The sequence below is a fragment of the Scaptodrosophila lebanonensis genome, unplaced genomic scaffold (assembly GCF_003285725.1).
Source record: "Scaptodrosophila lebanonensis strain 11010-0011.00,11010-0021.00 unplaced genomic scaffold, SlebRS2 tig00000136-arrow-arrow-pilon, whole genome shotgun sequence".
Taxonomy (NCBI): Eukaryota; Metazoa; Arthropoda; class Insecta; order Diptera; family Drosophilidae; genus Scaptodrosophila; species Scaptodrosophila lebanonensis.
The window spans coordinates 286,687-353,027 of record NW_022060586.1 but is presented as its reverse complement, the minus strand read 5'-3'; the positions used below and the strand labels follow the sequence as shown (position 1 = coordinate 353,027).

General features: G+C 39.5%; 6 protein-coding genes across 11 annotated transcripts in view; 4 read left to right on the top strand and 2 right to left on the bottom strand.

Moving 5' to 3' along the window:
• The window catches only part of LOC115629181 (cytochrome P450 4d1), a 7,605-nt gene extending 652 nt beyond the window's left edge, over positions 1 to 6,953 (top strand). Inside the window, exons 2-5 of one of the 3 annotated variants that reach the window (XM_030525562.1) lie at positions 980 to 1,522; positions 1,645 to 1,714; positions 5,609 to 6,162; positions 6,243 to 6,953. In XM_030525562.1, coding sequence (XP_030381422.1) covers positions 980 to 1,522; positions 1,645 to 1,714; positions 5,609 to 6,162; positions 6,243 to 6,592 — 1,517 coding nt within the window. In that variant the 3' untranslated portion in view covers positions 6,593 to 6,953. Of the gene's footprint in view, positions 1 to 969; positions 1,523 to 1,644; positions 1,715 to 5,608; positions 6,163 to 6,242 lie in introns of those variants that run through there. The other 2 variants (XM_030525564.1, XM_030525563.1) reach the window with 2 other exon arrangements.
• On the bottom strand, positions 6,950 to 8,806 carry LOC115629183 (hormone receptor 4). The gene is made up of 2 exons (XM_030525565.1): positions 8,764 to 8,806; positions 6,950 to 8,698 (listed from the first exon to the last, which is right to left on the bottom strand). Exon 2 carries the CDS (start codon positions 8,673 to 8,675, stop codon positions 7,170 to 7,172), a length of 1,506 nt encoding a protein of 501 aa, XP_030381425.1. The 5' UTR covers positions 8,676 to 8,698; positions 8,764 to 8,806; the 3' UTR covers positions 6,950 to 7,169.
• Positions 8,807 to 9,148: 342 nt separating this feature from the next.
• LOC115629195 lies at positions 9,149 to 10,223 on the top strand. Its single transcript, XM_030525594.1, has 4 exons — positions 9,149 to 9,313; positions 9,368 to 9,670; positions 9,730 to 9,905; positions 9,963 to 10,223. Exons 1-4 carry the CDS (start codon positions 9,149 to 9,151, stop codon positions 10,030 to 10,032), a joined length of 714 nt encoding a protein of 237 aa, XP_030381454.1. The 3' UTR covers positions 10,033 to 10,223.
• Positions 10,224 to 10,313: 90 nt separating this feature from the next.
• LOC115629180 (putative ATP-dependent RNA helicase DHX57) lies at positions 10,314 to 16,136 on the top strand. Its single transcript, XM_030525561.1, has 6 exons — positions 10,314 to 10,522; positions 10,610 to 11,397; positions 11,479 to 12,762; positions 13,842 to 14,803; positions 14,866 to 15,067; positions 15,127 to 16,136. The coding sequence occupies exons 1-6, from the start codon at positions 10,455 to 10,457 to the stop codon at positions 15,690 to 15,692; spliced, it is 3,870 nt and encodes a 1,289-aa protein (XP_030381421.1). The 5' UTR covers positions 10,314 to 10,454; the 3' UTR covers positions 15,693 to 16,136.
• Positions 16,137 to 30,069: 13,933 nt separating this feature from the next.
• LOC115629149 (open rectifier potassium channel protein 1) lies at positions 30,070 to 55,301 on the top strand. 2 transcript variants are annotated; one of them, XM_030525511.1, is made up of 7 exons: positions 30,070 to 30,683; positions 38,522 to 38,695; positions 48,388 to 48,689; positions 48,791 to 49,042; positions 50,025 to 50,128; positions 50,278 to 50,425; positions 52,438 to 55,301. In XM_030525511.1, the coding sequence occupies exons 2-7, from the start codon at positions 38,554 to 38,556 to the stop codon at positions 54,580 to 54,582; spliced, it is 3,093 nt and encodes a 1,030-aa protein (XP_030381371.1). In that variant the 5' UTR covers positions 30,070 to 30,683; positions 38,522 to 38,553; the 3' UTR covers positions 54,583 to 55,301. The 2 variants fall into 2 exon arrangements, with proteins under 2 accessions (XP_030381371.1, XP_030381372.1); XM_030525512.1 differs by lacking the exons at positions 30,070 to 30,683; positions 38,522 to 38,695; positions 48,388 to 48,689; positions 48,791 to 49,042 and adding an exon at positions 49,336 to 49,357.
• Positions 55,302 to 58,029: 2,728 nt separating this feature from the next.
• The window catches only part of LOC115629178 (protein lava lamp), a 14,650-nt gene continuing 6,338 nt past the window's right edge, over positions 58,030 to 66,341 (bottom strand). For 2 of the 3 annotated variants that reach the window (XM_030525552.1, XM_030525554.1), the window contains exons 5-8: positions 62,329 to 66,341; positions 62,123 to 62,276; positions 58,534 to 58,751; positions 58,030 to 58,422 (exon numbers count right to left, since the gene is read on the bottom strand). The exon at positions 62,329 to 66,341 is cut by the window's right edge and continues 74 nt beyond it. In XM_030525552.1, the coding sequence (XP_030381412.1) occupies positions 58,322 to 58,422; positions 58,534 to 58,751; positions 62,123 to 62,276; positions 62,329 to 66,341 (4,486 nt within the window). In that variant the 3' untranslated portion in view covers positions 58,030 to 58,321. The remainder of the gene's footprint in view (positions 58,423 to 58,533; positions 58,752 to 62,122; positions 62,277 to 62,328) is intronic. The other variant, XM_030525555.1, reaches the window with a different exon arrangement.

Sequence of the window (66,341 nt, the reverse complement as noted above, 5' to 3'; positions counted from 1 at the left end):
ATCCGGCATGAAATACATATATACAATAATACATACATATGTATGTATATAACAAATTATAAATATATTAAAATATGGGGAACACTCACACTTGCAACTCTCCAACTATTGAGTTTTGCTTTATAATAATTTCTATGTTATCTTACTTGGTATACAAGTAGGAACCAAATCGGACTGCTACATTAGAGGAGCAATAGAGTATACAAATGGTGTATTTAAGTCATTTTGTTTGAAAGATATCAAAATGAAATAGTTATATCAAAAAGATATTAATGGAATGATCGGCTTTAAGCAGTCTTTGTATGAAAAATGTGTTTGCTCATAAAAATACACATACTTCTAGAATAATTTTCGAAAGTTGGGGCCGGTAAATATAAGCTATGGTGCCCCGCAGGTAGCGTAAATAATAAGGGCAACTGTGTCATAAAAGCTACCAAGATCAAAATATGGGATGTAGCATTTTAGAGTATGCATCCATTCGAAAGACTGTCCAAGCAATTTCAGAAACGAAAATGTACAAGTTATAAAATACATATGTACTTGTATATACATATGTAGATTACCATATGCGTCGATGCATAGCAAAATATCCACTAAACACATCACTAAATAGTATGTACCTTTAGGTGAGCAGAATGATTAGGACTTATCAGGCAAGTAGGCCAACCAGGCTGTTAGCTGTGGGTCAATGGGATCGCCCTGAACTCAAGCCGATGGAAATTAAATACACAATTTCCGTGGCATCTAGCACATAGGTGGCAATCAAGCAAAGTTTTTAGAGTTGAACAAAGTTCAACACGATTAGATAGCCCTCATACTACACATTTATGCATGTACAGGTATAGTGTGTGTGTATGTATTCATCAGTAGCTAATACGATAAGATTTCTGACCATAAACAAGACTTGCACTCAAAATATATGAAATTACAGGGACTAGTATGAGTATAAACCTATCTGACAGACTGAAAATGTTTCTAGTGCTTGGCATACTCGCGGCTAGTGCCGCTTTTGTGAGCCTGCTCATCTATCACCTGAAGTATAAGCACATAATTGAGGTTACCAAGAATATCCCGAGTCCGCCTTCACTGCCACTGTTGGGCCATGGTCACCACTTCGTTGGCAAGGCGCCGCACAAGTTGGTCGCCACTATCCAGGAGTTCATGGATGTCTATGCTAAGGGAAAGACACTCAAGATATGGCTTGGGCCAGAGCTCAATTTCCTTATGGCAGATCCCAAGGATATCGAAGTGGTACTGGGCACCACGCGCTTTAATGACAAGGCCGGCGAATACAAGATGCTAGAGCCGTGGTTGCGCGAAGGATTGCTTGTCAGCCGTGGTCGAAAGTGGCACAAGCGGCGAAAGGTCATCACGCCGGCGTTCCATTTTAAGATCTTGGACGAGTTTGTCGATATTTTTGAGCAAGAGTCTCGCGTATTGCTGACGAACTTGCAGAGAGAACATCAACAGTCTGTAAATCTATACGATTGGATAAATCTATGCACCATGGATACGATTTGTGGTAGGGTAGAATGTGCTTGTTTGATTGTGCGCCAAGCTATTGAACTTTATTTTATTTTACTTTCCTTAAATTTTATTGTCATTCTCTTACGTTTACACACACATTTCTATTGGGTTTTGCAGAAACTGCGATGGGGGTTTCCATCAATGCGCAGACCAATGTGGATTCGGAATATGTGCGGGCAGTGAAAACGTAAGTGACCCCAATGCTTAAGTCATACTCGTACAAATATACAGGGTGCGCCATCTTTTATGTCGATATGTAAACATAAAAGATGGCGCACCCTGTATGTACATAAGTTGCAAGTATACTTGTACATATGTACATTTGTTGTTTTGCTCGACACAATTAAGCACTGCATTTCTATGTTGCCGCAGGAATGCACGTACACGTACATACATACATTTATCGTGCGTTTGATGTCCGAATTTGTTCGGTTCGACGAAATGTTCGACGTCAGTGAAAGTGTTCGTTCTAAATTGGAGTGTTCGACGATTTGTTCGCGAAGAACAGAAATGTTTCTATTTTGCGGCTGTTCGTGCCAACATGTTCGACAATGTATGGCATTGTTGGCACGAACATCATTTGTAAGGAATATTTGTGGAGCAAACGCGTGCCAAATGAGCAAAGAATTTTTGATCCAATTCATTGAATGCCTTTAGAGCGAGCCATCATTGTGAAACAATAGAACTGAAGATCGAAAAATAAACATTGCCAATGCATTGGCAATAAAGCATGAGAAAATTTACTCATTTTCTTGCTTTACGAATATTTGAATTGCCAACAGTGTTTTCGTCCGCATCTATTTTAATGTGTGCACTTGCTGGAATTTTTTAGCAGTTGATATTCGCGAGCAATGTTTGCCACGTTAGTACAGTAGAAACTCCCTTCGCCGGACACTCTCGGTCGGCCAATTTTTGTCCGCCCAAGGCGAATGTACCCTTAAGGGGATACTTAAATACTTTATACGATCGATTGTTTTAGAAAAAGTTTCCGCCGAAGAGAGTGTCCGGATGAAAGAGATGTCCATTAAGGGAGTTTTCACTGTAGTTCTGTCGAACATATTCAGAGCTCATTGTAAGTCGCAAGAGAACATCGAACATAGGATATGTCACCTACATATCTCTATACATATATATAAAACAGTTTGTCCTGACTGACTGCTTGGTGATCAACGTACAGCCCAAACGGTAAACGCTAGGAAGCTGAAATTTAGACTTAAGTATCCTTTCATAGGTAAGGTGCCCAATAAGGATTTTGCAAATTTCGAGCTCCAAGGGGGGAAATCGAGCTCCAAAGTTTGTATGAAAAATCTACAATTTTCATCTGTTTAACTTTAAACTTAGTTTGTTTACTCTCAGAATTCCAAGAAAAACTGTATACTTGGATTTTTGAAATTTTTTTTGGGGACTGAAATATGGGAGTTTTCCTGTAAAAAGAAATGGGGCACAAAAGGAAACCGCGTCAACAGCCCACAGCCCAAACGGCAAGAGCTATGAAGCTGAAATTTGGGCTTAAGGATCCTATCATAGTGAAGGTGCCCACTAAGAAGGGATTTTGGAAAATTCAAGCTTCAAAGGGGGGAAAACGAGCTCCAAAGTTTGTTTGAAAATTCTGAATTTCTGCACCGATCAACTTTATATTTGATTTTTATAATCTATAAAAGAATACAAACAAAACTGCATACTCGGATTTTCGAAATTTGTGGTGAAGCTTGGTTATTGGGGTTTTAATATTTATTCACCTTTTCAAATGAAAAGTTTGTGTTTCTACGTGTGTCTACGTAACTAAATCTATATTTTTGCGTTGAAGGATTTTCAAAATATGCATTCTACAAATGCAGGCAGAACAAACAATACAAAATATCAAACAGTTGGGGCAACTAAGTATACATACACACACACACATACAAGCAGCTGTTCTTTTAGTTGCACTGACAGAGCAAGAAATGTTAATTAATTAAAAATTATTTAACATTTTTAAAAGAAATTTTTTCTTTGTTTAGTACATTTGGCATTACGGTTTTCATTAGTAAAAGTAAAGAGAAAGTAAAGAGAAACATGCATTCATATGTACACACATATGTATATGTATGTATACATTGGCCTATCGAGCACTGTTGTTTGATTGTAATAAATAATGTTCTATGGTTTTAAATCAAAGTTTTAAAACTAAAAACAACAACAACTGCAAGTCATTGGCTCGCGCTTCTTCTTTCGTTTTGATCATTTACGCCTGTTAATTTCAAAGGCAAAATGTCAAAAGTTTACAGTTACCGTCGCTAGGCAACGAATGCGTAAGCGATGGTAAAGCAGAAACCGAAAGCGGACCTACGCATATTCTTCTTCGCGTTGCGGGCAGATGTACATACATATGTTGTAATTGATCTCAATAAATTATAAGATGTTATTATTTAAATTTTCTGTTAATTGCATTCAAACTTCGATGGAATTATTGATTGTATCGAAGGATTCAACTATCGATAGTTTTGATGCTCTAGCACATCAGCCGATCGCATATTTACAGCGACTTACCGTTTTAGTGTTAGCTAACAACGCTACAAATGTATTCTGAACAAATCTAAGAGTCATTTACTTGTACCGTTAAGCCTATCTCGTGAGTGTATTCATGCGATTTACAAAAGCAGAAACACACCTTTTACATTCACAACAATCATATTTGGAATTGAAGACACAAATTAGTATTGAATTAAAAAATTTAATACATACTTATATATCCATATCATATCTATTATATGTCCAGCGTCGGACTTTTCGGGGATAACTCGACCGTGCGTACAACATGCTGAGAAAGCACCCAGTTAAGTTAGGACTGGCAGTCCGCCTGGTGCGTAACGAAGATATGTACATATGTATGTATGTACGTATAACCATACATAGTACTTATTGTACTATATTTGCTATTTGGAAAATGAACTCTTTAAAAAACTTTAGAGAGCGTCGAAAGAAGAATATCATATAGTAAACTTATAATTTTAAGCACATTTTACTTAGCCCAGCAAAGACGGGCAAGACCTGCTAGTGTATATATGTATATATGTATGTACAAGTACAGTGGCTCACAGCTTATTCGACCCAGCCCATAGTAAAAAAAAAAAAATAAAACAAACTCGTATAGAATACACACATAAGGCATCTTTCGACTCGTCTCGTCATGCTGATCAAGAATATATATACTTTGTGGGGTCTGCCACGCCTCCTTCTCCTTCCTAATATACTTCTGTACATTTCATGTACAGAGTATAAAAAAGCTCAACAATTCAATCTAACAGCTTACTCTACCCAGCTTATAAAATATTGACATAAAACAAAATTAAGGAACAACTTCGATATTTGACTATGTACTTAGTATGACCTCCATATTGGTCAATGACTGCCTTAAGCTTCTTAAGCATCGGCTCCACTAATTTTCTTGTCGTTTCCGTTTTTGTTGGGAATATTTCTTTTTCGAACATTCATGTCCAAAATCGCCTACAAATTTTCAATAACATTAATGTGCCGGCGGTTTATTTACGCGGGGACTGTTCCATATACTCCAAGTTCGTAGAATCCCGGTCAAGTGCTTTGGAATATTGACGTGGTAGAAACGAAAAGTGTCCCTTAGCTCAAGATCTTCAGCACTTTGGAGCAAATATTTTTTCAGAATTTCAAAGTACATATTTTTATCCATTGTACTCTGAACGAACTCCATCTTACCGATGCCCGCTGCAGACATGATATTCTTGTCTCTGTCCAGCTCTGTATTAGACTTACGCCAGAGGTATGACTGCCCATCGGAGCCGAAAATATTACTAGAACGCTTTTTTGTCTGAAGAGTCGAATTGAATATATGTACTTGTATTGAATAATACATAATACGCCCACACACTGCAGCATCACGTTTGCTCTTCTTCTTCGTTTGTGTGCTTCTGCTATGGGCGTATACTTGTATAACTCAGTGTCGGAAGTTTGTCTGGGTAAAGGGTATTTCAGTGTTGGGCTGCCTGACTGTAGCGTTATCTCTAGTTTTGAAATAAAATTCTCAGATGATATTTATCCTATAGCTGTCTGCTGTGTATTTTCGCAGAATATCCATGGTGCTGCACAAGCGGATGTTTAACATCTTCTACCGATTCGATTGGACCTACATGCTAACGTCCTTGGCACGTGCTGAGAAGCGTGCGCTGAACGTGTTGCACAATTTCACAGAAAAAATCATCGTACAGAGACGAGCAGAACTGTTGCGTAGCATTTCGGAATCGCCGGTTCAGCACGATGACGTGGACATGGGCACAAAGCGTAAAATGGCCTTTTTGGATATACTACTCCAATCGAAAATTGACGACAAGCCACTGACCAATCTGGATATCCGTGAAGAGGTCGATACTTTCATGTTCGAGGGCCACGATACTACCTCATCGGCTATCATGTTCTTCTTCTATAACATTGCGACCTATCCGGAGTGCCAGCGCAAATGCGTGGAGGAGATTGTGAGTGTGTTGGGTCGCGATACAAAGACGCCAGTTACATACGAGCTCCTGAATAAGCTACATTATGTGGATCTGTGTATCAAGGAGACGTTGCGCATGTACCCGTCGGTTCCACTGCTTGGTCGAAAAGTACTTGAGGAATGTGAGATAAGTAAGTAGCATTGTGTTGCAATTTTGATTTCAATCACTTAATACGTTCTCTAAACTAATTCGCCTTTCTACTTGTATTAGACGGCAAAATCATACCTGCTGGTACCAATATTGGCATCGCCCCTCTCTATTTAGGACGCTGCGAGAATTTGTTTAGTGATCCCAACACCTTCAAGCCGGAGCGATTCGATGTAGTCACCAGTGCAGAGAAACTAAATCCCTATGCTTACATACCCTTTTCTGCTGGACCACGAAACTGCATTGGGCAAAAGTTCGCCATGCTGGAGATCAAGGCAATTGTCGCAAATGTGCTGCGGAGTTTCGAAATTGATTTTGTGGGCGACGCCTCCGAACCCCCAGTGCTGATAGCTGAGCTAATATTGCGCACCAAGGATCCATTAATGTTCAAGCTGAAGGAGCGTGTATACTGAGCCACAAATTTCGTTATTCTACCGCTTATACTTTCTGAGATCCTTGCGTTCATACAGACGGACGGACGGACATGGCTATATCGACTCGTATTGTCATCCTGATCAATAATATATGTATATACTTTGTGGGATCTGCCACGCCTCCTTCTGTGTGTTACATACATTCTAATATAGCCTTTTACCCTTTGGGTACAGGCTATAAAAATAAATTTTCTCTCTCCGACCAGATTAACCACAAGCCGCGACGCCCCCAAATATTGTTTTATTTTTTGTATATTTGGAAATAGTTTATACATCCTTATACATGTACATATGATGAACATATTTGATTAATAAAAATATTAGTTCTTTCTATCCTCTATTTTCACACGATAATTTATTCATACGGCTCCGTTTCGAACAGAATAAACATGAAATTCAAGTTCACATGGATTTAAATTTAGACTGCTATGCCGCAAATCAAACGCCATGGATTGTTGTGGTTGGATTCAATGGAGTAACACATTGAGCGTGATCGGGAGCGACATGATTGGTTTTAACATCGAGGTGGGTTGGGCCCGTTCTATCTCTCAGAGTTTTACTCATCATTAGGTTGCGGATTGTTCAGAACATGATCATGAATGGCGTTGCTGAGCACCTCTAGACTAGTAGCGTCCATTTCGCGTATGAGGCACAAGGCAGACGACAGCAAATTGGCGTTGCGGCGCAGTCCGCGGCGTGGATCTCGAACATCGAACTGGGTCTGTGTGGCGGTAACTAGTCCACCGGCACTGCCTGCGGGAAAATACATTGAAGAATTTGTGACATTTAGTGGCGGCTGTGGTGCCTGTGGCGGTACGGCGGCAACCAGTTCAAAAAGACGACCCTCAGTCAATGGACGAGCAGAGCCTCCCGAGGCGATACGCAAGAAAGTGGAGGATGGCGGCGAGCTATTGAGAGCTGTAGTTGTGTCTCCGTCACCCGGCGGAAGGCCTCCAAAAGGATGGTACTGCAAGTTCTCCGTGGTTTCCTGGCGCACTTGTGCGACGGCAGCGGCAGCAGCTGCAGCGGCTGCTGCAGTAGCAGCAGTCGCAACAGCGTTTCGTTGTCGGGAATGAACTACGTGCTGCCTTGCCGCATTAGCGACGGCAGCTGCGGCAGCAGAGGCTGCGGCGGCCGTTGCAGCACTGGAGCAGCTAGCGTGAGCATGATCTCCGTGAAACTCTTGCGGCGGCTGCTGCATACAACGGCGTACTTCGTTGACACGCGATGTCACATCGACAACCAGATCCGGCTGCACACGCACTGCTTGGGCCGAACTCGGACTCTGTGCTTGTATTGAAGGGGACTGATCCTGAATGACGCAGGAGTGGCCTAGTATGTTGGTGACGTCATTGCTCGATTGTATGTGGCGACGGGAGGGTACACCATGTAAGGCGAGTGCGATCTCAGCAGGGCGACGAGAAGTAGGATGTTGTTGGCGTTGGGATGTCGGTTGGGCGCAATTGCTGGAGCCAATGTTAGCTATTGATGTGGCAACGCGCTCTCTTTCGCGTTCGATCTCCTCCTCACGTTCTCTCTCGCGTTCCCGTTCTTCGCGACGCGCTTGTGCAGCAGCACGCTTGGGGTTGACTGGCTCCGGTGCCTTTGCTGGTTCAGATTGACGTGGCACTGTGTAACGCTCATGCCTTAAAGCAGCCTGTAACTCTTTGTCGGTGACCTCAATATTATCCAGCTTTTTGATTTGAGGCAGCATGCGCAACACACAAGCGCGGTACTCAGAGCCAGCCGCATCGGAGCATGGATTGCCCTCTAGCCACAATGACGTCAAATTTCGAGCGTTCTTTAGATAGTTAAGCTCGCTAAAGTCTGGTATCTCATTTTTGCGCAAGTACAGCTCCTTCAACTCGTGGCAATTCTTAAGGCTGCTAAGTGTGTTAATCTTATTGACACTGAGCGCCAGCACCTCTAGGCGCGGCATGTCGAGGCATATGGATATATCGTCGAGATCGCTGCCCCATGCGTTCAACTTCACTGCTTGGCGAAAGTCTGAGCACTTCGATCGCGACTCAACAAGCTGCTCAGTTAAACGATTGTTGACCATTTTTTTTTATTAAAATGTACTAGCTATGGGATTGTATTTCTAATCAAAGCTGTTGCTAAACCTGCGTTGCTTATGGTCTTTTACTTACATTTTTACACAAAACCAACAGTATTTAAAAGCCGAAAAGTTTTTGCGCGGAAAATGAAAAACTTAAAGAAATGTGAACTGTATACGAGTCGAAGGTGAACTGAAAACTGAATGTCTTAAAATAACTATTTTATAAATGAATTATCAATGCCTACTTAATTTTAAATTTTTAACATAACGGTCAAGCGTTGCCACCACAGAGTATTTTTAATTCAATAACATATGTTAAATCTAGCAGCTTTTGTCAAGTAAACGAGCACGCACTAAGAAAAAAGTGCGACCAATCATTAAAAAGTAACGCCGACTAAATAAATAGCAAAAAGGACGCTTACATTTTTTCACAATAGTAGCGTATTTGGCTGTTCTAAAAGCAAGAAATAGTAATGATGAAAAGCATATGTAAAAGTGGCGCTGAGTTACGCCCAAAGACGCAACAAAATTTGTTAGCGAATGATTCAACTAATATTGATGCACGCAATGTTACTGACGAAGCGTGTGTCGAAGACAACCTCGGCCCATACGAATTTTTCCAGGCCAAGCTGCAGGCCATTGTAAACACATACGCACTTTAAGACTTTAATATGACTAAACAAATCTTTTTTTAGCGATCTGCAAATAATATGCTACACTTGACCAACGAAAAACCGCAAAATGAAAAAAAGCATTTAAACGATGACAAATTTAAGCACCTCTCTGTTTTAAGTTACTGCTATCCCGACACTAAGTCCAGCATTGCCTCTGTTGTCCAATACAGTGCAGAAAAATTGAATAAAATGCTGCAAGATACGCGAAAGCTTTTTGAATTGGATGGCGAATTAAAAACTGCATATGCCGCTCACTGCCAGCAAGCAACGAAGGCCAAGCAAGCTGAGGCCCAGCACAATCGATTTGATAAATACACAACGATGGTGAGCTAACTGCACTATTTAAAAAATTGTATTTGTTAACTATTCGTAAACATTTTTAGGACTATGCCAAATTGGAAGCGACCAAAAAGGAATTACAAGAGAAATATATGCAGACACGTGGCAATTGCGTAAATTTGAACACAAAGCTCGGATCAACACAAAGACTCTTTGAGTCTAAGTACCAACTACTATTGACTGAAGATCGCCAATTTGAGCGTTATCAACTAGAGGCAATGTAGGTGGAAATATTGCATGCCATAAACACAAGCGCTTAATTATTTTCCTCTTACAGCGAGGCCAGGGTCCAAATAAAGTTTGGTTTGGATAAGCGACGTATTGCAGCGACGTATATGAAACCATAGCCTGCTTATCCTGGCGGCTTTGTTAGTGTAGAGTCGTTGAATTAAATATTACATTTAAGCAATTCAAAATCTGATTAATTAATATGTGTAATTTTAATTGCCTCATAAATTTTGTTACTCAGTTACATTCACTTCCAATTAAATACGTTCTTATGTATACATACATACATATGTACATATATCAAATGAAATCGCTTACTTTGCTTATGGCGCGTATATGCCTCTGGTAGCACTCTTAACGCTGTGGCAACGCTGTGTCTACGTCATTTATGTTATCCACGAAAGAGTTACATTTCCTGGCTTGGTGAAATAATGCTTAACAGATTTATAGTAGTTTTAATTGTTTTTTTTGGCGTCGGGTATATAGGCGCCTGCATGACGACTAACTGTTCTAAGCAGTAACGATAGGCAGCAGCAACAACATGGACGAAGACACAAGAAAAAACTTAGCCGACTCTTTTTTGCGTGCGCCCAATGATGCGCATACAACGTAAGTGTAAACGTAACCTCAACGCCATGAGCTTTTGATTGCAAATATGTATGTACATATTTACAAATAACTTTCAAAAACATGCAGGAATATACCAGCGGCGCCCAAATCAGCGCCTGAGAAAGCCCGCAAAACAGAGCTGCACGTTCTTCGACTCACCGACGAGTCCCAGCAGATGACAATGGACACATTGCGCGCTATACATGGTCCGGAATTTAGGCTGGACGACATCAGCAAATATAAGGACCGTGGGCGCGGTGGTGGCGGTGTAAAACATGCCTACTGGGAAGATCGAGGTACCCTGATGGTGCAAAGTGTTCAGGGAGTAAGCAAAAAAGCAATCGGAGCTCATACCGATGATGACAGGATTCATCGCTATGCTCTGGCGAAATTGGAGAACTACGGTTTTCATCCGGAGCATTGTCTCGAAGCATACGAATACTGTGACTATGATATAGAAGCCGCACTGGTCTTGCTGTATCGTCGCTACATGCGTGTACCTGTTGAAGAGGCTCCAGCGTTGGATCCACCAAGCGATGCAGAGCTGCTCGACATGCGTGCGGATGAGAAGGAGGCCCTACAGTCCATTTACGAATGTGCGTACGAGGAGCGCGAACGCAATAGAGTGTGGAATCTAAAATTTAAAATCGAGCATCTCCTGGTCCATAGTCCGTCTGAGGTGCGTAAGGCACGCGAAGCGGCTGCTGCGGCGTCAGCAGCAGCAACTAAAACTGCCATGAATAAGCAAAAAAAAGCACCGCAACGATGTCGCAACTTTGACCGAGACGGAACATGCAAATATGGTCCCAAGTGTCGTTTTGCGCATTTAGCGCCTATTTTCGAATCGACATCCCAGACCCAGGAGAACAAGCGTGGTGAGTAGTGCAGTACATTTTTCCAGACTTTGATGTACATATGAACATGTATGTATAAGTGGAGAAAACTTCGATTTGCAGACAATCTCGACGAAAACGAAAATGAACTATGGTTTCATATTGAAGTGCGCTTTCCGCCAGGCAGTCGCTATCCTTATGAGGCGCCTCTTATCTATCTGAAGACAACCTGTCATGACATACCGCATGAGCTGCGCCTTCGTTATGCGCGCCATCTGTACCGCGAGGCACGGGAAATTTGCCGCGATGGCATTCCTTGTGTATATAGCATATGCGAAATGCTGCAGTCGGACGAGCAACTGGCTGGCCATTTAGATACGTCATGTTTTCCTTCGAACAAGCAATCCTTGTTCTATGAAGAGCCGGAGGCGGGTGGTTCTGCCTCCAACGGTGGTAACGATAATATTCCTAGGCCCACTCACTATGAGCGTGGGCAGACGTCACGTAATGACAGCGGCTATCGACGCAATGATGAGGAGTTAACACGCGAAAATCGGCGCCACCTGCAGCAGTTTAATGAGCGGCGCAAGGATGAACGCTACCACAAGGTGATTGAGGGCCGACGACAGTTACCTGCATTCGCAGAAATGGAGCATATTTTGGCACTAGTTGAAAATGCACAGGTGGTGGTCATATCGGGTGAAACAGGCTGTGGAAAATCCACGCAGGTGCCGCAATTTCTACTTGACAATTGGTTTTATCGGGCGCAGCAGCAAGAACGAACGGCAATGCCACATGTAGAAATAATTTGCACACAGCCGCGGCGTCTCTCGGCTATTGGTGTAGCGGAGCGTGTGGCAGCAGAGCGGTTGGATCGCATCGGGAATCTAGTGGGCTACCAGATACGTCTGGAGAACAAGATATCACAGAGCACACGTCTTACTTTTTGCACCACGGGAATATTGTTGCGACGCCTGGCCTCAGATCCCATGTTAAGTAGCGTCACTCACGTCATTGTGGACGAGGTTCATGAGCGCTCCGAGGAGTCTGACTTTCTGCTGCTTATACTAAAGCACGTGCTACGTGAGCGCAAAGATCTAAAAGTGATACTCATGTCGGCAACACTTAATGCTGCCCTCTTCTCAAACTACTTTGGAGGGGCGCCCGTGCTGGACATACCAGGGCGCACTTTTCCTGTAGAACAACTTTTTCTTGAAGACATTTTGGAGGCTAGCGACTTTGTAATGGAGACTGATACAAAATATTGTCGCAAGCTTAAGAAACAGGAGCAGGATGTACTCCAACGCGAGTTGGAGCACGCGGACGTCCAAGCCATGGGGGAGCCACCGGGAAAAAAGATCAAAGATGAGAAGCTGACACTAGCAGAAACTTACTTACGTTATGCAGGTCAGTAATTTATTGGTTTGCGATAAGTGTGGTCAGATCAACGCCAGGGAATTTAAAGAACCGGTGTTGGCTGAGAACCATCTGACGTGTGATATTACTATGGATGTCTTTGCCTTTGTTTTAAGTTTTATAATTTTTATTCGTTGTATGTACATACATACATACATATGTACATATTTATATGATCAGCTTGATGTCCGTCTGTCGTCATACATGCACACAGGCACGAATTGACACAAAATATATTGGGTTTGTGCAACGCACAAAATATGAATTAATTAAAATAGCCCTGCCATCTTAGGCAAAAGAAAAGGGTCAACCTCGGAGTTTGAGATAAGCTGAAAATTGGTATACACCTTTTTTTAAGGTTCTGTATGTTGTCTCAAAAGTCTCATATAATATCGTGTCCCCGTCTTAAGATATTCAAGGTCACGAAAATCGGTTGTTCTCACATATCTCGCTCCCTGGCTTTGATGAGATTTTACAAAGAGTAGAGTAGAGTATACAAGTTTGTAAAACGTTTGTATTCACATTTTTTCATACGATTAACCGTTTTTAAAATATAGCGCAAAGAGTACGCAGCGCAGAGTCATATATAGCCTAATGCAAGGTCAAGCATGAGTTACGGTTTATGACTATATATGTATGTACATACATATATGATCAATGATCATTTAAACGTGCACGTGAAAGCTCTAAAATCCATGGCATCTATATTCATCCAGATCCAAGGAAACACTTAAAAAATGAAATACGCAAATTTGCATAAGTGCATTTTCTTATAGTCATGTATTATTACATGACTTACTGTTAAATATATGACAGTTACCTTACGAATGGTTTATGCAAAAATCCTTGTTATTAGGAAAACATTTTCCTTATTTAACCAATATTGGATTTGTTTTTGGAATTGTGGTTAATGGTGCCGCTTTTGAATATGATTTATTATATTATACATATAAATGTATGTATGTGCACATGTATGTTTACTTTAAAATGTATTGCACATTAGGGTTGTCGTAAGCTACTACAAAATAACACAAAGTCAATAACTTGTGTACCTATAATTCCCATTACAGACTACAGCAGGACTACTTGCAAGTCTATCTACCTCATGGAACCCATGACAATTAATCCCGAGCTTATTGAATCTGTGCTCAAGTATATCGTGGAGGGGTTGCATACATGGCCCCGCGAGGGAACCATATTGGTCTTCCTACCAGGTCTCCAGGAAATTCAAACGGTCTACGATGCTCTGCTGGATAGCTCGCTTTTTTCGCCGCGCACCGGCAAGTTTGTCTTAGTGCCGCTACACTCGGCACTGTCCAGTGAGGATCAGAGCTTGGTCTTTAAGCGTGCCCCACCCGGAAAGCGTAAGATCGTGCTTAGCACCAACATTGCCGAAACATCGATAACTATTGATGACTGCGTTTTCGTTATCGACTGTGGTCTGATGAAGGAGAAATGCTTCGATTCCAACCGCAACATGGAGTCGCTCGACTTGGTCTGGGTTTCGCGTGCCAATGCCAAGCAGCGGAAAGGTCGCGCAGGTCGTGTCATGTCCGGCATTTGTATTCATCTGTATACGAGCTATCGCTACTACTATCAAATTCTTGCTCAGCCAGTACCCGAAATACAGCGCGTGCCGCTCGAGCAGATTGTGTTGCGGATCAAAACGCTGCAAATGTTTGCTTCACGTAACACGCTAGGAGTGCTGCTCGAAACCTTGGAAGCGCCCTCCGAGGACAGTGTCCTTGGTGCACTAACGCGTCTTCGTGACGTTGGTGCTTTGGACTCGAACGATCAATTAACACCACTGGGCCATCATTTGGCCGCGCTACCTGTTGACGTACGAATAGGAAAGTTGATGCTATACGGCTCTATATTCCAGTGCCTTGACAGTGTGCTGACGATTGCCGCTTGCCTCAGCCACAAATCGCCGTTCGTGAGTCCGCTTAACAAGCGTACTGAAGCGGACAAATGCAAACGCGCCTTTGCCGTTGGAAACAGTGATCACCTAACCGTATTGCAAGCGTATAAAGTACGTAGCACCAGCACCAGTTGCGGCTATGTCATTCATTTCTAATGTTTTCTCTTTAATAGAAATGGCTGGAGGTATCGCAACGTGGCAACTACTCGGCTAGTCGAAACTACGCAAGCGAGCACTTCCTTTCACAAAACGCGTTGGAGACCATTGCAGATCTAAAATATCAATTTCTAGAACTGCTTGTCTCCATTGGCATTGTGCCGCTTAATGTGCCTCGCCGTCGAAAGAATGCTAGCGATAACATTCTTGAGCTGACAGGTGCGTCGTTGTAATACTTCCATTTTATGTTTAATTTTATATTTGCGCTCTCTCAATAGGTATTGGGCATAACATTAACGGTGAAAATAATAAGTTGATCACATCGCTGATTTGTGCTGCGCTATATCCTAATATTGTGAAGATAATGACGCCCGAACGCGTCTATATTCAAACCGCTGGAGGCGCTGTACCACGCGAGCCGACTCACTTGGATTTACGCTTCAAAACACGCGGCGATGGCTATGTGCGAATACATCCGTCCTCGGTCAACTCACAGGTTGCTGTCTTCCAAGCACCTTTTCTTGTCTACCAAGAAAAAGTTCGTACATCATCCATATATATTCGGGACTGTTCTATGCTGCCACTTATTGCATTGATTTTGTTCGCTGGCAGTGACTTTAAGGTGGAACTACATGATGGGGACTTTCTATTTCTGCTCGAAAGTGGTTGGATCATTCTCAAGGCGTACAACCATGAGACGGCAGAAATGGTGCAGTGCCTACGTTCGGAGCTGATCAAGCTGTTAGAGGAAAAGATACGCGATCCATGCCTTAATTTGCTAAATCACAAAAATGGCTGCAAGATCATTGCAAACATCGTCTATCTTATTAGCAAGAATAATTAAAATCATTTAACAAGTTGTGTTATATGTGTACGAGTGTGAGCCGATTATGTGTTAGGGATATTAACAAATTTATAGCATGTTACTGTAGATATTAAAATTGTGTATATTTATATATGTTAATCGTTATCAAAAGTAGCAGACATCGAAAGCAGCGACCTTAGGCTTTTTATTCAAAATACAGGGTTGCGGACTTGAAAGATTCATTTGAACGTACATGTAAATATCATATGTAGAACTTCCGCAGATTAGCTGTTTTCCTTTGGCGATACAGCAGATCAAAGTCGTTTTATATTTTTATATGAAAAGAATTTTTGTATGTACAACTTTATGTTTAAAAAGATAAGTGCTCGAAATTTTGTATAAGTGTATATAGGTCTGTTGTTGGCGAATTGAACGTTGATGACCCAATGCAAAAAGGTTAAATAAATCATTCAAAAGTGTAAATACGTATTGTTTTGGTGCGTAAGTTTGTAACGCTCAGATGGATGACCATATGTTATAGGCACATATGTACATATAACTTTGTATAATAATATTAGTTTAATTAACAAATTAATTAATTAGTTAATTATTAGGAGAAGTAGTGATTAAAACAGAATATGCAAAAATCTATCCTTATGCTTGAGAGATTCAGGTGAATTCTTTCAAATATGGCGGAGCCTGGCCAGTGAATATGGCCTCGCTTTAGAGATATCTGACACTGGGATGCAGCACATTAAAAAATATTAAAATTAAAGTGTTTCGATGTCACTGCTAGGATGAAGTTTGTTCTCCAAGCAAGTCAAAGTGAACTCGGTCAACATATAGAATTCTAAATAAAATGCTTGGAGGCAAACTTTTACCTTTACCTGTAAATCACATACTGAAATGCTGCTATTAAATTACATGCCTCACATATCAAACGGGGTCTGTGAACTGTGCAATCTCGAAGCAACAGAAAGTGTTATGGACTTCGCCGGCACATGTCAAATTTTTAGAGAGATAGGGTTTTAACACCCACGGTAAACGATTTGGTATCTGGAGAAGACCAGGCAGCCAGGTGTAGTACCCTGGTTCAGGGAAAATATTGGTGATCGACAGATGGCTTAAACCAAGGCGATATACTCGTAGTACAAATATAGATGTATTGATAGTGTAACTATATAATTAAGGATCGTTTGTAAATCCCCTTAATACCCTACTAATGTACTATGTACTTTGATCCAAGACGATTCTTTGTTTTGCTAAAAACAATCGATGGAACAATTTTAAATGCAAGATCGACATATGGTAGACCATTTCAGGGACTAGCACGTATTCAATATTTGGAAGTGTGAAGAATTGTGGATCTATACATTATGAACCCTAAAGAAAACAGAATCGACCGAATGTGTCTTCCATACGAGCAGAAACCAATGAAAACAAAGAAACGCTAGTCGAGTGAGCTACAAAAAAAAAAGAAGAAATTTAATTGATTTAATTGATAAAACAAAATGTATTAAGTAAATTTATTAAATTAAATATATATCAAAATTGTTTTCTTTTTTTTAAATTAATCATTATTATTAATTATTAACACTGATCTAAAAAAGCAGCACGACTTGATTGATTTTGTTTTTACAAGAAGAGCGCCACAGGCTCAGATTCGTGTGAAGCACTTAACAGATCTATCATCGGATCATTCGCCACACTTTCTAACTTCTGGCCAAACAGATTGGCTTAAATACAGGAAGTACATAAGTTCCCATATGGATTGTTGCCCAAACATTGCCTGTAAAGATGACATAGCCAGTCAGTTAAAGCATTAGTGTCTTTAATGCCACTGGCGGCAAGACACTCCCCTACAATAATAACAGCTAATAAACTCCACAACAACAATTGTGTTCCCAGGCATATTGAAGAGCTGCGGAATAAGAGAAAGTTTCGGCGACAGTGGCAAGCCCACTGTGGCAAAATAGCCTAGAAGATGAGAAACACCGAGATCAAACATACTGCATATATGGAGCAACTCTGCCCAAACAGCAATCGATTCCCGCTGTAAAAAGTTAAGTCAGGCGAGAGTGACTACACAAACTGGAGAGTGGCCTCGAAGCATCGAAGAGAAGGCAAACACATTTGCGGCCCATCTAGAAAACGTCTTCAAACTACATCCAGCAACAAATAGCTTTGTGCGCCCACTAACCAACAAATTTGAAGCCACCACGCCTGCCATATTCCAAGCAAGAGAAGTTACAAGAGCCATTAAGGACCAAGCTTAAAGGCAAAACAGAAACAAGAATGGAATGCTAGAGTCGAGCGGGCTCAACTCTTAAATACCCTGTACCTCCCACCAAAAAGGAAAAAAAAAAATTTAGCAAATTATATTAATTAAATTATTTAATTAAATTAAATACAAAATATTCAATACGTATGTATGTATATACAAAAGTGCAGACATGTTCATGTACAGTTTCAACAGCATACATTTACAACAGAATCGTGTCTCTGCGTATTTATGTATGCGTGTATGTATGCAGCACAAAGTTTAACCCAAGCAGCAATAACAACAACAGCTGCGGGCAGCGCTACAAGCAGAGCATGGGCAGTGGTTTTATTTATGGCTACAAATTTCTTCAGAATTGACCTATCATGATGAAACTTGGCATACAGACACAATCACTAACGGGATGTAGTTACCAAGAACTACGGGAGTTATGGAAAAAACACGAATTGCGGGGGAATGGGGGGGTGTATCAGAATAAAAAAGAGATCCTTGCGCTCATACAGACGGACGGACGGACGGACATGGCTATATCGACCTTTTACCCTTTGGGTACAGGCTATAAAGAGGGAACTTGATGCTGCAGTTTGTGGGCGAAGTACTGGAGTGAAATTTGTTCGCTTATTACTTTTCTTAGAATTTACCGATTTGGATGAACTCTACGGGAACAGGGTATAAAACAAGAGAGAACGCTACAGTTGAGCAAGCCCGACAGTGTAATACCCTGTACCCAGGTAAACTTCCGTCACTGAGTTATATGCGCCCATAGCAGCAGCAAAAAGAGGAAGAAGAAGAGCGAACTTGTTGCTGCAGTTTAAGGGGTTGTACTGGCGAGAATTTGTTTCGCTAATAACTTTTCTTTGAATTGACCGAATTGAATACAATTTTGAACAACAGTAGAAATTATATATAAATTATGTGTGCAAAGTTTGGTTTAGGTAGTATTTGAAATGTGGACGCTATTGACGAAGCGGGGGAAGGGGGGGAAAATTCCAAAAAATAAAATAAACTCGTCCTTACTCGGACCTAGGAGAATCTGGATGCCAACTTTGGTTATTCTAGCTTTTATAGTTTCTGAGATCCTCGCGTTCATCCAGACGGACGGACGGACATGTCTAGATCGATTTCTCTCGTCATGCTGATTCAGAATATATATACTTTATGGGGTCGGAGATGCTTCCTTCTGCATGTTACATACTTTGCACAAACCTAATATACCCTTTTTACCCTACGGGTACAGGGTATAAAAATAATTATTATTCTACACATATGTATGTACATATGTATGTATGCAGTACTGAGTTTTTCAATGTCGGGACACCCGAATTTAGCTTCTCCACTTTTTAAATTATCTTTGAAAAATAACTTTATCTCGCTTATATAAAGCATTAATTAAATAGGGTAATGAGTTGGCACATTATATTATCCACAAAATGCAGTTCTTCGTTTTCTCTCCTCCTATATTTCGTTTGTAGTATGCTTGAGCTGAGGGCAAAGAATTTTGCAAGAGTACCGCAAGTTTTTCCCGTTGTGTTTATTTTTAGAAGACAATGTTGACGCTTGTGAACGAAATACAAGTAAATACATATGTACATATGTATGTAACTAGGAAAGTTTGCTTTCATTTGTGAAATAGTTCATGATGTCAAATATAAGCCTTTTATAATAATAATTAAAAATAAGTAAGTTTCAACTAAAATTATTATTTCAATTAGCAATTCTTAATTGATTATTTTGTTAAGAAATGTCGAGTTTCGCCCGTTTAAGCAATGAAGAACCTGGAAAAATATTGGCACTGCATAATATGGGGATGTCAATACGCAAAATTGCAGAAAATGTTGGCAGAAATAAGAACACGGTGGAAAATCTGTTAAGGGACCAGAAAATCATGGAAAACTCCATTCTGGACGCCCACCATTGGTTGATAACCGTCACAAAAGGCGCAGCAATTTGTCTCTACCGATATCCACGAGACGTGTGCCCCAAATTTTTGGAAGCTCAGAGAATATTACATATGAAAAAAGGTTACTCAAACCAGAGCTACTGCCAAGGTACAGTTTTCCAACAAGTAAAAATTTTGAGATTTAGAGTGGAAAAAGATCATTTTTAGGGACGACAAATGGCCCTGTGTCCGTGTGTCCAGAAACTTCCAAGGAGGGTCTCACATGATATGGGCAGCGTTTGGGTATAATGAAAAGATACCGATGTGTTTTATAACGCATAAAATGAATGCACAAAATTATGTAGTCAATATAGCCATGTCCGTCTGTCTGTCCGTCCGTCTGTATGAAAGCAATCTCAGAACGCGATCTCAGAAAGTATAAGAGCTAGAATAACCAAACTTGGTATCCAGATTCTCCCAAGTCCGAGAAAAGACAAGTTTGTGGTTTTTTTTCTAATGAACCCTCCCCTACTCCCCCGCAATTCGTGTTTCGTATGTGTTCGTATATCTTGAAGACTATAAGACCTAGTCACACCAAGTTCTAGTCCAAGATGCCTTATGTAAATAGGCAGAGCCTGCAGCTCTGCCGGCAGCGCTGCCCGCAGCTGTTGTTGTTGTTGCTGCTTTGGTTAAACTTTGTGCTGCATGCATACACGCATAGGCACGTGCTGTATATGTATGCTGTTAAAACTGAACATAAACATGTCTTCTAATTTAATTAAATTAATTAATTAATTCAATTTTTTTAATAAATTAATTTTTGACAAAAAAATTTGAAAAAAAATTTTTTTTTTTTGTGGAGGGTACAATCTATTTTACTGTCGGGCTTGCTCGACTGTAGCGTTCTCTCTTGTTTTAACACTTATAGCTGTACTAAGTGCGCTTTTCGTAAATTAACCGCCGCTGTGCGCTCAACCTACATACATACAAACAACTTTTTTTTTAAAACAAGAATAAAATGCTACAGAAGACTCAAGCCTTAAATACCCTGTACCTACTCCCTCAAAAACAAACAAAAAATTTAAATTTTTATACCCTGTACCCAAAGGGTACAAGGGTATATTAGTTTTGTGCGAGTGCACATTGAACACACAGAAGGAGGCGTGGTAGACCCCACAAAGTATATATATTCTTGATCAGCATGACAAGCCGAATCGATATAGCCGTCTGTCTGTATGAACGCAAGGATCTCCGAACGTATAAGAGCTAGAATAACCAAACTTGGTATACAGATTCTCCTGAGCCCGAGAAAGGACGAGTTTGTTTTTTTTTTCTATAACCAGGCCCAATGCACACATACATACATATGTACAAGTACATAAACACGCATAAGGCGCGATTCTGATGTAAATGTAAATGTATGTACGCATGCATGGAATATTTTATATTTAATTTAGTTAATTAATTAAATTAATTTAGTTAATTAATTTAATTTCTTTTTTGTGGGGTGGTACAGGGTATTTAAGAGTTGAGCCTGCTCGACTTTAGCATTCCTTTCTTGTTTAATTTTAGTTTTTATAATCTACATGAATGTATAAGTTTTACATGTTAGGTTTGCGGGAGGTGAAAAATGTAACACACAGAAGGAGGCGTGTCAGACCCGACAAGGCATACATATATATTCTTCATAAGGGTGACAAGCAAAAATACGATTCACGGAGTGGAAGGGAGTGGAAGGGTGCATCAGAAAAAAACTCAAACTCGTACTTTCTCGGTCTTTGGAGAATCTAGATACCAAGTTTGGTTATTTTAGGTCTTATAATTTCTGAGATCCTTGCGTTCATACGGACGGACAGACAGCAAAAAACACGCCTCATGTCGCCCTAGGACTTAACAATTCGCCCTTGAAATAAAACTGAAGGCAATTACCCACACTTTCGACATATGACGATATTACTTCGTTTTACGTAAAGGATATTATAACTTCGGCATGGAAAAAGAAATCACTTTCCTTTGTAAAGAATAATGAACAGATATTCCCTCCGCCCGAACTGACATGTTGATTGCGGCTTTTTTTTGATCAAAATAATAATAACAACAAAGGAATGTTGGAGCGAAGCGGACTCAACTCTTAAATACCCTGTGTATACCTTCTATAAAAAATTGAAGAAATAATCAAAACAATATATTTAAAAATTAATTCCATGGTCAAATATACATCAGGACACAAAAGCACTAGTCGAATACAATTCTAAGAAGTACGGGGGTTTTGAAAACCACTGATAGCGAGCAACTGGGGCAGAAGACATATTTTTATTCATATATACATATAAAACATCTGTGTGTAAAATTTGGTGTATCTAACTCTTATAGTCTAATTTCAGAGACCTCCGAGATCTAGGTGTTCATACGGACGGGCGGAGAAATGGACTAATGCTGGTCAATATTATATATACTTTATAGGGCCTGTCTCTTTGCACAAACCTAATATACCCTTGTACCTTTTAGGTACAGGGTATAAATAGACACAATGCTTAATATCTGCATACCGTCTTTATTAAGTTTAAAGACAATTCGGCGTCTACTATTAGCGTTATCATCTGGCGCAGTTTGGCGCTGATATCGGCTGAGGTAAGTAACACCTTTTAAATAAGAATATTGCATAACTTACCATTTGTTATTAGTTACAATTTAATTTGGCGGGTTCGGCTTAGATAGTTGACAAAGAATTGTGTAGAAGACAAAAATTTGACCATTGATTTTAGATCGAACCCAAAATTGACTATTGATATAAAAATATAAATAATTAATTAATTAATATAAACAAAGTACTGAGTTAGATAAGTAATTTATAGTATATTTATGGAAATGGGAAAGGTCATTTAATAATGAGTAGAAGCTAAAGTCGTGGCACCCCGACTCTTGCATTCCTTGACCATCCACAAAAAAAATCTTATTCGTACGAACCATTCTATGGAAGCTATTAATATGATCATACTTGTATGTATAGTACACCGATTTTAATGAAACTTCATATTATAGTTAGCATTACACAAACAAAGAAAAATAATTGTAAATAACATGTTTTGTTAAGATAATATATCCTAACCAATTTGGTATTTATAAACAAAAAAGCTTATGATACTACCGATTGTTGCTATATGATATAGTGCATCGATATTAATATTATTACAACATTTATAAATAACCAATTTTCCTAAGATATGGACAAGTTTATTTATATGCGGCTTCCACGATAAATTCTCTACGTATGGGCAAGTCTACTTACCAGATTTTGGTGCCCTCAGTTGTTGTGCTTCAAAAGTTTTCGGTGCTCAAAGGGTCGGACAGCGCAAAAAAATATACAAGTAATGTTTCAAGCATAGGTATCACTTCAATTAACTAGTCACTAACACGAAAAGTGTAAAGGTATATTGGTATTGTAGATGACATGAAGAGGCTATTAGAAATGCAGTGCCCGTCAGCATCAATCACTTCTTCTCTTCAGATCTATCGGCCATAGCTTTCAAAAAACGATATGACCTAGAAAGAGATTTTATTCCCCGTACCCGTAAGGTATATTAGGTTTATGCAAAGGACTCTCCGACCCCATGTACTATGTATATATTTTTAATCAGCATGACGAGAGAAATCGATCTAGGTATGTCCGTCCGTCTGGATGGGCAGATTTCGGAAACGGCTGAGCTTACGTTAACCAAACTTGGTATGTACGAGTAGACGCACATAGTCCCTAGGCAATGCTGGTTTATCTATTCTCGTAAGTACTTGAGGTAAAGGGACATGCATATCTGTTATATTTGGCCGCTTAGTCACGCTTATCGTTATTTTGATGTGCATAGAAGTATCATGCGATTAAAACGGACATTTATTTGTACAAAACTCATCAGTCATCCATCATTCAGCGATAAACGTAAAATACGTTGACAATTTCAAAATGCGTTCATCAATATAAATTCATTTGAATTTTATTTAAATACACTTGAGAGCTTCTGCCGTCCCACTTATCAGTGCCGATACATCAAAGTATCATAATCGTACAGTAATTAATTATTATTATCAATGATAAGCACTTTAAGACACTTAATGTGAATTTAAATAAAACATGGTATAAACTGCCGACGCCGAATTCGGCAATGGGGTAACCCAGCCCTTCCTATACTATCTCTTTTTCGCTTCCGGCGTCAAACTTTGTATTTGTCCGAATTAGTCATTCTCAAGGTAGAGTCTAAGTTATTATAATATATCTTTAGGAAAGGTTCCCAACGGTCAGTTCAGATTACTGAACAGGCTATGAATGTACAAGTATATCTTAATATACTATATGTAATGGTCTCGAATGTAAATATGTACATATGTACATTGTTTTTATTGCGAGCATGCGACAGGCTTAAAAGGCTGATAACTAATTAAATGAATGGTAAAAATATTGAAAGGTTGATCTGCTAGAACCAATCGTTATCGCCTAGGCACTACTCAGTTGAAGTTTGATTCCGTTGAAAGACCATGTGACCCTCCGTTTTCAGTTTTATGTGAGAGAGTCTGTAACCACTTGTAGGGGCTTACGAATATTGTGAGCAGTATGTAAGATGCCTTGTTTTTTAGGACTTTCAGACGGTGAGTTTCAGAGGTCAGCATTATATTTTCATCGGCTGTTAATTTATTGGCTTACGTGAAAGCTAGACGGCTTGCTTCTTATTCAAAGCTGAGGGCAGGCTTGTGCGGCACTCTTGTATTCCAAATATTATTACCAGTTCCTATGTATGTATATCTTCACATAATTTGGTTGAAGTACTTTATCAGTTCTTGGTGTATATGCTACTCATTATACTCTGTATCTAAAAGGTACAACACTTTATAAGGTTTGTGTAAAGACCTTACAAGGTATACTTGTATACGTGTATATTCACGATCAGCATGCCTTATCTGTTTCCTGCAGAACAACGAGAAATTATCTTCGTCTTATTTTAAATAGATGTGCAACTGATTAATCACTGCACAATCCTTTCCGGGCTTTATGCTTAATTTATAGTAATAATTTCCATTTGCTCTCAACAGAACTCTTTCTTTCCTTCTAAAAGCCTCTCCCTTGACCATAGACGGCTGTGATATGGGACGTAGCTTGCCATATTGTCTAATAAATCTTGCCCTATCGGGTCAGAGATTCTTTTTATACTCTGTACATGAAATGTACAAGAGTATACAAACTAGGTTTGCGGGAGTTGAAAAATGTAACAGGCGTTGCAGACCCCACAAAGTATATATATATTCTTGAACAGCATGGCAAGACGAGTTGATTTTTTTCTGTCTGTCCGTATACTCACCTAGATCTCAGAGACAATAAGAGATACCGACACCACATCTTGCACAAAGATGTGTGTACACTATACGAGTTTGTTTTATTTTTTTGATATCCCCCCACCAAATTTTAGTCCCAGATGCCTTATATGAATACGCAGGAAATGTGTATTCTGGATATTCCCTCACTCCCCAACCACCTCAATTCGTGATTTTCCATAACTCCCGTAATTCTTGGAATTTCGAATCCCTCAATCCCCTGGGCTTAGTGCGTTTTATAGTTATTTGTAGCGGTGTTTCCATTTTCTAGATGGTTATAGTTAGTTTGTATCCATTTTGTAGCATATTTTACCCATTTGGGTTAGTACCAATCCCTGGCGGGGTTTCTAGCCATTTTATAGCTAATTTAAGCGGGGTTTCTAGCGGTTTTTCTGTGTCTAGAGACACAAAGAAGCTTTATATTTACATATGTACATGCGTATATAGTTTTTCCTGTTTCAATATTTCGCTACAGTTGAGCAAGCCCTAGCATATTTTACCCATTTGGGTTAGTACCAATCCCTGGCGGGGTTTCTAGCCATTTTATAGCTAATTTAAGCGGGGTTTCTAGCGGTTTTTCTGTGTCTAGAGACACAAAGAAGCTTTATATTTACATATGTACATGCGTATACAGTTTTTCCTGTTTCAATATTTCGCTACAGTTGAGCAAGCCCTAGAGTTAAATACCCTGCACACAAACAAAGGAAGAAATAGAGCGAACATGAAATGTGGAATGTGGGGGGAATCAAAAAAAGTAAATAAACTCGTGTTACCAGAATATTAGGCACGTACCAAGTTTTGCCAATGTGCGCTCAACCGTTTCCAAAATCCAGGAGCTCATCCAGACAGACGCAATTTTTCTCGTCATGCTGATTAGGAAAATTGTACTTTATGGGGTCGAAGATGCTTCCATCTACCTGCTACTAAACAAGAAAGGAATGCTAGACTCGAGGGGGTTCAACTCTTAAATATCCTGTACCCACACCGAAAAAAATAAAGACAAGAAAGGAATGCTAAAGTCGAGCAGGCTCAACTCTTAAATACCCTGTACCACCCCACAAAAAAGTAATTAAATTAATTAACTAAATTAAATATAAAATATTCCATGCATGCATACATACATTTACATTTGGGGGTGGATCAGAAAAAATGAACAAACTCGTCTTTTCTCGGGCTCAGGAGAATCTGTATACCAAGTTTGGTTACTCTAGCTCTTATACTTTCGGAGATCCTTCCGTTCATACAGACAGACAGACGGACGGACAGACAGACGGACAGACGGACATGACTATATCGACTCGGCTTGTCATGCTGATCAAGAATATATATACTTTGTGGGGTCTACCAAGCCTCCTTCTGTGTGTTCCATGTGCACTCGCACAAAACTAATATACCCTTGTACCCTTTGGGTAATTTTGAACTAAAATTTGGTAGTCACATTAGGTTAGTAAGTATATATCCGTATACCAAGTTTCATTATGATAGAATGATCGGAAAGAAAGTTATAGCCATATAACCAGGCCCAATGCACACATACATACATATGTACAAGTACACAAACACGCATAAGGCACGATTCTGATGTAAATGTAAATGTATGTATGCATGCATGGAATATTACACTGCCATGCACTTGAATAGGGACAAGATTTTCTAGCATTTGTATTGTGTTTTTCTCTTTTTGGCAAAGGGCTGCCTTCAAATGCTTTGGTGTTTCACTTAGAATGCAGCATCAGGGAACTGTACAAATTTACAGTTAGCTTTTAATAATTAACCGTTATGGACTATCACTGTTTTGCTTTTGACTATGCTAAAAACACACAGTTTTTGCCATGCACTTGAATAGGGACAAATATTTAATTAGTTAATATTTAGTTAATTAATTAAATTAATTTAGTTAATTAATTTAATTAAATTTATTAATTAATTTAATTACTTTTTTGTGGGGTGTTATAGGGTATTTAAGAGTTGAGCCTGCTCGACTTTAGCATTCCTTTCTTGTTATACCAAGCTCCATTCAAAATTCAAGTATTTCCGCCCAGCCTAAGGAATATGTATCAACACGTGCACGCAGTTATCGCGATCAGATTGAAGCGTCTATGGCCCGCATAACACGGGTACTGATCGACCCCCGACAGACATTTATACATATACATACATACATACGTATGTAGTATGTATGTATGTATATACAATGATATGTGTAGGTGCTTATTGTAGCTATCTCTGCTCTCGTCGTGAGCACGCTCGATTTTTCTGGCTGTCTTTGTCAACACGACACTCAGTGGAGAGCCCAGGCAAAGGCAAATCGCAAAGTGATAATTCACTCAAATCGCAAGTGTCATTATTCTCATTACTGGCCTTTCATACTTAGTGGAGGGTTGCGCAGTGGCGTTGTGCAATTTTCGTGCACAGGGTTGGCACCACCAATCAATCAAGAGGAATGGATAGATGTGGGCGCACAATAATAACGATTTGGAAGCACTGTGGCTGCGCATGCGCGAAGTGCATGTTGAAGGATTACTATTGTGTATGAGGAGTAGGCAGCTCCTTGCAACAATGTGTATCGAGAACTGCAATAGTTATGCATGTACATACATACAAATGTATGTACATACATGCGTACATATGTATGTACGTCTATGAGGCTATGTAGTACGATGTGTTATACTCATGTGGGCGGTGCTGCCGGCACGCTCTTGTTGTTATTGTTGTTGTTTAAAGTTTGCGCTCTATTAGTACCGTCATAAAGCACTAAATCCGTAGACAAAACATTTGCGCCCAGGTTTTCGTTATTGTTGTTGCTGTTGTGCGCGTACGTCTAAGCAAACAAAAACGCACGTTTAGGTGTGTTGCGCTTACGCTGACTAGCCCCACGTTTTTCGGCGCCTGCTCTGGCCAGTTGATGATCGAAAGGGGAGTACTAAGCCCGCGGTGGTATACACTGACAAATTTGCTGCCATGCCCAAGAAAATTGAACAGCAACAAAACCGAATAGTACGAAAATTACAAGCGCAAATAAATATAGTCAATGCCTCCAAATGCACACTGTTGCGAGTATATAGGAAAAATGTTTCCGAAAATGCAAGCACTGCTTGTAATTCTTTTGTGTATATTTGTACATACATTTCATACAATCAGAAACTATTGCCCTATATTGGTCCCTAGCTAATTATACCCTGTACGCAAAGGATGACAGGATATACTAGTTTCGTGCGAATCTATGTAACAGGCAGAAGAAGGCGTGGCAGGCCCCACAAAGTATCAGGATGACAAATCGAGTCGATATAGCCACGTCCGTCCGTCCGTCTGTATGAACGCAAGGATCTCAGAAAGTATAACAGCTACCAAACTTGGTATTCAGATTCTCCTAAGACCGAGAAAGTACGAGTTTAAGATTTTTTTTCGATGCACCCCCCACTCCCGCAATTCGTTTTGTACTCAAAGTTGGTAAACACCACCAGTCGGTGCCCGCAGCTGTTGTTGTTGTTGCTGCTTTGGTTCAACTTTGTGCTGCAAAGACACGATTCTGATGTAAATTTATTCTATTGAAATTGTACATAAACACTTATGTATGTGTTGAATATTTTATATTTAATTTCATTAATTAATTAAGTTAATTATGGTTTTTTTAATATTTTATTTTTTAATTTTCTTTTTTGTGGAGAGTACAGGGTATTTTACTGTCGGGCTTGCACGACTGGTGATGCCTGGTCTTGGGAATACCATATTGAGAATGTATTCATTACACGATTTCTTGCTTGGTGGTCCTTATAAAAGTTGAGAGCTGTCCGTCGGCCTATTCTAAAGTTCAGTTTGTCAGACTATAGCCTGATTAAGTCAATCGATTTGAACCTCGCTTAACAGCACCTCTTATAATACGATCTCGGTCTGCCACGATTAAAAATTATCTACATTTTCTCTTTTAACACACTAAAAACCTCGTTCTTAAACGATAGAAGTTGAAAAATATTTTTGTATAAAAAGAGGCGTATTATTTTAACTCACCTTTAAATAAACAGTTTTAAGAGTAGTAGATGTGTATATACATACATACGACAAGAAGTCGCCTAAATCAAATTTTTTGTTGACTGATCGTCTTATTTTACAAAAAGTTTGCAGTCCAGATATTAAATATATTGGCAAAATTATTTATGTCGTAATTTATATTTACAATATATTGAGAGTTGGGCTACTTGTAATACTTGTACCCCAAAGGTAACGGCAAAATATTAGGTTGACACACCTGTATGTAAGACGAAGAGGCTTAGTTTTTATTCAGCACAGAGAAACCAATCGATCTAGGCATTTGGAAACGTTTAAGTCCACACTGACTCTTCTAACCACAAGGCAATACGAGTTCGCCTGTCCAGGATTAAATGCCCTCTTCGCAAGGGCATGAGCCCACTGTGCTGATATTGTGTGCCTATTGGTAGCACTTTTTGCTGCTGCTGTAGTTGTTGGTGGAGAAAAAGTGCTCGAATTGTACTGGTGGTTGTTGCTGTTGTTGAAATAGGTAACACTTCTTGTCGGTCTCTGCTTGATTCGCTGACATGGTATGTGGCAGGTGATGCTTACACTGATCCACAGTTCCCACTCGCATTCACTCAAAACGCATTCGCACTTCCACTCAAAGCGTCATCGCTGACGCCACGGCAGCATTAGCGCAAGTGCGAATGTTTGTCTCTGGCATGCGCTTTAAGTTCAAATTGTCTGAAATATTGAGTGAGTTATAATGGTTCGGTTCGGTTCGGTCTCGGTTTGTTTTTCTTTTAACGCGGGCTCGCTGCTAGTGCGGGATCAGCAGCAGCAGCAGCAGCGGCAGAGGCAGCGACAACGACAATATGAAATCTCACACATTTTTCGAAAGACGAACTCAAAATAAATCAGCGCAAAAACACCAACACACCCACCCATACACACACACATACACACACACATGCGCACAGAGACTAACAGCAGTCAGAGACTACTAAAGGAGGTGGAAAATTATTTAAAGATAGTCAAGTTCGTTCGGCTCTAATATTCGACAGTCATATGATGGACGTTTCGCGTATCGTATCGTAACGACGTTGTTTTATTGCGGCGCGTGCATCGCAAGTTGCTCCATTTCGTACGACTGGAACTGAACTTTTAAAAACCGTGCAAAAACGCTCAGCGAAAACGCAGAAGCAGCGGCGGTGACATCGGCAGCAGCGTTGACGTTGCCGGCGGGAGGCAGCTTGGCAGCAAACTCATTCAAATTTAATTCAACGACCAAGCGGGCCAAACAAAAAGTGTCAAGCCTCACGCTGCAGCGGTTCAATAAGCGCCGTGGAACGGTCCTGATCGTACGCGTCGGTGTCTCCATCTTGTTTTATTTTTGTTGTTTGTGTTTTTTTTTCTGTTCTCTGTTCCGTTAGTTTGCGGGTGCACCCTGTCTTGATTCGTTTTTAACTTAAAGAAAAAATAAGCCCAACTATAAAAACTATTGCGATCGGTTATAAAATTTATAAAAAAAATTAGTTTTTCAAGTGTGGGTATTACAATCATTAAAATGCGCGCAAATTGTTTGAAACATTATCACGAATTCTATACTACGAGCAAAGTGATTTTTTGTTCATTCTTGAAATATATAGGGTATTCCAATTTGCAATATAGTATACATACATATGTACATATATTGTTTGGGGTAAATCAAAACTGGGACTATTCACTTGTGTTTGGGATACATGTACATAATCGTATAATTTCGCTGAACAGCTGTTCACTAAATAGTGTCTGGCTTAAGCACTGGAAATTATGTACATACATACATATGTATGTATGTATGTGTACATATGTATATATACATACATATACATATATCCTTAAATTTTATACAAATAACACGCAATCACGTACCCTGCATTACATGCGCAAATCGCGACAGAAGCATACATACATACATATGTACTTAGGTACTCGTATGTATGTATGTATATAGACTGAAGTGTTGTTGAGCTTTCTTCACAATGTATACATTTAATGCTCATCCATTTGATTTGCGCTTGCCGTGTATTTATATGCCAGTTATACCATGCCATTACAAGTATTGTATGTATGCATCTGTGGAACAAATGCAATTTTGTTCAACGACATGTCAACAATAAATACATACATATGTATGTACATACATACATATGTACATACATAAGTGCAGACAATATTGCAATTTCTTGTGGTCACTTCTGGGCCTTATCGGACACACCAACAAGGCGACTGAGGAAACAGTAAACAAAACGGTAATCGGCAGGCTTTGGTGACAAACAAATATGTATGTATGTACATACATACATATGTATGTATAATTTTTTCGATTTCGGATTACGAATTTAGTTCATGATGTCAACAGCATTAATATATACATTCATATAGTATGTATTATTAAAAAAATAAAATTATCATAAGGTCGTGGATCGAACGAGACTGAACACAGATTGTGGGTAATAAAGTGCATGGACATCAGTCCAATTACATACATACAAGTATGTACATACATCTCTAAAGTTTCTAAAAAATTAACTGCACGGTATAGCTTTCGACTTTATTTCGTTTTTGCTCCATTGAAACAGAAGGAAAATAAAGAGGTCCTTGGCTGTACACCAGTGATCCTATTTAATTCATATACATACATACATATAAATTATTCATGTAATCGTATGTACATATGGAGCACTAGCGTAGTAGGGTGTCCCGACTTTAGAATGCTCTGTTCCTTTGCTCTGTCACTATATAAACTTTAAATTTTTTTTACGAAATTGTAATAATAAAAAAACAATAGTTTTGATCGATTATACCTTCTTTGGGACTTGAGCCCGCACATTTACATCGGAACTGTGCCTATGATGTCTATGCGAGGCTGTGTTTAACAATGTGTGCAGTAAAAAGTTGAATCAAAACAGCAGAAGAGCTTGGGCAGATAATAAATTTATGGCTATAACTTCCTTTCGAATTGACCTATCATGATGAAACCTGCCACACATGAAGGTATTTTCCAAATTTGAGATACAATTTCATAGGAAAGTACTTTGTACACATATAGGTCATTTGGGACCAAAATTTAGTGTCTCTAGCATTAATAGTCTCCGAGATCTACGTGATTGTACGAATGCCTATACGGAAAATCCCTAACAAAAAACTCTTGGTGCGAACACATATAAAGCATATTGGTGCAATATGTGCAATATTTTTAGGCCTTATAGTTCCTGATATCTACCTTTTCATACGAACAGACAGACGGACAGCGAGGCAGACATGAGTAGATCAACTCGTCTTGGCTTGCCAATTAAGAATATATATACTTTGTGGGATCTGCCACGCATCCTTCTGTTAAATGTTTACTTTGCACAAACCTAATATTTAATACTCTTGTACTTTTCAGGTACAGAGTATAAAAATGGAACAATTATCTCTTCTGTAAAAATGAATATGATAAATATATGTATATGTACAAAAATAATACTGATATTGACGCGTAACCAAAATCCGAGTTTAAGAACTAGCATCCAACAAACACAATAGTTGTAATTAAATGTTTTTTGTAGTAGTGGGTTCAAATCTGCAAAAACACCAAAAATCGTCCTTTCCAGGATCTAGGAGAGCATCCATACCACTAGTATTTTTTTCACACTTGGTCTATTACTTTCAAAGGTCCTTACATTGCAATACGTATATCGAGCACATACTCGTATAGTGGTTTTGTATGGCTCTTTGGTTATGGCTGTTATTAATAGCTCAATTTGTTTTTTACTTTTTGGCTAGCAGATATGTATTTGTGTCTGTTTACGCAACTGATCCAGAAGCACTATACAACTATATCTAAAGTCATATAGTCACCGCTTTTATAGCTCCCTTCTTTATACTTACTAATCGTAGGAGTCAGCCGTAGTATCTGGTCTAATATTATAACAGCTATAACGTTTACTTCGGCTGTAGCCACAGATCAATCCATAGATTTACCATATATGTATGTGTAATGCCCTTTTGTAAAGGATTTTTTATTATTTTAAAATTAACAATAATACATTTTATTTATAAATAGAAAAATAGGCGCTGGCGTTGAAGCCTTCAGGAACGCGGTTACTTAATTTTTATTCACAAATCGAAAGTGGTTTTGCTGACGGTCGTGTTTTTTACGGCTGGTTCCATTCAGTTAAGGTCGGTTTGGAGCCAAAAAAATAATGCATACTCGCTGAGCTATCTCAGGAACTCGCCCCCACCCAACATTTGGGCCACTGTGAATCATTGTGATACCTATAGTATATGAGTGTGTAGGCATGACATTTACCAAGTTGCTGGGGCTTTGACCAGTTTTATCAGTTTAAGACGGCTTCTGGGTGTTGGGTGGGTGCTTAAGTGGCGCTTACCCAGTCCGTAATACCCATTGGTATATATTTCCATCAATCATGTGCGTATTGGACAGGCATACCTTGTTTATATGTTGGTTCCTATAAGCGAATGTTCAAAGCTGACGACGATCACTGCCATCCGCTACTTGGCAATCAATCAGCTCTCGATAGGGTCGCTACTAAGCATATACTTACTATCGACACTTGGTTGTCAACACTGTTATTAATTGACTTGTAACATGAGGGTGGTACTAACGACGTCAAAGTCAGTCATCAAGAAGCTATGATGGTGAAATCTTATCAGGGAGGAAGACGAAACGAGACATTGATAGATCACAATTCAATTAATAATATTTATTGGGAACTCTTGCAAGAGAGAAACCAAGCTTTGGATAAAAGTCTGCTAGTTTAATACGAGTATCGAGTTCTGATAAATAATTTCGTTATTTAATCATTTCTAGCTATCAATGTAGTCGAACACACTATAATACCTTGCAACATGTATTTGATTACACTTTTCAAGTTCTGCCGTGCCTGACAAGAAAATCTTAAAGACACAAATTCAAGTACACGAGTATGCATTTAGTAAGTAAATAGTACTAATACTCGTATACTATATATGTATTTGGAGGTACACCAGTTTGGAGCTACCATCGCCTATGTGCGGGGTCGTCATTGGCGACGTTGGCGCCGCTATGTCATATGAAAAACACCGCCAGAAATGCTAACCGTGATTATTTACTAAACGTGTTCATTTGTAGTTGCTGCCATTTATTATTGATTATATGAGTATTTAGCGTTGAGTATACTCGTATGTAAATATTTTGTATTTAATAACGATGTTATACATACATACAATACAATAATATAAGTATAATAAACATAATTTTCTGCCTCTGACATTTTCTGCACGTACGAGCATCATCGCTGAGGTCACCGGTGAAATAAGTACATATAGTATGTATGTATGTATACCTATATGTACGTACTTATACCCCCTGTGTAGAGTTCGACCGATTCAGCTCCCGGGTAACACAGCCGGATGATCCTTCCTCGCGCGCCTATACTAACACCACTGCTCAAAATTTGAGCCACTATAAAACTTCTCTTGAATTCTAATTAGTCAAGTTTATATGACTATATTAAACGGACTGTTGTTATCGCACCCTGATTGACGTCAAATATTGATTAAAACAATTTACATGATCATTGAATGTGGGCAATAGCACGGTTTTACAATGTGCAGCCACGTGTGAATGGACTCAATGGCCGTTGGTCGGGATTGTTTAGGTGATGACATTGGACGAAACTGAAAGAAGATATTCGTCGAAGGATGGTATATCACGCGTCAAAAATTTAAAACAAAATAGACAAATCATTGTCGCTGCATGAGAATCGAAATTATTATCGATGGCGCTACAGGTTTCCATGTATTTATTTGCTTTCGTATGGAATCGTAATTTTAAATTTATGCTGTCTTCAATAGTAATGATATATAGAAGTCTAGCTCTAATTTCGATGCCATAAAATCCTTTTATTACTTGCCATAATTAATTTTGGGGTATTTTAGTCCTAATCTTCTTGCAGCAACACATATTTATGATCTGTTCTTCCTATATTTCTCTCCTGCATTCTGTTTCATTTACGTGCACATTGATAGTCCTTAACCTTCAAAATCTAAAAGACAAGTAGTCCACTGAAGGTTGTTTCTATATTATCTGTATTTTTGAAAATGTAATGTAAATTGTTAGCAAAAAATATAGGTTGCATTGAAAATCGAAATTTCAGTAATACTTGCAACATAGAATGCCGGTTTATAATAAATATAAGCTTACCCTTTCCTGCACATAGGAAAACCCCTTTCCCCTTTTGGGTTCTCTTCAATTCAGTATCTAGCTTAGTTCATATCAGTCTGCCTTAATTAAGACGAAAATCTTACTGACCTCCAGTGTCCTGTTCATAAAGCAATGTTTCTGTAACTCAAAAAAGTGTGTCATTATTTTGCGCAATACCAAGATTTTAAAAATCGAATTGCAGTGTTTTCTAATGTCTATGGAATTTTTTCGGTTTAGCATTAAACATTTCGCCCATTTTCCATCGAATGTGACAAGCCCAAAAAAGTTGTTTTAAATAAAAGCAAATAACAAATAACGTCATCAAAATGATTGTGTTTGCAATAAAATATTGAAACGAAATAGGTAAACGAAAAGAGCTGTGTTATATATCTCTGTCACGCCCTACAGTCAATTTTTATTGTTAACAAATAAGTTATCACAGTCAAATTGGTTGGTGTGACCTTTTTTACAAGCCGATATACTCGTATATTTTCTGGAGTTTTTCCTCTATTAGATGGAATTTGATAATTTAAAAAAAGTTTCCATATGTCTCAACACATATAATCAGCTATAAAAGAACCAACACTTGATGTGAACTGCAAATATAAGTATATACTATATGAATTAAAAGTTGTATAATAATAATCTATGAATACATACATATGTACATACTTGTATGTATGCATGTCTTTGTGCCAATATCTACAAAATTGTCGTAGTTGTCAGGTTCTTCAAAGCCGATGCACAGAAATTCCCAGTACGACTATATACTTGTACATGAAATATTATGCAATGGCATACTTTTGTTGATTGATTAATTAAACATACAAAGTATTCAAAAATACGACATGCCCAACATTTCGAAACAATAAAATAAAATGCTTTGAGTTATAAAAATTTCATAAATAGTACGATAACACATAACTTGAATCAAAACATAATATTATTTGGCAGCTTATTCGTATTCTTAATGCTGGAATCAAAATACAGTGATATAATATGTATATATCTTTAGAAAATACGAATTTCGAATGCAATGCAATTTTAATTTAGTATGTGCAATTGCTTCTTAAAACCCAGTTCTACGGAGGAAGAGTGCATCCAGTTCCAGCTTTAAACTATTTAAACTATTTCATCTACTAATAACTAATACGAATGAAATGTAGAAAGTCAAAAACCGGTATTATTTATTCCTTAGAAAACTTTGTTCTGTGTTCTTCATTAAATGAACTGACTAATTTGAAAACTCTTTAGATGTTACATTTATGAATTACTAAAAAATATTGTAATAAATATATGAGCTAAAACAATTAAATTATAGTATAAATATGGTCATCAATTATTTAAATGCTGCAGCACACCCAGTTCGGATCGATTCACAATGCTTAGTGAGCTTCGTACGATTTCTGCTATTTCCTAAAATGAAATATTCTGTTCCCTTTCATTCGAGAATTAGTGATAAATGGACTAGTATGTGAGTGTTTCGAAAGTTTCTGACATAGTTTTGGGCCTTTTTTATTAAAGTAATACTGTACGAGTACATAGTTTTGACATAGCCAGATCACAAAAAACCTCACTTCCTACGCACATGCCACATGCCACGTGAGGCGCATAGTCGTGATTCAAATTCCTTGGAATACAGCATAAATATATGTACTCCCAGTGTCTGCTCAAAGTCTACTCTTACTTAAGCCAATAGTCACAGACCAGACCTGTGGTATCAACAGTACGTCAGCGATAAGCACGGAACTACCTCAACATGATTTAATTGTAGTAAAAATGGCATCATAATGGCAACATTATCTTTATGATTATACCTAAGAAGTCACCAGTCACCAGCCAGTCAGTAGTCAACAGTCAACAGTCGGCCGAGCGCATAAAGAAACCAGCTATCAATGCTTTAGGGCGGAATCAATGACGACGACTACTGACCAGACTCGTCAGAGAGCTGTGGCAATTGCGCTAATTGGTGGCCCGAGGTGTTAGCTGCTGCCTGATCGTTTGCTGTACATTTTCAAATGCCAAGTCCCATCACCGAAGACCCACCACCCTCTGCGTGGCGGGAAACATGTCGTCGTCGTCGTCATCCGTTTTCCTGACTTGCACCTAATCTCAGGCAGATAAGAGAGCCGCTGTTGCTGTTGCTGTTGCTGTTACTGCTGTAGCTGCTAATCGTAGCTATACTCGTAGTCGTAATCGTACCGAAGCAAAACAGATCGTACAAATTAGCAGGAATACCTACGAGTACGAGTACGAGTATTCGCCTTGGTGATATGATTAGAAATGTCAATAAGTGCTGTTGCGCAGGCGGTAGAAATGGCAATGGAAAATGGCTAATGACGCTCCATCTGGGCTTTAGATGACGTCGTTGAGTTGTGTAAATATTTCAGTAAGGAAATCTAATCATAGATATCTGAGTATACTTACACAACAAACACACACAATGTACTATATTTTTCCCCTGTCGCCTCCGAGGCAGTCTTTACCTACTTGGGGATCCCTGGGATTACTTTGTATGTTGTTTCATTGATTGTACTACAATATACTGCACTTGATCGTGTCGCCATAGAGAATCTTGAGACTTATACGCCTAGTACTATATGATGGCCCCGCGAGAAACAATTGACAAAGCACCAAAAGTCACAAGAGCTCAACACGCTAAGAATGCAAAAGCGTAACTAAATGCCCAATATTAAGAAGTCCACCTGTTAATTCCGCTGCAAGAATCGGGCATGCGATAAGAAAAACCACATTGAGCCATTAAAAAATAGCTCTTTGTAGTAGGACAAGCAACTTGTGGGTAAAAGTCATACCCCTTACCCATACCAATACCCAAAGCAATCTACGAGTAACATGCTATGTATACTAAGTACATAGTATACTTGTATATTTATAAATATATTGTATACATATGTATAAGCGGCAAATTCATGTAGACAACATTTTAAGCGAGTCAGATAGAAGGCACTTGAGCAATCGCAATCAAATGCCGATTAAAAAGAAATATTATAGTATGTATTGAAACCATAAACAATGCTCCCTGTTATTCCCTGTTATTGTGAGGTTTCAAACAATTTGTCGCGCATGTGATTAAAAATTGAAGTGCAAGAGAATGCAGCTCCTAACTAAAGACAACAACTATCTTGCAGATAGCCAAGTAAAACTTTTGCGACACCTGAGCATGTCGCCAAGACGTTGGATCCTTTTGCTCATCTTCTACATATCATATTTAATGTTTGGTGCCTCAATCTACTATCACATCGAACATGGCTTGGAGAAGATAAATCGTTCCGCCGAGCTGAAGGAACGCATTATCATTTATGGTGGGTACTAAATTTAAGCACTTCGGTTCTTATACTCAACTGAACGCGAGTATATAAAACATTGATTTTACTATATGTACACATTTTAGAAGTACATGCATAAGTTCTCGCAAATGATTGGAATTTGATTACAAATCGAATCTGTGATTATACAGGTACTTCTTTCGAATGTCCTCTTGTTCGATAGTTTGTCTGTGTTGAGGCAAATCTCGCGAAATAGTAGCATAATAGCACGAGAAAGGACAAACTTCTGTTATATATATGTACATATATGCACGCAATATTCAGGAAGGAAGCAAGTTTATCCGACTCCATAAAGTATGAGTGTGGAGGCTCTTGGTATGTAAGCTCTCCTAATCCCTAGGGATCACGAGCTTTACTTTATTTACTTTTGAATGCTCTTTTTAAGGGGTATTTTGAAGGAAAGTGAACCTACAAGTACAAAGAAAATAAATGAAATTTTAAAACTGTACTATTCGCTGATCGATCTTATTTGGCCTTTAAGTCTACATTTTGACAAAGCTATACTGAGAGACACAAATTGTTATCAATGTGAAATACCCGTCAAGTTTATTGATCTTAGATTGTGGCTGCTTATCTGAGCTATTCTTGGTTGTGATTTCAGAAGAGCACGGATTCCTAATGCTGGTCATTTACATGCATATAAAGACTTCAAATTGTTATTAATAAAGAATATTCCCCACTACATTTACAACTTCGCCCACACACTACTTACGTAAAAAATTCACACAACTCTTGATAACTTGCGACCCACGCGCTTTTTTTAGAATGCAGAACTTTATTTTAAGTGTATACGTGTGTATGTATACATGTAAAGTCCACAAAAATGTACATACTCATATGTATACATACTACTCGTATATACTCGTATAAGAAAACGTGCGTAAATGTTTGAAGTGTGATCTTTATGATTTAACAAGTCTGCGACTTTCGGTTGTGAATATTTGTCTTGTGCATACAAAAACCTATGAATATTCCTACACGTCTACACGTAAAGTTCACAAGTTTTATTTAGCCTCAAATAAATTGCAATAAAAACCCGAATTTAAACAGCAATAGCCCATAAAAATCGCTAATTGCACAGATAAACAAACTATAAGCGCTCTAATTAGACTGCGACGAGGGAAGACGTGCATTGAATTTTTATGAGATTTGTCAGTACTTCAGAGAAGGACCACTCACTACATTTCCGAGTAAGCATCTCTGTGCTGACTTATCTATCCGTACAGCTCGTACTGCTCTCAAATACCCTAAAATAGCGCCCAAAGATCTTCTAAGTGTCGTGGCATTTCAACAGTGAATGGTCAGCTTTTATCAGGTGTACATATTTAATAAGTAAGTATACATATAATACGTAAATATGTGTATATGTACATATATATGTACTTATACGTATGTATGCCAATATCAGTTTAATCACCTGGGCTTCAAAACCACTTCAACGAATTCGCATTGAACAAGCACGACACGAATAACTTTAAGTGCCGCACATTACTCGTAGTACCTTGCTATCAGCAAGGAAATACTGTGTTGCAATATTAAGCCGATATGGATCATAATCATGCAGTAGTTGCTCGGAAATTAAAGTGTTCGTAGACTAGAAGAATCTTATTATTCTGCTTTAAGTCATTCGTTAAATGGATAACCTTTTCTAATGCCTACCTTGACTTTCTAAACAAACATCAAGTTATTCTTTTAAGATTCTTAAACACCAAAGAATGAAGTCGACAGATCGGCTGACTATTTTATTTATTTATGTTTTATGTAATTATTTATTTTTTATTTATTTCAATAAACATTGACTGTCGACATAGGAAAACAATATACAAGTATACAACAACAGCTGCGGGCACTACTGTCATATATATATGGCTATAACTTCCTGTTAAATCGGCTTATCAATATGAAACTTGGCATACGGACTCAAATTCAATACCTGGAGCTACTTTCCTTATTTCAATGAAAATTTCCAAGAAATACGGGAATTATGGAAAATTTCGAATAGCTCGGGAGTGGAGGGGTGTATCAGAAAAAAAAACACTAATTCGTCTTTTCTCGGAATTAGGAGAATCTGGATACGAAGTTTAGTTTTTCTAGCTCTGAGATCTTTGCGTTCATACAGACGGACATGGCTATATCAACTCGGCTTGTCACCCTAATCAATATATATATGTACCTTGTGGGGTCTGCCACGCCACCTTCTGTGTGTTACATAAATTCGCACAAAACTAATATACCCTTTCACCCTTTGGGTACCGGGTATGAAAACCGTATAGGCCAGGAAAGCCTAAGTAGGAGGAATCTAATCAAATGACAAAATAATATCAGAGGCGAAAACTTAACTTAAAAGAAGAGACAGTTCGGTTGAGAGCAGGTCAAAATATTTATTATTGGTTAATAGGTTATAGGTATATATGTAGGTTAAAACCCGTTAAGTTACGGAAAAGGAAAAGATAATTTCTTGTTATTCTGCGGGGTACTGAGAAATTAAGACGACCTAAAAGGAAAAGAGAATGGACACTATCGACAAACAGTTTGATGAAACTCTACAGCAGAGAAGAGAAGCGGAAAGAGAGAGATAAAACAAAATCAAATTAACTCTTGTTTTCCAGGTGTTTTCTGGGTCAGATCGTTTTCAAAATATAGGCGCTCGTCCAACAGGCGGACAGGCGGACAGGCAGACAGACGGAGATAACAAGTGGCTTGAAGACTTCAAGTGTTCAGCTTTTAAAACCATTTTAAGGAAGTGCATATGTGGGAATAGCGTGCATTCTTAGCAGTTAAGGCTTTATTGTAATCTCTCCAACACAATCACCCAATCGTTATCAATTTCCAACGACAACAACTATGCCGATCTCACATTAATTAAATTAATTTTTCAATTTGTTTGGCACAAACTTTTCCGGCGTTTTACTCGTAAATGGCAAAGCTATTCAAAATAAATGATTCAACTACAATGCAAACATATGTATGTATGTACATATGTACATACACAACATTCGTAAGTATAGTACATATGTTGAAGTCTATGTACAACACATATGTACAAGTATGTATGTATGACAACAAAAGTCAAATCAAGTAAATCTACGGACATTCGCGTACGCACACATACACGTATAGCTATTGCTTACATACATACTTGTACATACATATGTAGGTGTACGTGCCTGAGTACGGCTCTGCTTAGATCTAAAGATTTACAAGAATTGGTGCTAATGATCGACGTCAACATTACCGACGACATCGTTTAGCTCTATGGAAAAATTGCCACAATCAAGAGCAACAATAGCAACAAGTGCAACAAAAATCGCTGCAGTTGTTATCTTTAACTATATGGCGGGCCTATAAGTGACTGGCTGTCTGTCTGTCTGTCTGTCTGTCTGACTCTCTGTCTGTCTGTCTGTCTGTCTGACTGCAGTGCAATTTGTGGGTGCACTGCCGTCGAGATGGGTTCCAAACAATTGTATTGTATGCACTTGCAGTCCGCTCACTGGAATCCTTTTGTTTGATAAATATCGGCCAGAACACTTATGAAATTACTTGCAATTGCCTCTCAGATTAAAGCCTTAACAAGTATTATAAATGCTATTTCTACAAGTATATGGACTAATGTTTATAACAAGATTACGCTTCGGCTGTTAAATGGCTGCATAATGGCAACCGAAAGCGCCCAGAAATAAATTTTCTCGTAGCACATTATCATATATAAGTACATATCATAAAGTACGTATCAACATACTAAATGTATTTATTTTGCATAAAAGTAGCTATAAACAAATGGAAAATCTAAAGTAGGCTGGCCCGACTCTGAAATGCTCTTTGCCAATGAAATACCCTGAACCCAGACGAACTTCGGACACTGAGTTATATGGGCTTCTAGCAGAAGCAAAAAGTAGAAGAAGCGCTAACTCGACGCAGTTTGTGGGCGTAGTACTGGAGGGAAATTGTTTCGCTAATAACGTTTCTTAGACCCCACCGATTTGGATGAAATTTGAAACAAAAGTAGATATTCATATATACATAAATTGTTAGCAAACGTGTGCAAGATTAGTTTATGTTGCTTTTGAAATAGGGACAGTACTATATTAACAAAATTCTGTATCGGAGAGAGTGGAGGGAAAATCAAAAAAATTCAAATGTCTTCAAATGTCCGTCCGTCTGTATGAAAGCAAAGATCTCAGCAAGTACAAGAGCTAGAATAACCAAACTTGGTATTCAGATTCTCCTACGCCTAAACTAAAATTTGGTAGTTACATCCAGTTAGTGATTATATATCCCAAGTATCCCAAGTTATTATGACAAGTTGATTAGAAAGAAAGTTATAGCCATATAACCAAGCCCAAGCTCTGTCCGCAGCTGTATTTGTTGCTGATTTGACATAATTATGTAATGCATACATACATACATACATATGTACCAGTACACAAACACGCATAGACACGATTCTGATGTAAATGTACTTGTATGCATGCATGTATGGAATATTTATACTCTGTACATGAAATGTACAAGAGTATATTAGGTTTGCGGGAGCTGAAAAATGTAACAGGCAGAAGGAGGCGTGGCAGACCCCACAAAGTATATATATTCTGGATCAGCGTGACAAGACGAGTCGATCTAGCCCTGTCTGTCTGTCTGTCCGTCTGTCCGTCCGTATGAACACCTGGATCTCAGAGACTATAAGAGATAGAGACACCAAATTTTGCACGAAGATGCGTTATGTGTGTATTCTATACGAGTTTCTTTTATTTTTTTGATTCCCCCCCCCCCCACTTCCCCCCTATGGGGGTTTTCCCGATTTTCCGTATAATCGCCTATATCTCGGAGACTATAAGACCTAGGCACACCAAATTTCCTTCTCTCTCCCTTCTCCGCCGCAATTCGCAATTTTCTCTAACTCCCGTAATTCTTGGAATTTCGAACTAAAATTTTGGAAATACCCCCAGTTGGTTATTATGTGTCCGTGTGCCAAGTTTCATTATGATAGACCGATTTACGGGAGTTAAAGATTGCGGGGGAGAGGGGGGAGGGAGGGAAATTCCAAATTATACATTTTCTGCGTAATCACATAAGGCATCTGGGACTAAAATTTGGTGTTCCTAGGTCTTTTAGTCTCCGAGATATAGACGATTATACGAATGGAAAATCGGGGAAACCCCCATAGGGGGGAAATCAAGGTGGATTTTGGGATTCGGTTAGTTTTCCAGATAATTTAAAAAAACCAAGGCATTCGCACGCGACATATATAGAAGTCGCTTTCTCGGCGAACAGTTCAAACACCGATTTGAGCGAAACCTGAAGGAATATTTTAATGCGACTAATTTTAAGATGTTATGCATTGATGTATCCTAATAATGCTTTTTATTTGTTTCAAAAATATTATGTAGTTTAATTATTATTTAATTTTAATCACTGTCGCACGCGACATTTCCTCCATCATACTTTTTATGTTTTTTTTTTTTACTTTATATGCAATTAGAAATACATAAGATGATTATAAATGATTGTTATATACATATTTTTGTTTTCCAAAACAAAAATTATAACAAATTTTCTTCAATAAAGAAAAACAAAAATGTGTGTTCATCTACATATATAAGAACAAGTAAAAAAGCTAAAGTCGGGTGTCCCGACTTTGAAATACTCTGTACATATGTTTACAATAATTATAGAAAATAAAAAAATTAAGAAAATAAAAAAAAAATTTGATCGATTTTACCTCTCTCGGTATTCGAACTAACGTAAAGGGTGTATAATTGCACATTTACATAGCAATTGCGTCTGTGTGAGTGTATGTATGCCTATGCGCATCTATTCGTGTCTGTGTAAGCATTTTCGCAGTCAACCAAACAGCAACATCAACAACAGCCGCGGGCAGCGCTGAGCAGCGCTTGAGCAGCGCTGCAGCAGCAAATATATTTATGGCTATAACTTCTTGTTAAATCGGTCTATCATAATGAAATTTGGCATACGGACACATAATAACCAACTGGGGGTATTTCCAAAAGGGTATTTCGAAATTCCAAGAATTACGGGAGTTACGATTTGCGGGGTAGAGGGGGGAGGGAGGGGAATTCCAAAATATACATTTTCTGCGTATTCACATAAGGCATCTGGGACTAAAATTTGGTGTTCCTAGGTCTTATAGTCTCCGATTATACGAATGGAAAATCGGGAAAACCCCCATAGAGGGGAAGTGGGGGGAAAATCAAAAAAATAAAACAAACTCGTATAGAATACACACATAACGCATCTTTGTGCAAAATTTGGTGTCTCTATCTCTTATAGTCTCTGAGATCCAGGTGTTCATACGGACGGACAGACGGACAGACAGACAGACAGGGCTAGATCGACTCGTCTCGTCATGCTGATCAAGAATATATATACTTTGTGGGGTCTGCCACGCCTCCTTCTGCCTGTTACATTTTTCAGCTCCCGCAAACCTAATATACTCTTGTACATTTCATGTACAGAGTATAATAATATACTTAATAGCATTACTTATGCCACATATATATTTTTATAGCCTGTACCCAAAGGGTGAAAGGCTATACTAGTTTTGTGCGCATGTATGTAACACACAGAAGGAGGCGTGGCAGACCCCACAAAGTATATATATTCTTGATCAGGATGAGAAGACGAGTCGATATAGCCATGTCCGTCTGTCCGTCTGTCTGTATGAGCGCAAGGATCTCAGTAAGTACAAGAGCTAGGATAACCAAAATTGGTATCAAGGTTCCTATAAGCCCTAGGCAGAACGAGTTTATTTATTTTTTTTGATACACCCCCCCACTCCGCCGCAATTCGTATTTTTTCTTATAACTTCCGTAATTCTCGGAATTTTTAATTTTGGTAGGTACATCCAGTTAGTACTAATATGTCCGTGTGCCAAATTTCATCATGATAGGTCAATTCTGAAGAAAGTTATAGCCATAAGTAAAATCGCTGCTCATGCGCTGCCTGCAGCTCTGTCGGCAGCGCTGCCCGCAGCTGTTGTTGTTGTTGCTGCTTTGGTTCAACTTTGTGCTGCATACATACACGCATAAAAACACGCATAGGTACGTGATGTAAATGTATGCTGTTAAAACTGAACATAAACATGTATTCTAATTTAATTTAATTAATTATTTTAATTAATTCATTCATTCATTTTTTTTAATAATTTAATTTTTTTTTAAATTTTTTTTTTTTAATTTTTCCTTTTTGTGGAGAGTACAGGCTATTTTACTGTCGGGCTTGCTCGACTGTAGCGTTCTATCTTGTATTTAATGGAATATGCAGTCCTAGCTCCTTTTACCTGAGGGCCATCGCAAATAAATGAATGTAACTGAGATATACCTAGTATACTCTTCACTTCCTTCCATTTTTCGTTTAACTTATAATGAAGGGACAACTTTTCAATTTCAGCAGAAGGCATAAAATATATTTTAGTTCTATTAATGTTGTTTTCTGCACAATGATAAAAGGAAAGAGCATCCTCTAAAACAATGTTTTTCGATTTGGTTATTTGCCACACTTTTCTTTTAATTACGGCACCAAGGCCATCAACTGCTCCCTTCCCGTGAGAACTTGCAAAATATTCCATTCGATATACAAGCATCCAATATCTTTAATTATGTCAGTCAAGCTTGTCAAAATATATTTATTTTTGAATTGACTGCAGCTTCCATTCGAAAATATTAAAATTTTGCCCATACAAGCTTTTAATAGCTTTTCGAATAGAAGCTTTAAAACAAACAAAAAATACGTTTTTAAAGTGATATTTTGTATGTATATATGTATATAAATAAGGTTGTTTTAGAATTTTTATAGCCTGTACCCAAAGGGTGAAAGGCTATACTAGTTTTGTGCGAATATATGTAACACACAGAAGGATGCGGGGCAGACCCCACAAAGTATATATATTCTTGATCAGGGTCACAAGCCGAGTCGATATAGCCATGTCCGTCCGTCCGTCTGTCTGTCCGTCCGTCCGTGTGTATGAGCGCAAGGATCTGAGAAGGTACAAGAGCTAGAATAACCAAACTCGGTATCCAGATTCCCATAAGCCCTAGGCAGGTCAAGTTTATTTTTTTATTATGTCGCACGCGACATCCAAATATACCTTAAAGCAAAGTTAAAAATTGACCGTAATTGGCAATCGCATCGTTCCTTTTACATTTTTCTTATATTGCTTAAATATAAACCAATATTTTATAGAGCAAATATCAATGCATAATGTCTCTCATTAAGAACAGTAATCAAAACAAAACGTGCAACAGATGTGTTCAAAACTTGACTTTTGCAGTTGTTCGACTTTTCATTTGAATTTTTCGAAATGTGTTATGAATAAATGTAATATTTGATTACATTAGTTAAATTTGATTGATTCTCTATACAAATATGTTAAAACATCATACTTTTACAGACTTTGAATTTTTTTGCTGCGGTTGACATTTCTAGAGACATGCCCATATACTGTTACCTTCTTTGCAGGAAACTAATATACCCTTTTCACCCCTTTAACATAAATATAAAAAAAATAAACTAAATAAACTGTCCTAATAAAACTTGACATACGGACACATAATCACTAAGTGGAGGTATCTGCTTAAAAGTCGCAAGATTGTGGGAGTTGGACTTGGAATCAAATCAAATTTCTCCAGCTCTGATGTCTCTGACATACTATATAGGTTATTATACACACATTTTGTGTTTCACAATAACACACACCTTCCCCTCATTCCCCACGCAATAGAGTTTCGTCAATCCTGTTCAAAGTTACATAAACAAAACATTGTGTTTTGTGACTCTAGCTCTATACTTTCTGATATCCTTCCCAATGCTGCAACCTCTACCCCGCTCGCCATGGCGATCAACAACAAACGCGGAACAATTTTTTAATTTTGTGTGCAAAACTACAGATACTAGAACTAGAACAATTTATATTAATTCGGTGAGGCTGCGCCAGGAAACATTATGATCAAATAGAAAATCAGACAATAAGCAGCCCTATTAGTCAGAAATCACGAGTATAGGTATGTACATATGTATATACTTGTAGGTACGGTCGTTTACCAAAGCACGCACAGATAGTATTTGTCACATTCCCGCATATCACACTTAAATCACATTGGTCATGATCTTGATCATGATCGCGATGATCATTGCCTAATGGCGACGTTATGTGATCTGGTAATTGTTTATAGCAAGTGCCCGTGTAAATGCCACACACCGAGGGCAAAAGCCGACCGATGTAATTCTGTGGGTGTGTATAGTATGTGTGTGTCCCAGTATGCAAATGGCCTTATCAGGGAACAGCGATCGCTAACGGTATATAGTAGATATGTACGTATACACGAACATACATACTAGTATAAACATATGTACTTGTATGTATGAAAATTGCTGTGCATAGAAAAAGCTGGCATGCCCACGATTTCGGTCTCTTTATTGGATATGGCTATGGGTGGCAACAATTTGTGTGCTCTGTGCTACGGCCTTTTATTTGTTAATTCTGATTTGTTTTGCAATTTTTGGATAAGCGGAAGGTTAAATGGCGTTAGTAACGAGATCGGCCGTCCGCTTGAGTGGGCCCGAGCGCTTCCGCAACAGCATGTAATAGAGTTAATTAAAATTGATTTAATTTTATGCTTGATTGCCTTCGGGGTTCTGTGAATGTTTTGTAGATTATCTGGTGTCGGAGCTGGCCGATAAGAATGCGACAGTGCAGCAAGAGATTTTGGAAAGGATCGGCAATTATTGTGGCAAACCGGTTACGGACCACACGCAGGATGAATCAGATATACCCTACACATGGACCTTCTATCATGCCTTCTTCTTTGCCTTTACGGTATGCTCAACCGTGGGATATGGCAACATATCTCCTACAACGACGCTAGGACGGATGATTATGATAGTATACTCAATGATCGGTATACCGGTTAATGGAATACTTTTTGCAGGCTTGGGAGAATACTTTGGTCGCACGGTAAGCGCGTCTACAAGTATAAATATACTGAATATTATTCGTGTATAGTTGTATATAGTAATACAAATTCGTACAATCAATTGAACTTCTCATCGATCTAGTTTGAGGCCATCTATCGCCGCTATAAGAAGTACAAAATGTCGAGCGATCTGCACTATGTTCCACCCCAGTTAGGACTGATCACCACTGTGGCTATAGCCCTCATTCCGGGCATTGCGCTCTTCATTTTGCTGCCTTCCTGGGTGTTCTCATATTTTGAGAGCTGGCCCTATTCGATAGCTCTATATTACAGCTACGTTACGACAACGACAATTGGTTTTGGCGACTATGTGCCCACCTTTGGTGCCAATCAGGTAAATATTGCAAATACATGATGTATATTTATTCAATAATTTCATAGAGACACTGCAGAGATTTCAAGACCATATCAAAAATAACTATCTGCTGAATCATAAACATGTTCAAAGGTCAAAGTAAAAGAGCTCATTTTAATTTTCTTTAACTGATGGTAGACCAGTTCACTTTTAGTGGTGACTGTTCGCTAACTATCGGATAATGAAGGTTGTTAGGAGCCTTTTAACGATACCGCTGATGTCGCGTATCCTTGGAAAATGTCAATAGCGTTTTAGAAGATTGTTTTGCTGTGCTTATCCCAGGGGAAGAAGACGGTGAGTGTTGAGATGTTTCATACTATATGACGCTAGTGCAGTTTACATATGGGGTGTTCCGGAGTTTCCTTACCTCCAGATTTTAAAAATTTCAATATCTTGCGGTCATAAGATATTTGTTTTTAATCAAAAACAAAATGGGTGCTGTCTATGCGGACTCTTCCCCTCCTTTTGCCAAAGTAAAGTTCTGCGCCGCTGGGTTGAAAAGTTGACATACGAGCTTAGAGTGATGTCCGGGAAGCCCAAACACTGTAACCATGACCAAATGGTTCTGGTTACACAAAGACATTATTGATACAGGCTTCGTCACCATAAATCACATTTTCTCTTTTAGCGTTTGATCATTAGTTGTCGTGATTTGATGTAATCAGAACTATTTATTCATCATCGTTAGGTCTTACACAAAATCCCCCTATAAGCAGTGAAAAGGATCGTCATCGAAAGACTATTGTTCTTATATGCAAAATTTAGCCTGATAGCTTTTAAAATATTAGAAAAGTAGTGATTGAAAGAGGAGAGAAATACAACAGGCGAATTACCGGATATAGTCATATGAATGTGTTGTTTCTTGTTATCTACCTTTTAACGTGTATGTCTCAGCTACTCACCCATTTACCCATTTTCCCTCATTTCTACACTTGACTCTATTCTTTTGTAATACTTACAGCCCAGTGAATTTGGCGGCTGGTTTGTGGTCTATCAAATTTTTGTGATTGTCTGGTTTATATTCTCGCTGGGCTATTTGGTAATGGTCATGACCTTCATTACACGGTAAGAGACGTAACCGAGTATTTCTAAGCATGTACAAATTTGTGTCTTGTTTGCATGCTGGGAACATTTTACTTTAACCCACTATGGACCATTTATTTACATGACATGGGGTCCATGTCTTCATTGTCCAACACACACACTATTTACAGCGGATTGCAAAGCAAGAAACTAGCTCAACTGGAACAACAGCTTTCATCCAATTTGAAGGCTACGCAGAATCGCATCTGGACTGGCGTTACCAAGGATGTTGGCTATCTGAGGCGACTGCTTAACGAGCTTTACATACTGAAAGTGAAGGTAATGCTTGGGCATGTTCAAACTATTATGGGCTTACTACTAAAAAAAAAACAGTGTTCCAAATTTGTTCATTTACTGGGGCTACATTAAAATCTTAACTAACTTGAGTCTTTACACAAAAATATGTATCAACAAAATGCACTTGAATGTCGATTAATCACACACGCCTTGGAATATCCGTATCCGTTATATTGAAATCTTGACCAGAGCCATTACGGGATACATATCTACATACAACTTAATGTTTGACTAAGCGGGCCTACAATAACCTAAACCCATACGCCTTCGTATACCTATACTCGATATTAAACTTAGTTATTTGATGATGCATTCTCTTTTTGTAGTTTTGTCGAAAGGGAAATGAAAAAAGCAGGAAGAATAATAAAAAGAAGAAGAAGAAGCAGAGGTGTAAGTAAAATGTTAAATGTATGTATACCATGTATACCAATTAATAAAATCAGTAAATCGCCAGACTTAAATAAATTGAATACAAATAGACGACGAAAGATCAGATGATCTTAAACAGATTCCCATTTTTTGTAAGATGAAATTTAAAATATGTATCTGTAAGTAGTGTTTGATAGTATTTAGGTATTAACTTACATTTCAGCGATTTGCAACATCAAGCTCTGGTTTTGGCAATGATTTAGCAGTAATGTTTGAAAACGTTTTTTTTTAACCCAAAATTTCACAAGAGGGATATAAGGATAAGGATATAAATAAATGTTGTCCGAAAAAGGCAAAATTACAAATTGAACTTGATTTCTGATCAAAAAATTAAACTTAAAGAATACTCATTATTTTATAAGTTTTATTTTTTTTTTTAATTTTTTCAAATCTCTTCAATATATTGTGGAAAAATGAATGAATAAAAATTATAAATTATAAATCATGACGAATATGCATAGATAAGCCCAAAATATATAATTGGTATAATCTTCGTTTTCTCAAAGTTACTATAAGTGAATGAAAAACAAAATAATCATTATTTGTGGTTCCTGCTTTAAACCTGTACATATTTACTTTTTATACCCTGTACCCGTAGGGTAAAAAGCGTATATTAGGTTAGTGCAAAGTATGTAACATGCAGAAGGAAGCATCTCCGACCCCATAAAGTATACATATATATTCTGAATCAGCATGACGAGAGAAATCGATCTAGACATGTCCGTCCGTCCGTCTGGATGAACGCGAGGATCTCAGAAACTATAAAAGCTAGAATAACCAAAGTTGGCATCCAGATTCTCCTAGGTCCGAGTAAGGACGAGTTTATTTTATTTTTTGGAATTTCGCCCCCTTCCCCCGCTACAGAATTTCGTCAATAGCGTCCACATTTCAAATGCTACCTAAACCAAACTTTGCACATACTTGTATTTTATTCAATTCGGTCAATTCTAAGAAAAGTTATTCGCGAAACAAATTCTCTCCAGTACAACCCCTTAGACTGCAGCAACAATTTATTGGACATTCAGATAATTCAAACCTTTTGAAACTATTTGTACTGCTTATTATTAGCCCGTGGAATTAAAAATATTCTAGCGACTGCCCTGTCTGGCTAAGGGGTTGACAACCATGGTTGATAAACTTATAAATCCTGATGTATACTTGTAGTATGTATGTATATACTTAAGTACGTAGTATATTTGTACTGGGTAGGTACGTGAAATTCCAAGTGTGAGACTAATTCGAAACAACAAAAAGCCACTCAAACGATAATGTGAAAAAATAATGAAAATATTCGATAAACATACATTTGTATACATATGTATGTATATACATACATATGTACATACATAAGTACTTAAATATGTCTGCCAAAATTGCATAAAATCTGCACCATTTGATTGCACTTTTTACCGATTTTTGAGTCGAGCAACAAGAGTACCAACACACACACACACATACAAACAATAAGCCAAATGACACTAACACAAATATACTTCCTGTGTATTCTTACATGTACCACAACAAAACTACAACCCCGAAACTGAAACATCGAATGTATAAAACAGCCCGTCTATACCGATGCCGATTTCGCTTACACATTGCCCCGCTCCGCTTCCTGTCCAGAGCTCAGTATGTATCGGATCGATCCGGCACCCATACCAAGTCGCAAGCGCGCCTACTCCATTTGCGCAGATCTGGCGGCAGCGGAGGCGGCTCGTGGCGACGGTATTACGCCCATGGTCCATGCCAGCTCCGACACGGAGCTCAGCAAATTCGACCGAACCAAGACGTTCGAAACGGCGGAGGCCTATCGACAAACTACCGATCTACTTGCCAAGGTGGTCAATGCTTTGGCTACTGTGAAGCCATCGCCCCCGGAGGCTGACGATGCCGCGCTCTACGGAGGCTATCACGGATTTTCCGACTCACAGATTCTTGCTAGCGAGTGGTCCTTTTCGACGATGAATGAGTTCTCAGAGCCCCCACGTCACCCCCGTGCTCGTGCTTGCTCTGACTTTAATATTGGAGCACCGCGCTGGCGCGGCCAGCGTCCACTGCGCGTTCCGCACAATGAGTGGACCTGGAGTGGTGACAACGAGCAGATACAGGAAGCTTTTAATAATCGATATAAAAGTCAGCAGAACGGCTTAGATCCCTATGTGGTTCACATGGAGGAGCACGAGCCAGAAGATCACATGAAGAAGGCAGTTGGTACACGTGTGAAGAAATTCTCAATGCCCGATGGCCTCCGGAGGCTGTTCCATCGCAAACGCCCATCGCAGGATGTAGAGCGAAAATTGTCAGTTGTGTCGGTGCCAGAGGGATCCGCTGCTTTACCGCAGCGTCAATCTTTGGACTACTACAGCAGCACAGTCACAGCGGGATCTAATCCCGCAAACTTCCGGAATGGTCTGCACGGCTTGCACGGTCCGCCGCCACCCTTTGCCTCCAATGCCAGTCTACCCAGCACAACCGGTGGCGGCATAACAAATCATGGCTTCCAGCAAGATGAAACGGAACAGTCCATCTTTAATACCGGCACCCACACTAGCGCTTACCAGCGCAAGTCGGCTCTTGGCACCACTGCAGCAGCGGCGGGAAAACGACGTCGCGAATCTATTTACACGCAGAATCCAGTCCCATCGGCACGCCGAGGCAGCATGTATCCTCCCACCGCGGCAGCACTGGCGCAAATGCAGCGGCGTGGTAGCTTGGCAACCACCAGCGGCTCAGCCGCTATGGCCACCGCAGCAGCACGACGTGGCAGCTTATTCCCGGCGACTGCTGCACCACGCCGCTCTAGCATTTTCTCGGTTACCTCGGAGAAAGACATGGACGTGTTGGAGCAGACCACAATTGCAGATCTAATCCGAGCCCTCGAGGTGGTGCATACGCACGCCGTACTGGATGAGCAACAACAAGCGGCAGCTGCGCCACTACCAACTAAAAGCAGCAAGGCGGACCGAAAGCAGCGCAAAATGGGGAACGCAGGACTGGATCTACCCACAGTGCCAGGCATGCTATCGCTCTTTGCCGGCGATCAAACGCGTACGCTACAAGCAGCCGCAGCCAATCGCCTTTACTCACGACGCTCCACCATCATAGGAACCATGTCAGCCGGCAACGTCGCAGGTCGTCGGCCTTCGGGCATGCAAATGATTGAACCACCGCCTAGCTACACGGAGAAACCACAACCGCCACTCAATGCTATTACAGCTCCGGCCACATCTACTTCCTCGACTGGCGTTTCAAGCAAATTCCGGCGCCGCTTCAGTGTGCGACCGACAGCTCTGCAAATTCCGCCTGGGCAAGCCCCTCCTCCTGGTGATACACTGAACGAGGATTTGGGGGCACTCGGGTTATCGCAAACCTCCCTTCAGCGGCGCATTTCCCTCCGCCCCTCGCCTTTGGCGCGTGAAGCTTCACCACCGTCACCGACGACAGCTCTCGATGAGGCTAGCACTGCTCTGACCACTTCGGTGCCGCCGTTGGCTGATATGCCGAAATCTTCTACGCGTTTGCTGCCCTCAGGCGTAGGCGCTGCGGGAATGCGACCTAGCACGAGTAGTACCCACTCGCCCCTTTCGCGCATCGTGCAAATATCACAGGCGCAGCGAAAGAGCAGTAAGCCCGAGGCGTTTGGTGCTGTCCGCAAACTGCCTGGTTCTGGAGGTACGGGAACAGGCGCTGCAGGCAGCGCCGATAAGTAAGCCCCACCACCACATCTTCCGCTCAAATGTTTTTTGGTAGATCCATACAAACTTACCTTCGCTGTACATACTAGATATGTGTTTATCAACTCAAAATATAATGCATAATACATATACTTAGTATATACTCGTACATACACGTTGGCTCCCAGCTTAATAAAACAAGTTAGTGCTTGTAAATGTAAGGTGGAAAACCATAGATAAGCTAAAAGCCAATATGAAGAATTGAAGTTGATCTTTGAACTATGCATGTACATATATAATAACAAGATTATCTTTGCTTTTATTGCTGCTGTTTTTAAAACAATGTATCTTATCTAAAAACTCACAGTTACTGTATGTCACAGGTTATTTGAACCACTTGGGGTCAAGCTTCAATCTTCATATAAATATTATGTTTTATTTATTTTCTTATACTTAGTATTATATTTGTTTCTACTGGATTTAATTCTTGTTGGATGAGCATTCCATACATATTTAACTGTTAAATTTTAGAACTAGTAATCTATTTTGTTAAGTAGAAGACTCGCATTTGGGAACAGCCTTACTAACTTATACACGAGCCCACAAATTATAACGGAGAACGAGCTTAAATGAACAAAAATCGACAGCTTCCATTTCTAATATACCAACATAGTTACATATATGCGGATATATACCAAAATGTAAAACAAAAAAATGTAAAGCTTTGATTAAATTAATTTCAATATACATACGTAGAAAGAGTTTTATTTGATCCAATGGGAAATGTTTGATTCTTAAATCGCAGAAGCATTTGAATATTAGCGGCTTAATATTCAAACACAGTATCAATATTGCAGCATATAATATCGTAGTGCGATTTAAATCTTATGTTTTCGTATAAACTGTATCAACATAATAACTACACAATTAGGTTAAAATAGATGCATAGATGCAACATTTTAGGCAATATAAAGTCGGCCAGACATTCATTATTATATGCAGAATTGGGGCAACATTTCGCATCAGAATAAAACTGAGTTGGATTTTTTGAAGTTTATTTATAAAAATCCTAATACGCGAACCGGATTTGTGAAGCTAAAGGCTATGAACGCTGAGAATATTGCCAACCGCTATCTTAAAGTACTATATCCATTCACTCAATTTCGAAGGAAAGTCTTGAAGATATATATACTAAGCCCTTCACTACTATATCATGCGGAGAATGTAATATTTTGGCTTTTAAAGTTACATTGTTCAATAGTTTTGCATGCTAATTGTATACCCTGCAACCAAGGATTCAGCATGGCCAAGATAGACAAGTATAAGAGTTAGAATTACCCAACCTGCTATCCAAGCTTAGGTTTTTTACGGTGCACCCCCACGTATCTGGAAGCTGACACAATTTCTGATCGATAAAGTATCCAAACGAAAAACGGTAGTTATATGTATGTATAAATATAGGTATATACTTACACTCATCAAAAAGCCTGCCCAAGACCTTCCGAAAGATATACATGTGCAGATATATCATTCTGTACTATATGTATATGGAGTTATACGGTCCTTTTAGCTTGTGCGTAAACAGTTCCTGAGGGAATTGAGTAAAAACAAGATAGAACGCTACAGTCGAGCAAGCCCGACAGTAAAATAGCCTGTACTCTCCACAAAAAGGAAAAATTAAAAAAAAAAAAATTAAAAAAAAATTAAATTATTAAAAAAAATGAATGAATTAATTAATTAAAATAATTAATTAAATTAAATTAGAATACATGTTTATGTTCAGTTTAAACAGCATACATTTACATCACGTACCTATGCGTGTTCATATGCGTGTATGTATGCAGCACAAAGTTGAACAAAAGCAGCAACAACAACAACAGCTGCGGGCAGCGCTGCCGACAGAGCTGCAGGCAGCGCATGAGCAGCGATTTTACTTATGGCCATAACTTTCTTCAGAATTGACCTATCATGATGGCACACGGACACATTAGTACTAACTGGATGTACCTACCAAAATTGATTTTAAAATTCCGAGAAATACGGAAGTTATAAGGAACAAGATAGAACGCTACAGTCGAGCAAGCCCGACAGTAAAATAGCCTGTACTCTCCACAAAAAAGAAAAATTAAAATAAAAAAAAATTAAATTATTAAAAAAATGAATGAATGAATTAATTAATTAAATTAAATTAAATTAAATTAGAATACATGTTTATGTTCAGTTTTAACAGCATACACTTACATCACTTACCTATGCGTGTTTATATGCAGCACAAAGTTGAACCAAAGCAGCAACAACAACAACAGCTGCGGGCAGCGCTGCCGACAGAGCTGCAGGCAGCGCATGAGCAGCGATTTTACTTATGGCTATAACTTTCTTCAGAATTGACCTATCATGATTAAATTTGGCATACGGACACATTAGTACTAACTGGATGTACCTACCAAAATTGATTTCAAAATTCCGAGAATTATGGAATTTATAAGAAAAAACACGAATTGCGGGGGAGTGGGGGGGTGCATCGAAAAAAAACTCAAACTCGTACTTTCTCGGTCTTAGGAGAATATGGAAACCAAGTTTGGTTATTCTAGCTCTTATACTTTCTGAGATCCTTGTGTTCATACGGACAGACAGACGGACGGACGGACAAGGCTATATCGACTCGGCTTCTCATCCTGATCAAGAATATATATACTTTGTGTGGTCTGCCACGCCTCCTTCTGTGTGTTACATACATGCGCACAAAACTAGTATAGCCTTTCACCCTTTGGGTACAGGCTATAAAAATACGTATTGCGGGGGAGTGGGGGGGTGTATCAGAAAAAATAAACAAACTCGTTCTGCCTAGGGCTTATAGGAACCTTGATTCCAATTTTGGTTATCCTAGCTCTTGTACTTACTGAGATCCTTGCGCTCATACAGACAGACGGACATGGCTATATCGACTCGTCTTCTCATCCTGATCAAGAATATATATACTTTGTGGGGTCTGCCACGCCTCCTTCTGTATGTTACATACATGCGCACAAAACTAGTATAGCCTTTCACCCTTTGGGTACAGGCTATAAAAACAAGAATGGAATGCTAGAGTCCAGGGTCCCAGCTCTTAAAACACATAAATTTTGTTATACCCTGTACCCTAAGGGTATACTAGATTAATTTAAATATACTCGTTTACATAGAAACATTCTGACGTAGAATCGGTCATGGCTATATCGATTCGTTTCATCTTGGTGATCATTTATGTACCTATAGCACGGGGCTTGCCACGCCTCTTTCTGCGAGCTTTGTTTCTGGGTTACAGGGCTCACAAATGAATAGTATGCAGAATACATATATACATGGCAAGTGCAAGTATATAAGGCTAAGAGTGCAGATGTTCATTTGCTTCCTTTTAGTACATATTAGATTGCTTACAAAGTTCTTATCTGTTGGAAATAGTTTAGCCCTAGCTAGGCTTCCATCACTTAAAACGCAGAAATATATGAAATGTGTGTATGCATTATATTCTAACGACTTTTGTTTTTCTTTTTGTTTTCTACATTTTTTACATATCTACAACATAAAACGTACGTTCATCTGCTGCTGCGGTACAATTCGGAATATTTCGTTTTTAGGTTTCATTCTTTCAAGGTACATAATATCGAACTTTATAACTAATTTACAAAAATCCTTATAATATAAAAAATAGGTTTTAAATGTATGTTACTAGTATTCAAGGGCTACGACGCCATTTGAATTTGCAAGTCCTAGACACTAGTGGCAACAGCTACTGTTAGTTTTGTGATGGCAGTTGGCCGCCCTCTTCCTCTTTCTTATTGCTGCCCAATATCCAGTCCACGAGCGCCATTGAAGATGAACGCAGTGATGTTTGCGCTGTTGTACACAACGTCGATAAGAAAGGAAGGGGAGAAAGTGAAAGAAAATGATAAATACAGAAGAGTGTTAGAGAGAGAGAGAGAGAGAGAAGAGGATTATATAACTTACACAGATCTACTATTTCACTCGACTGCTGCTGAGGTGCACCTATGGGTGTTGCTGCTGGCGACGTTGTTGCCACTGTTGCAGTTGTTGGCGCCACTGAGGTTGTTGTGCCCTGCTTGGCCATATCCTTCTGTAACTGTATCATTTGTTGTAAGCGCTGCTCGCGTTCATCGACAATCGCCTTGTCTTTGGAATGCTTCACCGTCTGCAGCTCGGCAAGTCTGAAATAATAGTATTATGTAATTTGAGCCGTTACTTTTTAAGGTCACCTAAGTCTGTTTTTACACGGTAGATTGATTCCGGAAAGAACCGTGAAAAAATACATTTACAAGTATCATATGCAAAAATGGTGATTGGTTCCTTATCTCTAAAGCCTATTAAAATCCGTGAAAAACGAAGGATTTATGTCTATTTTATTAAATCACATATATATAACGACCCAATGGTTTCTAGCTGTTTGTCTGTGTGTGTGTTTTTATTCCTTTATTTTGTGTTATTTTGAATCGTACTAAATGGAATAAAGTCGTGTTACAATATACAAAATTTTTAATTTTAAAACCGTGTAAAAAACAAGTTGGGAAGCTAAAGTCGCTTGTCCCGACTATGAAATACTCTGCACATACAAGTATGCTTACTATGATTATAGAAATTAAAAAAATTATATTTATGGCTATAACTTCCTGTTAAATCCGTCTATCATAATGAAACTTGGCATACGGACGCATAATCACTTACTGGGGGTATTCGAAATTCCAAGAATTACGGGAGTTAGAGAAAATCACGACTTGCGATGGAGAGGGGGAGGGAGGGAAATTCCAAAATACACATTTTCTGCGTCTTATAGTGTCCGAGATATAGGCGATTATACGAATGGAAAATCGGGTAAACTCCCATAGGGGCAAAAAATAAAACAAACTCGTATAGCGTACGCACATAAGGCATCTTTGTGCAAAATTTGGTGTCTCTATCTCTTATAGTCTCCGAGATCCAGGTGTTCATACGGACGGACAGACAGACATAGATCGACTCGTCTTGTCAGCATGACTGCTGTTCAAGAATATATGTATATAGTTTGTGGGGTCTGCCATGCCTCCTTCTGCCTGTTACATACTCTTGTACATTTCATGTACAGAGTCTAAAAACTGATTTGGGCCGTAGAATGTAATAATTGATTTAACAAGAAAGGAATGCTAAAGTCGAGCAGGCTCAACTCTTAAATACCCTGTACCACCCCACAAAAAAGTAATTAAATTAATTAATTAATTAAATTTAATTAATTAACTAAATTAATTTAATTAATTAACTAAATTAAATATAAAATATTCCATGCATGCATACATACATTTACATTTACATCAGAATCGTGCCTTATGCGTGTTTGTGTACTTGTACATATGTATGTATGTGTGCATTGGGCCTGGTTATATGGCTATAACTTTCTTTCCGATCATTCTATCATAATGAGACTTGGTATACGGTTATATAATAACTAACCTAATGTGACTACCAAATTTTAGTTCAAAATTCCAAGAATTACGGGAGTTATAGAAAATCGTTAATAGGGGGGGAGTGGGGGGGTGGATCAGAAAAAATGAACAAACTCGTCCTTTCTCGGTCTCAGGAGAATCTGTATACCAAGTTTGGTTATTCTAGCTCTTATACTTTCGGAGATCCTTGCGTTCATACAGACAGACAGACGGACAGACGGACAGACAGACGGACAGACGGACATGGCTATATCGACTCGGCTTGTCATGCTGATCAAGAATATATATACTTTGTGGGGTCTACCAAGCCTCCTTCTGTGTGTTCCATGTGCACTCGCACAAAACTAATATACCCTTGTACCCTTTTGGGTACAGGGTATAAAAATCGCAACTGTGAAGTGTGTATATCAAATACTATCGTCCTTCCCCTGCTTCGCACGGGTATTTTTACAAAAAAGTTTAATTTTATAACACACACATACAGGGTGCGCCATCTTTTATGTCGGTATGTAAATATTGAATAACTTTGTCATTAGTGAACCGATTGACTTGAGTAGACCAGTGTTGAAAACCTCAGTTCAAGAAATTGTACAGAACCAAATTAAATAAAAATATCTCATACTTGAAAATCGGTTGTTTATTTTCAAAGATATTCAATGTTTACATACCGACATAAAAGATGGCTCACCCTGTACACCCTTCTTTTTGCTATGACTTACTAAGAAGGAGTAAAATTGATTTTGGATATTATTATTTTAATGATTTTTTTTTCGTTTTTACATTTTTTTGTTATTATTTATTAGGTCAAATAAATTGATTTTCAGGAGCTCCGACCCGTGACAGGTCAACATACAGTAAAACATTGCTTTCGTATGTCGATCCCTACTAATTCGAAGGCTTGGCCTTGGGGCTACAGGAAATTGAAGCCATATAAATGATCAAATGGGATCATCGGTATCCCCGTTATATGATCTAGTTGACCAGTTGCTGGGCCTGCAATTCCTTAATAAGCAGCCTCGTCCCATTGCACATGCTTGGAAGGCTTTAATTTCTCAAAAGCATGATTGCAATTCCAAATTTTACCGTCAATTCATGTGGCGGCAGTACGAAAGGGTTTAGTGAATTTAAATGTCTTCAATATTAATCACGGTGCCGATCGATTTGTAACCTTTTATTTGGCTGAGGGCTTTTGAATAATATTGCCTTAATATTTAAAGTGAAAATGTTTCGAGGATGATTATGAACTAACGGCATGCTATTCAGGAGTTTTTTAAGGTAATTCTTGTACACCTTTGGTTACATTATTGGCGTTTTAGTACGGATTCTATTCTTTTTTGCAAATATAATATAGCCCATGTTAACCGTCGAGTCGAAACTACACTATCGCAACAGTGAAAGAATCCATTAAATCGGTCCAGTAGATTCGGAGCCTTTTCAATTCAAACAAACAAACAATCAAATCTTTCCTCTTCATAATATTAGTATAGTACATAAGATAGTATATATATTAACAAAATAGTTAACAACTGAAGGTATTTGACAAATTTGATTGAAAAATGCCAAGAATTACGGGAGATACGGAAAATCCCCAATATCGGAGAGTAAACATATCAGTAAACATATCAGATGCCTTATATGTACAACATTTTGTGTTTCTATCTCTCTGAGATCCAGATGTTCATACGGACGGACGTAGAGGGCAAGATTGACTAGTCTTGTCATGCTGATCAACGATTATATATTTTGCGGGGTCTGCCACGCCTCCTTCTGCTTGTTACATTTTCCACTTCTCGCAAACCTTATATACTCTTGTATCTTTTAAATACAGGGTATAGAAACACACACACACTTACTGGTCCTGCATAGGAGTTTGATGATTCTGGCTGTGATCAGAAAAAATATATATACATACTTCGTGGAGTCTTCGCTACTAAGCTACCTTCTCGAAATTACATACTCTTACATTCGCACTAATACACTTTGTCTTTGGGTACAGGGTATATAATTCAGTCCTATTGCTAGACCGATTGGTGGTTTTCAGCAAGTTTCGAATTTATATCTATGTTAATGTTGATCTTGCGACCTTTTTTTTCCCGCTCACTCACTTTTGCTTTAAGTCGCCCCCGCTGGTACTGTTCACCGCTGACAAATCACTGCTGCTGCTGATCTTGCTGGGACTACCGGAGCCAGCTGAGGATGAAGCTGTGCCGCAGTTGCTGCCTACACTTGTTGCACCTGTTTTTGCAGCTAGAATGGACGCTATAACATTAATGTGTTAATTTAGAAATACATCCATTAGGATTTTACTTACGCTCCACATCGCTGGCACGGACTCGTTCGGCTTCTAATTGACGCAATGTGTCCGATAGTTTAAGTTGCAGATGGTCGCGCTCCTCCAGCAATTGCACCAGTTCGAGTATCATCTCCTCAACCCGCATGTCGCGCTGGTGCACCATCATTAGCGCATTGTCGAGGTCGGCTTTCAAAACGTACTCGGGCAGTGAGTCCCGCGTTCCGGTTGTGCCTGTGACGGCTCCTCCGTTACCGCCGCTTTCGCTTAGAGTGTTATGCAAGCGGAAAGGGTCATATTGGGCGGCCAGACGCGCATATTCCGCTGATCGTATGGCCAGCTGTTCTTTCAACGTAACGATCTCCATTTCTTGCGTCTCCAGTGCCTTTTGCATATGTAGAAGAATATCATTTGTTTCTGTAGCAACCGCTTCGCTTGATTCGGGCTTGGGCGTCACATAGGAAATTCCCTGGGTACTGTCCGCTGTCTTTGCAGCTGCCTTCAGAAACTCAATCTGGGAGAGGAGCTGACTCTCTATTACTTGGAAGTCAGCCTCGCGTTGCGCGAGATGTTGCTCCCATCCCTTAGCCACCTCGCTACATTTTCGCTCCACAACGGCTTCCCATTGCTGATTAATCAAGATATTGTCCATACTTGGTGGCAGGGATTGAGGCTGCGGCTGAACCTGCGATTGCTGGAAAGCGTCTAGCGATTTGCGAAGCTCGCTGATTTCGATGTTTTTGGTGTCCAGCTCAAGTACCGATTGTTTCATCTTGTCCTCCAATTCCAGTGCAGATAACACATGATTGTTGAGAATTTGCAATTCCTCTTCCATGTCGGCCTTTTCCTGCTCGAGCAACCGGTTCTGCATACGCATTTCATCTAGTTGGAGTTGCAGCGCACTATTGGCCGACTCGGTTCCAGGAGCCGCTTTCTTGCTCTCCTCCTCCTCTTCTTGCTTTTCCTCCTCTAATTGCTTGACCTGCATGCGCAGCAATTGTAGTTCTTGGTTTTTGGTCAATATCTCAAAAACTAATTTCTCTGTCTGATCTTCCCGCATCAGTTCCTCAATGCGCTGTTTAAGGTGCGCAATCTCTGACTCCCTTTCTTGGAGCTGTGTCACTTGGTCATTGTTTATGGCTCCTAAATCGGATGTTTGGGCTGCCTTTGCTGCCACAAGTTCTTGCTCCTTGGCCTGACACTCGTCACGTAGTTGAGTAAGCTGCTGTTGGAGAATTTTTAGTTCGTCACTCTGACGCTGCACATTTGCTTGGAGCTTATCGCGTTCGCTCATCGCTTCACTGGCAATTGTTTGGGCATGCTGTGACGTTTGTTTCTCATTTTGCAACAGTGTCTGCAGCTCTTGCCACTCCGCATGGAGTTCCACGTTTTCTGCCTGCAGATCATCGATTCTGCTTTGTAATTCATCCACCACAGCGCTGGATACTGGTGTTACGGCTACAGCTGGGGTTGCGTCATGTTTTATATCCTCTACGCCCCAGCTTTCGAGCTGATTGAGTTTGTCCTGAAGCTCCCGTATGCGTGCTTGATACATCTGCACATCCATATCCTGACGTTCTTTTAGTTCGGTCATGCGATCATTGCCGGCAGTCAACACATCTATGCGCTTGATCAGTTTTTCCTTCTCCAGCGCTTGCTGCTGCAAAAGCTCTTCTGTGCGGCTCTGCTTGGTCTCGTGGAGCTGAATCTGATTCTTCAGCTCCTCAATAATGGCATTGTCCAATTCATTGAAACAGCTTACAGTGTCCGGTACTGTTGGAGTCGTAACTGCTTTTAATTTATACTCTTTGACACGCTTCATCAGCTTGGTCACCTTCATTTGAAGATCTGCCTTTTGTTGCTCAGCTGCTGCTAGCAGACGTTGTAGTTCCATCACACGTTCATCGTTCTGTGGCTTGCTCGACGACTGCTCGGCGGCCGCAGAGGCCCAAGGATCTTCATCCACTCCCAAATCAACCACTTCTTGCTGGTGTTCCGGATGACAAATGTATGCCTTCTTTGGTATAATTACTTCTTCGACAACAGGCTCCGGTTGCTCTTGCCCAAAATTTGTGGCCAACAGATCACCATCAGCGCCAGATTTGGTCATCGATTCGCTATTCCCTTCGCCAAAAAACATGTCTAGTGTAGGTGCCATTTTGCTAAAATCCGGCTGTATCATTTTGTCAACGGCCTCCAAACGCTCGCGCTCCTCTATGCTTGCTCGCAGTTGAGAAATCTCCTGATCCCGTGATCGCAATTGATGTTCCAGCTCATCAAGGCGCACCTTCAGTTCGGCTACATAGTTTTCTAGTTGTAGGCGTTGCTGCAGTTGTTGCCGCTCTAGCGTAGCAGCTTCACGTTGACGCTCCTCTTGCTCAGCCAGAGTCTGATTTCGGGCCAGCAATTTGGTCTCTAAATCCTGAGCATGTTTTTCAAGATCGGACACGTTGCGCTGCAGATCCTCAATTGTGGGCTGCTCCAAGTTATCAGCATGGCCCCCATCAAGAGGAGCATTGAGCGCAGGGCTGGCTCCCAGTGTCGTTGTCGTTAGACGTGGTTGTACAATCTCATCAAAAGGCGACGGACCGGCCATATCGTTACCAAAGAACATAGCGGGAGCAGCAAGTAACTGCGGGGGCTCAACTTCAACTGCTACGCCGGTTAATTCTGCATTTTCGTTGCTTTGAGAAGGTGCTGATGTCGTAGCGCGCTCATAGTGTGCTACTCGAGCCTGCAACTCTGCTAGCTGCTCTGCCAGACGTTTGTTCTCAGTTTGTATGTATACCTGGTCGTCTGTTTGATTCTGGCCCAATGTGTCAAGCTCTGCAATCTGCTGTAACAGTACTTGCAGTTCCTGATTGTGATTGGCACACAACGTGTCGATTTGGGCACGAAGATTATCCGTTTCGGTTTTGTCCTGCAATGCTTGCATTCGCAGCTCTTGCAGCTCAAGGACGTCCTGTTCAGCATTATCCTGCTGCAGGCGCAGATAGCTCAGCTCGCGATTTAGTGAAGCTAACTCCTCGTTGCGTTGCTGCAGCTGTTCTTGTACCCGCTCCAACTGCTGCGTTAGCTCACGGTTTTCGGCCGTCGCACGTTCCATGTGGGCGCTCAAGTCACACTCTAACTCGTCCAGTTCAGTACTCTTTGCTGCCAGTTTGGCATCATAAACAGAACGCTGACGTTGGATCTCAGATTCTCGAGCGTCAAGCTGCAGGCGCAGCTCCTGCAACTCCTGATCACTACGTGTGGTAAGCTCCTCCCGTTGCGAGTGTATCTCAGAGCTCAGTTTTTCATGCATGGCCAGCAGCGTGTCATGGACACCTTGAAGTGAGTCCAAGCGCTGTCGCGCATCTTCTGCCTCCTCGCGCGCCTCGGCCAGCTGTTGAGTTTGACTGTTGTTGAGCTCACTCAGCTTAGAAAGTTCAGTGCGCAGCAGTGACTCTCGCTCCTGCTGCTCGTGAGCTTGACCCTGCAGGGTCTCCTCTTTTTGGTGTAGTCGCTGCTCTAGGGTCGCCTGCAGCTGAGCCTGCGTTGTTATTTTCTCTTCCAAATTTGTCAACTTACACTTAAGGTTATCGTTCTCGCCCTCTAGTGAGTCTATATAGGATCTGTCCTGCTGCAGCTTTGCCTGAATACCTTCGTGCAGGGTTTCCAAACGGACAATGGTCTGTTCAAAGGCCGCTTTTTCACTGTCATACTGCTCGACTAGACGCTCATGCTGCTCCTGCAGCGCCACATGCTGCTCAACGGGAATCATCTGGTTAACATCCTCCTCTGATTGCAACCGAAGCTGGCCACGTAGGTCGTTTACCTCGCGTTGAAGATTCTGTATGGTGGCATTGCGTTGTTTTATGAGTTCCTTACATTTCTCAAACTTAGTCGTTTTCTGCGCGAGCTGACGGCGCAGATCCTCAAGCACTTGATCATTGGCTGCTCCATCGCTATCGCCGGAGCCTGCATGGCGCGTTGTTTGCATGGCAGCCTCTAATCGCTCTCTCCATTGCCTTTCCGCCTGTTCCCACTCGCGG

Excerpts from the sequence above, each read along its gene's own strand:
- LOC115629149 (XM_030525511.1), top strand. The coding sequence starts at position 38,554 with ATGTCGCCAAGACGTTGGATCCTTTTGCTCATCTTCTACATATCATAT. Across the intron at positions 38,696-48,387 it reads GGAACGCATTATCATTTATG|ATTATCTGGTGTCGGAGCTG; the intron begins GTGGGTACTAAA and ends AATGTTTTGTAG. Across the intron at positions 50,426-52,437 it reads TTTACATACTGAAAGTGAAG|CCCGTCTATACCGATGCCGA; the intron begins GTAATGCTTGGG and ends TGTATAAAACAG.
- LOC115629183 (XM_030525565.1), bottom strand. The coding sequence starts at position 8,675 with ATGGTCAACAATCGTTTAACTGAGCAGCTTGTTGAGTCGCGATCGAAG.
- LOC115629195 (XM_030525594.1), top strand. The coding sequence starts at position 9,149 with ATGAAAAGCATATGTAAAAGTGGCGCTGAGTTACGCCCAAAGACGCAA. Across the intron at positions 9,314-9,367 it reads AGGCCAAGCTGCAGGCCATT|CGATCTGCAAATAATATGCT; the intron begins GTAAACACATAC and ends ATCTTTTTTTAG. Across the intron at positions 9,671-9,729 it reads TTGATAAATACACAACGATG|GACTATGCCAAATTGGAAGC; the intron begins GTGAGCTAACTG and ends AAACATTTTTAG.
- LOC115629180 (XM_030525561.1), top strand. The coding sequence starts at position 10,455 with ATGGACGAAGACACAAGAAAAAACTTAGCCGACTCTTTTTTGCGTGCG. Across the intron at positions 14,804-14,865 it reads CCGTATTGCAAGCGTATAAA|AAATGGCTGGAGGTATCGCA; the intron begins GTACGTAGCACC and ends TCTCTTTAATAG. Across the intron at positions 15,068-15,126 it reads TAACATTCTTGAGCTGACAG|GTATTGGGCATAACATTAAC; the intron begins GTGCGTCGTTGT and ends CTCTCTCAATAG.